Source organism: Hibiscus syriacus, unplaced genomic scaffold (genome assembly GCF_006381635.1).
Source record: "Hibiscus syriacus cultivar Baekdansim isolate YM2019G1 unplaced genomic scaffold, ASM638163v2 tig00110063_pilon, whole genome shotgun sequence".
Taxonomy (NCBI): Eukaryota; Viridiplantae; Streptophyta; class Magnoliopsida; order Malvales; family Malvaceae; genus Hibiscus; species Hibiscus syriacus.
In genome coordinates this window covers 116,175-188,263 of record NW_024062583.1, presented here as the reverse complement: position 1 = coordinate 188,263, position 72,089 = coordinate 116,175, and the positions used below count along the sequence as shown (strand labels likewise).

At 35.8% G+C, this 72,089-nt stretch overlaps 1 protein-coding gene and 1 pseudogene across 2 annotated transcripts; one reads left to right on the top strand and one right to left on the bottom strand.

Moving 5' to 3' along the window:
• Positions 1-46,341: 46,341 nt before the first annotated feature.
• Positions 46,342-50,667, top strand: LOC120214434 (glutamate receptor 3.3-like). 2 transcript variants are annotated; one of them, XM_039212329.1, is made up of 8 exons: positions 46,342-46,520; positions 46,699-47,040; positions 47,163-48,505; positions 48,600-48,877; positions 49,249-49,280; positions 49,413-49,819; positions 50,068-50,536; positions 50,573-50,592. In XM_039212329.1, the coding sequence occupies exons 2-8, from the start codon at positions 46,776-46,778 to the stop codon at positions 50,575-50,577; spliced, it is 2,799 nt and encodes a 932-aa protein (XP_039068260.1). In that variant the 5' UTR covers positions 46,342-46,520; positions 46,699-46,775; the 3' UTR covers positions 50,578-50,592. The 2 variants fall into 2 exon arrangements, with proteins under 2 accessions (XP_039068260.1, XP_039068261.1); XM_039212330.1 differs by having other exon boundaries at positions 50,068-50,667.
• A 154-nt stretch (positions 50,668-50,821) lies between these two features.
• LOC120214435 lies at positions 50,822-53,372 on the bottom strand (annotated as a pseudogene).
• Between the last annotated feature and the right edge of the window lie 18,717 nt (positions 53,373-72,089).

Genomic DNA, 72,089 nt, shown 5'->3' with positions numbered 1-72,089 from the left:
CGGCCAGAAAGCATTAAGGTAATTACTGAAATTTAGGAAAAGGACCAAAACTTCAAAGGGGATCAAAAGGATACAACCACCCAATAACAAACCGCGAAAATGTATTTCCACAAGTATGAGCCGTAAGACATCAGACATTAAAAATTATATTTACATAAATTAGTTCAAATAGGGACCAAAACCAAGCCTAAAGGAGAAATATAAAGTGGTGACAATTGGATTTTACTTTCCCCAACAAGAAATTGTAAGTTATTTGTAACCAATCCCCTGAGCAGTCGAGGTTTGACGAGGAAAAGTGCAATGTAAATCTTTTCACGGAAAACTGCAAGAAAAGCTGCTGCTCCATGGTTAGTAACTTTTGCAGGCTCACTCACATTGTCATCTGTTCTTTTTGTCCTTCTCTTTCTCCGAAGAACATGTTTCTTTCCTCGAGATACTGAATCATAATAACTTCTCAGAACAGTCTCAAATTCTTCCTGATTACCCCCTCTTGGCTCTGCACGGACTCCACTAGATCAGATTTGCAATCCAATAAGAGATGTCGTGCATATTAGGTCATCTTCAACATCAATACAAGGGGGCAGGTTATCTCCAATAAGAGATGTATGGAAACAAAGTTTTAAGTGTGAGTTATATTACGTGTAGGAGATTATTTTCATGTAAATAGTAGAGTTTTATTTTTACACTAATTCTAGCCCTCTTTATAGATAAAGATGATGTTTTAACTAATCTAGGACTCTTACTATGGTTAGGACTCTTATTCACTATTTGTACAAAACCCTATTGTAACTGATAACTCCGTAAAAAGGTCACATTTTGGGACCTTTTCACTTAAGTTATTTAGTGTCTAATAGCTCATTTAGGACCATGTAGATGCATTTAGAAGCATTTAATTGCATGTGGTGGAATTCAGTTTGTCGTAACATTTTATTTTTAAAGCGGTGCTGCCTTATGGGAAATGTGCTTGTTTGATAATGTGCAGGAATTGAAAGCAAGGAGAAGAGGAAAGAAAATGCCGTGACAAAAGAAGATTGCTGAGCAAAATGAAATTGCCAAGTTCGACTAGCATTTCGATAGCGCTTAAAGTGCGAGAAGATATTTTTAAAGCCAGTTGTCTCCGACTTTCCGAGAGCTCTACCCGAGGAATCCACCTCGAAGATCCGCCTGGAGGGATTGGCACTGCAACCGTCGGTCCTGCTGATGACGCCGCCTGACCCTGCAGATCATGTCTGTCATTGGGCGCCTACAACAAGATTATTTCGGTCACTCAGTCAGCTACCTAGACTGTATTATAGCCTGTCCTTCCCGACTCCCAAGCAACTTAACCATGGTTTTGGGGTTTCCTAGGAAAGTCAACACCAAGTCCTAGGATTAGTTTTCCCCTATAAATAGAGGATGAAGCCACATTGTTGAAGATTTTTTGGTTCCACCCGGATTTGAGCTTAAAAAGTTAGAGAGAGAACATCTCACTTTTCTCAGTCAATCTTACTTGCCGTAGCATTTCTCCGTGACAAGCCTGAGGGAGTGGCGTTCTAGGCATCCGAGAGGAGCTAGTTCGCTGGGGGTAGTTCATGGTGGCCGAGGGAAGCATTGGGCAGTGCACGTCGAAGGCTTTCTCTCCTCCCCTTAGTTTTTTGCTTTCATATTTTGTTATTGGGTTGTAAGGAATGGATGAAACTTGCTTTGTGCTTGTTTATTTCGAACCCCACCCTGAACTAAACCTATTTGGTGGGAGTTCACTTGGATGTTTAAGTTTTATTTCAATGAATGGTTGTTTATCTATGTTTCAATCTGTTTTGTTTATGATACTTAATGCCTTAAGGTTGTAGGAGCTACGAGAGTAGCCTTTCCTTAGGAGGTCTTGAGGGTTCGAGAGAATGCCTTGACAAAATATCCTTAGTATTCGAGAGAAACTAGGGAGAAACTACATAAACAAGGGGTTCTAGGTAGTAACTAGGCCTAATCCACCTTAGAGATAAGGTTAGGATTTCATTCGACTAAAAGGAGCTGTGCAAGAACGATAGGTTAGATGTTAATGCTGCCGTAAAAAGGTATTGCCAAGACATATCATGTTATCTAGACCAATAGGATCACTGTAGGGGTTTACGCCAATCGATTTTGTCAGGGCATCTTTAATCTGTCGAGTCCCTTACTAGAGATAGCATAGGGCACCTCAGAAGACTCTGTCAGGCAGACAGGCATAGAAGGAAGACCATTCAAAGAAATAGACTTAGATTTTCCTAGTGACTCATATCACTCATTCCCATAACTGCTTGTCGTGTGAGAAAACTGAAGTCCTACATTTTAAATCTAGTATTTACATTTTATCTTGTCCTGACATTTCCATTTGTTTGTACTTATCACAATTGAAATTGCTACGGCATTTCATCCAACTTGCCACGACATATTCAATTGCGACCACACTACCATCATTCCATTTTGCCACAACATTTTCATTTGTACATACCATCACTAACTTTACTTAGGTGACAAAGTAAAGTGCCTTGACAAACCCATTTGATTTTGCCAATTCCCTGTGGAGACGATACTCAACTTATCACTGTATTACTTGTTCGATTGTGTATACTTGCACATATATCCGCACTCATTTATAGTACTCACAACTAGCGGACAAGTTTTTGGCGCCGTTACCAGGGAATTGGCAACTGGAAGTTAAATTGTTTTGTCATAGCATTTTTATTTTACTTGTTTATATTTCTTTTATATAGTTTTACCCTTTATTTTTCTTATCTTATTCAGGATTTCGTGGTGTATGACCAAAAGTAACCCTGACAAGCCATTAGAACCGGTTGAACCTGAGATCAAGAGGTTCTTTAGGAGAAGAAGACGTGCTCAACGTGCAAATATGTACCAAATTGGAAATCCATGCATTGGTCATGAGGATGATCAGAATGCCGAGGCAAATCCATTTGTTGGGAATGCACCCAGGCCTTTGCCATTCGTGATCACTTAAACCCAATTTTAGACGATTTAAATCCTGGAATTGTGGCACCAGAGATTTAGGCATCCTACTTCGAGCTCAAACCTGTCATGTTCAATATGCTAAACTCAATAGGGTAATTTGGGGGCTTGCCAAATGAAGATGCCAGACAGCATATTCATAACTTCTTGGAGGTATGTGATTCTTTTCGCCAACAAGGATTACATGAAGTTGTTCTGAAATTAAAGATATTCCCATATTCTCTACGTGACCGCGCAAGGGCTTAGTTGAGCGGCGTTCCAGTGGGTTCAATGGAGTCGTGGAGTGATCTGTGCAAAAATATTTTGATGCGGCATAATCCTCCGAACATGAACAGCCAACTGAGGAACGACATTTCTTCCTTTCGTCAAGCTGATGATGAGTCGATGTATGAGTGTTGGGATCGATACAAGGCATTGCTTCGTAAATGTTCAAATCATGGTTTTCAAGATTTGACACAAGTGGTGATGTTCTACAATGGAGTCAACGTGCCCACGAGGATGATGCTAGATGCATCGGAAAATGGGAAACTGCTTGAAAAATCACCAGTAGAGGCATTTAACATTCTGGATAAGATTACCACTAATGATTATCAATTTTCATCTACAAGGGTTAGAGTTGGGCGAAAGTCTCATGGAACTTTCAAGCTAGATTCTAAAGATTCGGTGTCCGCCCAATTGTTGCTATCACCAACATGTTGAAGACTTGCAAAGGCTAAGTGAGGTGAGAGAAGTAAAGGCAGCCCATTCAACATGTTTATTATGCCACGCCAATCATAACGAGAGTGACAGCCCGACCAGTCAAGAATCCAACAACTTTGTAGGCAACTTCAATCGAGGCAACAACAACTCCTACTCCAACACATATAATCCTTGATGACGTCAACATCCAAACTTTTCGTGGGAAAATCAAGGAAACAACAATGCTCATCAACCAGCTCGGCAGCAGAATTTCAATTACTCCCAGGGATTTCAATTGAATATGTCATGGCATAATTCTAACAAGGGAGGACCAACTTCATCAAACACCAGTTCTTTAGAGGCCACCATGCAAGAGTTTATTGCAACAACAAAGACAATGCTGCAAGATCATGCGACCTCCATAAAAAATCAAGGAGCCTTGTTTCAGAGCCATAGTTCATCATTAAGGGCACTGGAGAGTCAGGTTGGTCAAATTACCGCAACATTACAAGAATGCAGACCAGGACATTTGCCGAGTGACACTGAAGTCACCAAACCTCATGGCAAGGAGAACTGCATTGAGCTAACTCTCTGAAGTGGTACACAAATTAATGTTGAAGACAAGTTTGGGGGAAGACCGAAGGATGATTCACCCCCTGTAACCGTGCAAGCTGAGCAAGAAGTGCTGGAATAAGCACCAGAGAAAGAGGACAAGGCTGAGGGTTCATCAAGTAAAGAAATTGAGGGGTAAATAAAAATGCCAATGCAACTTCTGTTCTCACCCCGTCAGTTCAAGAAGCAGACCCCCACCTCATTTTTCGCAAAGACTGAAGAATCATAACGAGGATATTCAATTCAGAAAATTTGTTGAAATTCTGAGTCAACTTCAAATCAATGTTTCTTTTCTGGAGACTATGGAACAAATGCCTACATATGCTAAATTCCTCAAGGAAATTGTTACCAAGAAGATAAAGGTTGAGCAGCACAAGACAATTATCACGGCAAAAGAAATTTGCTCTTCTTTAAGCAAGCTTTCACCAAAGAGATATGATCTGGGCAGTTTTATCATCACATGTTCGATAGGAGACAAATTTGTTGGGAAGGCACTATGTGACCTTGGCTCAAGCGTAAACTTGATGCCTAAGTCAATTTTCGTGAAGCTTGGGATAGGAAATGTAAGACCCACATCTGTCATCTTTCAATTAGCTGATCGTTCGCATGTTCGTCCCGAAGGGCGAATAGAAGATGTCATCGTGTGGGTTGACAAATTCATTTTTTCTGTCGGTTTTCTGATCCTGGACTGTGAGGTCGATGCCACAACACCCATAATCTTGGGGAGACCCTTCCTAGCTACCGGTCGTATTCTCATCAACTCCGAGAGGGGAAAATTAACCATACGAGTGGCCGATCAACATGTCACTGTGAATGTCTTCTGATCTCTCAAGTACATGGATGATTTTGAAGAATTCCATAGCATTTTTGAAGTAGATACAACAATTACAAAGGAAGCAGATCAATTTTGCCAAGATAATTTCATTCAACCGGACCCTGATGAGAGGTTACTTGAAGACTTAAAGGCCGGAGAGCCTAATAATTTTTCTACCGAGGAACAGAAGGCTAGCTTCCTCAAAGCTAGCCCAGGTACGCATTCCGAACCTTTGAATTTTAAAGAGTTTGTTCCTCCTAAGCCCTCATTGCAGCATGCTCCTACCTTAGAACTTAAGAATTTGCCACATCTTAAATATGCTTATCTGGGTAGTAATGAAACTTTTTCTTTGATTATTTCCTTTGCCCTTACTCCTAACCAAGAATCTAGTTTGTTAAGTGTTTTGTCACAGCATAAGAAAGCGTTAGGATGGACGATGGCAGATCTAAAGGGAATAATTCCAACTATCTGCATGCACAAGATCCTGCTGGAAAAATGGCACGGCAAATCTGTAGAGCTACAGCGAAGATTAAATCCAATCATGAAACAAGTGTGATGAAAGAGATTCTCAAATGGCTTGACGCTAGAGTAATATACCCCATTTCAAATAGCTCATGGGTGAGTCCCGTCCAATGTATGCCGAAGAAGTGAGGCACAACCGTGGTGACGAGTGAAGACAACGAGTTGTTACCTACACGCACAGTCACCGGGTGGAGAATCTGCATGGACTATCGCAAGCTTAACAAGGCCACCAAGAATAATCATTTCCCCTTGTCGTTCATCGATCAAATGCTGGATCGACTTGTTGGCAAGGCATTTTATTGTTTCTTGGACGGATACTTGGGGTATAACCAAATTGCCATCGCACCAGAGGACCAGGAGAAGACAACATTCACGTGTCCTTATGGCACGTATGCTTTTCAAAGAAGGCCTTTTGGACTCTGTAATGCCCCGATAACTTTTTAGCGTTGTATGCAAGCCATATTCTCAGACATGGTTGAGGATTTTCTGGAAATATTTATGGACGATTTTTCTGTTTCCGGAGATGACTTTCAAAAATGCCTCGGCAATTTAGAAAAAGTACTGAAGCGATGTGAGGAGGCTGATCTTGTGCTGAATTGGGGAAAATGCCACTTCATGGTGACTGAGGGCATTGTTCTAGGCCACAAAATTTCTGCAAAGGGTATTGAGGTAGACAATGCCAAGATCGAGATGATCGAGAAGCTACCCCCACCAACTACTGTCAAGGGCATTCGGAGTTTCCTTGGACATGCTAGATTTTATAGATAATTCATCAAGGACTTCTCCACAATATCCAAGCCCTTGTGCACCCTGCTGCAACAGAACCAACCGTTCGTGTTCGATCAGAAATGCCATGGCTCATTCGATGAGCTGAAGAAGATACTTATCTCTGCACCGATCGTAGTTCCCCCAGATTGGACGGCACCGTTCGAATTAATGTGTGATGCAAGTGATTTTGCCGTGGGAGATGTGCTTGGGCAGCGTAGAGGTAAAATCTTTTATGTTATATATTATGCTAGCCATACCATGAATAAGGCACAATTAAACTACACTACCACTGAGAAAGAATTACTTGCCATTGTATTTTCATTTGACAAGTTTAGGCCATATTTGATAGGCACCAAAGTCATAGTTCACACTGACCATTCTGCTATAAAATACTTAGTGAACAAGAAAGATGCCAAGCCTAGACTTATTAGGTGTATATTACTGCTGCAAGAGTTCGACTTAGAGGTTATTGATAGGAAAGGTACTGAAAACCAGGTTGCAGACCAATTATCTAGGCTAGAGAATATTTCAGAATGCTATGACATCTTTGATATTAAAGAAGAATTCCTTGACGAGAATATTTTATATGCCATGGCAATTCCGTGGTACACTGATCTTTTTAATTTTCTTGTTAGTGGTATTTTTCCTTATGAACTGAACAGCCAGGGAAAAAAGAGGTTTCTGCATAATGTCAAGTTCTATTTTTGGGACGATCCGTACTTGTTCAAGCAATGTGTCGATCAAATGATTCGACGGCGTGTCCCCGAAGAAGAGCAACACGATATCTTACACCATTTCCACACAACACCATATGGAGGGAATTTTGAGGCGCGAGGACTATTGCAAAGGTCCTCCAATCAGGCTTCTATTAGCCATCACTATTTAAGGATGCCCACAAATTTTGCAATGCGTGCGATAGATGCCAGCGCACTGGAAACATTTTCAGACGACATGAAATGTCGTTGTAAAATATTTTAGAGATAGAGCTATTCAACGTTTGGGGCATTGATTTCATGGGACCATTCCATCTTCATTTGGAGATTTATACATCTTGCTCACGATGGACTATGTGTCTAAGTGGGTTGAAGCAATTTCCACACCAAGGAATGACTCGAAGACGGTGCTTAAGTTTCTTCACAAAAACATCTTCACTCAATTTGGAGTACCAAGGGCCATTATCAGTGATGAGGGAACCCACTTTGATAACAAGTTAATTGCCAAGGCATTATAGAAATATGGAGTGCGATATAAGATTGCCACGGCATATCACCCGTAAACAAATGGGCAAGCTGAAGTATCTAACCGAGAAGTCAAGCAAATCCTTGAGAAGGTGATGAACCCTCGAAGGAAAGACTGGTCCCCAAAACTCGATGAAGCACTCTGGGCCTATAGGATGACATTCAAAACACCTCTGGGAATGTCGCCCTTTAAAATGGTATATGGAAAAGCCTGTCACCTCCCAATTGAGTTAGAACACAAGGCATACTAGGCAATCAAGAAACTAAACTTCGACGTGCAACTTGCTGGGGAAAACGACTGCTCGATCTGAATGAAATGGAGGAGTTTCGAGCGCAAGCATATGAAAATGCCAAGCTCTATAAGGAAAAGACTAAGAAGTGGCATGACAAAATGCTTTTGCCACGGTATTTTCATGTGGGCCAGAAAGTACTGTTGTTTAACTCTAGGCTCAAACTTTTCCCAAGCAAATTAAAGTCACGGTGGTCGGGACCATTTGAAGTCCACCATGTCTACCCGTACGGCGCTGTTGATATCAAGAACATGTACGATGGGTCCATCTTTAAAGTCAATGGCCAACACCTAAAGGCTTACTAGGGAGTCCCACCATTGCGTGACAAGTCAGCGCTTCTCTTGCATGACGTTGATACTGGCCCGGCATCTTAAGGATGCCATGACATTTTAATTTTACTCCTTTGCATAAATAATTTTTACTTTGGCATTATTTTAGTATTTCTTCTTGTTAATTAATTATTTTTATTTTATTTTTGTTGCAAGGGATACCCCACCTGGCTAGCACGTGAGGTGTATGGTGGAAGCCTGTGCACTTTGGGCGGCAATGTGAATAGTAAAAAGGGGGAAACTTTTCAAACTTTTTCAAAGTTACTTTTACTTTAGGGTTTCAATTTTTTACTCTTTCTTTTTGTTTTCTTCCCGCCTATACCCCACAATTTCATTTATTATCCCCCTCAAGAAAATCTCTCTTTTGTTCTTATTTTATTCTTTTTTTACTTTAACTTTTTCTTTCATTTTCTTATTCCCTCTTCGACCAAAACCGCTATAACCGCCCAAAGCTTTAAGCTTTCTCATTTTGTCCTTTCTTTCTCTTGTAACGATGGTGTGTGCCCGACCATCTTCTTCTACACCACCACGATTTGTGGATGATACCGCCCAAGATCGGTTCCAAACTATTAAAAATAGATGAGTTTTCTTTGAGTTAGGGTTTGTCTTCTCCGAGGAGGAGGACGCTGCCTTTGGAAGTGAAGTGCTAGATGTGGTTAACAAACACAAGTGGCATAAATTTTCCAAGCATCCCGCCACTGTCAACGCATCGATAGTGAATGAGTTTTACTCAAACATCTCCGAGCCAAACCAGCATGTCGTCATGGTTCGCGGTATTTCTATTCGATTTACTCCTACTGCTATTAATCGCTACTTTAAATTGCAGGTTCTAGAAGATTGCCATATCACCTTCGCACAAGACGCAGACAACAAAACATACCAAGGCATTCTGGAAGACCTCTATCTTCCTAATACCCAATGAACGACCAACAGCTGAGTCGCAAGACCGTGGACCGGTAGAATTTGCTCTTGCAAGTGAAATTGTGGAACCATTTTATGAAGCATAAGTTTTTCCCACTTCCCACAATACCACCGTGTCTTTCCAACGGATGCTTTTACTGCACTCCATCATATTCGGGCACCCCATTGATGTAGGGAAAATCATTGTAGAACAAGCCCATTTATGCTTGAAGTGATCTGCAAATGCCCTGGTATTTCCGAATCTCATCACTGTATTATGTCGTAAAAAGAAGGTTCCTGAAGAACAGTTTGACGAGATTCTACCAGGTATTGCTGGAATTACCACGGCAAAAATCCCTATGTTGTTGTGTCTGAATGACGCAAAAGGAAAAGAAAAGGAGGCAACCACATCTCGTGTTTCACCATCTCCACATGCTAGGGAAAACTCAGATGCCCTGGAGCAGGCAATCCAGCGCTCTCAAGAGCACGTCGGGCAGCTGTCCAACAAACTGATGATATATTTTGTCTACGCTAAGCGCCGAGATGAATTTTTCACCAATGCCTTCTTAAAGTTTCTCCCTCATACAAACTTCACCGTCCCAGACTTCCCTACAACACTAGTGCCATCAAATGAGGATGTCGAGGCATCTGTAAAAGTACCTCCTCCTGCCACAACCGACGCTCAGCAATTGCACAGTGCAGAAAGTCCCCAGCCCGCTGAAGCATAAGAGCCCGCTGACCCTGATCCCGTCCATACTGTGTCACTCAATACAGATCGAGAATCCAACCTCCAACTCGCTTATCGCTCGAAATCCCCATAATTTGTTGAACCCTGGCAGCAGAACATCCTGATATGCTGCAGCTTGCCGCGCCAATGGAAGAATAGCACCCCGAAGAACCGCAGCCCACCGAGTCAACCGATGAGTCCCAATCCGAGATACCACGGCAAGCTCCTTTGCGTAGGAGCCGACGCCGCCTGAAAAAGGCATCTAAGCATGAGGAGCCCCAACTCTCAACTGTCCCAGAAGGTCCCAGTACTCCTCCGACCACACCTACTTCTGACTCCGAATACTCCAGCCCCGCCAAACTGAGAAAGTGCACTCGTCGCGCGACCGCTGCACCACCACCCGTTTAAGTTAAGGTACCTTGCATTGCATTGCATTCATAGCATGTAGTTTATTTTCCTTAGTCTTAGCAAGCATTGGGGATAATGCTTCTCTCAAGTTTGGGGGAAGTATAGTTCTCGCATTATTGTATGATAGTAGTAGTAAAATAAATATGACATGACATTAGTAAATGTTCAAATAGTTTTATGGAATTAGTTAAGGATGCTCGATGATGATGAATTCTTGATGACTAGGATAGAATGTACATAATTGGTTGAGGATGATAGAACCAACTCTCTGACTTGCTTCTTTGAAATCCTTGAATACACAATTGTATGTTTTCCATGCTTGAGAAACTTAGGAATTTTTTATAAGATAATTCTTAAATGTCACGACATAAAACTTTGAATGATGAAAATTCCTGGCTTTACCTAAAAAAGAAAAAAATTGATTGAAAAATGATGATAAAGTTGTGAATAAATGCCTCGGTATATCTGAAGAGGGACAATCCGCTATGCCAGGGCATATGAGTGAATGAAAGTAGTCATAGGATGACTCTACCTGACTAGCTCGGGGGTGGAAGGTATGCACCCTTTCACCTAGAGATTGAGATGGTAGAGTGATAGGCTGACTCCCCTCGTAGCAGAAGTAAAGAAAAGAAACTAAGTTGGGAGTAAAAATTTCTAAATGTCATGGCAAATTAAGAAAGCTTGCTTAGAAATTTTTTTAAGTTTGTTAAACATAGACTGGATACAAACACGTACACACCCACACAAAGAATTTTTTCCCAGGGGACAGTACTAGATTTCTCGACCTAGTCTAGTATGTTAAAGCTATGTGTGCTGAGGGCTGAAATTTTATCCCATAAACTATTTTGCTCCTGAACTTGTCATAAAATTTTTGTTTTGCTTAATATTATCCACTGCTTGAGGACAAGCAATATCTTAAGTTTGGGGGTGTGATAACTCCGTAAAAAGGTCACATTTTGGGACCTTTTCACTTAAATTATTGAGTGTCTAATAGCTCATTTAGGACCATGTAGATTCATTTAGAAGTATTTAGTTGCATGTGGTGGAATTAAGTTTGATGCGGTATTTTATTTTTAAAGTGGTGCTGCCTTATGGGAAAGGTGCTTGTTTGATAATGTGCAGGAATTGAAAGCAATGAGAAGAGGAAATAAAATATCGTGACATAAGGAGATTGCTAAGCAAAATGAAATTGCCAAGTTCGACTGGCATTTCGATAGCGCTTAAAGTGCGAGAAGATATTTTTGAAGCCAGTTGTCTCCGACTTTCCGAGTGCTCTGCCCGAGGAATCAACCTCGAAGATCCGCCTGGAGGGATCGGCACTGCAACCGCCGGTCCTGCTGATGACGCCGCCTGACCCTGTAGATCCTTTCTGTCCTTGGGCGCCTGTAACGGGTTTATGCTAATCACTCAGCCAGTTACCTAGGCTATATTATAGTCTGTTCTGCCCGACTCCCAAGTAACTTAATCATGTTTTTGGGGTTTCCTAGGAAAGTCAACACCAAGTCCTAGGATTAGTTTTCCCCTATAAATAGAGGATGAAGCCACATTGTAGAAGATCTTTTGGTTCCACCCGGATTTGAGCTTAAAAAGTTAGAGAGAGAATGTCTCATTTTTCTCAATCAATCCTACTTGCCGTGGCATTTCTCCATGACAAGCCTGAGGGAATGGCATTCTAGGCATCCGAGAGGAGCTAGTTCGCTGGGGATAGTTCGTGGTGGCCGAGGAAAACATTGGGCAGTGCATGTCGAATGCTTTCTCTCCTCCCCTTAGTTCTTTGCTTTCATATTTTGTTATTGGGTTGTAAGGAACGGATAAAACTTTCTTTGTGCTTGTTTATTTCGAACCCCACCTTGAACTAAACCTATTTGGTGGGAGTTCACTTGGATGTTTAAGTTTTATTTCAATGAATGTTTGTTTATCTATGTTTCAATCTGTTTTGTTTATGAGACTTAATGCCTTAATGTTGTAGGAGCTACGAGAGTAGTCTTTCTTTAGGAGGTCTTGAGGGTTCGAGAGAATGTTTTGGCAAAATATCCTTAGTATTCGAGAGAAACTAGGGAGGAACTACATAAACAAGGGTTCTAGGTAGTAACTAGGCCTAATCCACCTTAGAGATAAGGTTAGGATTTCATTCGACTAAAAGGAGCTGTGCAAGAACAATAGGTTAGATGTTAATGCTGCCGCAAAAAGGTATTGCCGAGACATATCCTATTATCTAGACCAATAGGATTACTACAGGGGTTTACGCTACCGAGTCCTTTACTAGAGATAGCATAGGGCACCTCAAAAGACTCTGTCGAGCAGACTAAGCAGAGAAGAAAGACCATTCAGAGAAATAGACTTAGATTTTCCTAGTGACTCCTATCACTCATTCCCATAGCTTGTCGTGTGAGAAAACTGAAGTCCAACATTTTAAATCTAGTATTTACATTTTATCTTGCCTTGACATTTCCATTTGTTTGTATTTATCACAATTGACATTGCCACGCCATTTCATCCAACTTGCCATGACATATTCAATTGTGGCCACACTACCACCATTCCATTTTCACATCAGTCATTTCATTTTGCTACAACATTTTCATTTGTACATACAATCACTAACTTTACTTAGGTGACAAAGTAAAGTGCCTTGACAAACCCATTTGATTTTCCCAATTCCCTGTGGAGACGATACTCAGCTTATCACTGTATTACTTGTTCGATTGTGTATACTTGCACATATATCCGCACTCATTTATAGTACTCACAACTAGCAGACAATAACCTTAGAAAAAATAACGTGAATATAATGATATGTTTTTCTCCAGTAAATTACTTTTCAACATGGTCTCAGTTTAGGTAAATAATGCCTCGCTTTTTTCCCGGCCACGATGGTCTTCCTGCTTCTTCCGATGTCCTATCTGAGGCTCCGACCTTTACCTCTCACCTAATCTATGTTGAATCTTCTTCAATTTCCATTACATGTCATTGTTTAAATGGAGACAACTATATTCCTTGGTCACAATCGGTTCGACTATATATTACAGGTCGCCGGAAATAACAATATCTCTCGGTCAACATGCTGATTCCAAATTCTTCCGAGCCCCAATACGATACTTGGCTGAGCAAAAACACCATAATTATGTCATGGTTGTTTAATTCCATGGTACCTGAAATTGGTGAAAATTTCATGTTATACACCACTGCTTTTGAAATTTGGCATGTTGCGTGCGAAACTTACTCAAATATGGACAACTCTGCTGCGTTGTTTGACGTTGAGTGTTAGAATAATGAACTCAAATAGGGTGATACACTGTTACGCAGTACTACACTCTATTAACTGGTGTTGTGGTGAGTATGCTAAGCTCTTCAAACAACTAATTGAGAGACGACGCGTGTTTTAATTTTTGTCTGAATTGACGTCTACTCGCGATAAGGTTTGTAGGTGAATTTTGAGCGTTAAACTTCTTCTGTCACTATGAGAAGTTTTTTAGAGCTCTGTCATGAGGAGAGTTGGTGTTCCCTTATGTTTCCCTCTCCGGTGATTAAAAGCTCGGCCCTAGTCGCACATCCATCCAACGAATCTCGCCCTAAGAGGGGTCGGCCTTGGTTTGATCATTGCAAGAAGATTGGGCACATTCGTGATCGGCGCTGGAAAATTCATGAGTACCCAACATATTGGAAATCTTCCAAAAAGTCATCGCCGAGCGATTATCAAGGCCATTTTGCTACTGTAGATGATGTCGGCGGCGGTTCCTTTACAATATAACAACTGGATGAGATCAAACAAATCTTGGGAGAAGTGAATTTGTATGCCAAACCGAAACATGCTTGTACTGTGCTTGAAGGTAGTTCCGTTCCTTTATATTCTTCGCCCAGTTTAGTTTCATGGATTGTTGACTCCAGTACTAGTGATCATATGACGGGAGACTTAATACTTTTTCATAATTTTCACCACACAGACTTTTCCTCTAGTATCTGAACCGTTGATGGTTCACTATCAACTATTACTAGCAGTGGTTCTATTCGGATCAATCACCATATTGTTTTGTCTTCTGTTTTTTATGTTCAAAATTTGGCTTGCAATCTCCTTTAAGTTAATAAATTATCTGTGGGTTTGGATTGTACTACACGTTTTAACTCTGATGTTTGTGAATTTCAGGATTTGAGCTCAGGGATGATGATTGGCAATGCTAGGTTCGTGGAGGACTATACATTCTCGATGTCCCTTCTTTGTTTGCAACCCACATACACTTTCGTCATTTGTCTTCCTTTGTCTCGATATATCCTACTGATATTTATGTTGAAATCATTTTGTGGCATTTTAGGTTAGGTCATCCCAATTTTTTCTATTTTGCTAAGTTGTTTCCCAAACTTTTCATTAATAAAAATCTAACATCTTTTTTATTGTGATATTTGTCATCTTGCTAAACAAATACGCAATATATATCACCCTTCTTCATATCGTTCTTCCAAACCTTTTGTAACTATACAGTGATATTTGGGGTCCATCTCGTGTCAAAAGCTAAAACGAAATTAGTTTATTTGTTTCTTTTATTGATGATCATTCTCGTACTACTTGGACATTTCTTATGCGTCATAAATCTGAGGCGGGTAACATTTAAACTTGGTATATGTTTTACTTTACTTTTGTTTTGAGTTTCCATGTACTTGTCCCATTTAAACTTGGTATATCTTAATTTCTAGATTAGCTCATGATTCCATGGTATTTAGTTTAGACTTAATTTTGGAGGTTACTTGACTATGATTCAAAACTATCAACCTTCCTTTATTAGGTAATCACTTTGAATAATTAGGGAATTTCTTAAAATAGTTTCTGCTTATGCTTGAGGTTTTTTATTATTCGATTAAAATATCAAAAGTTATTTAGCATTAATATTTAGAGCCTCAATTCTAGGATTAGCTTTATTAAGTCATCTAATTCCATAATTTGACACTTTAGTTAGACGAAACCTTAATTAACCTATTAGCATAATTAGGTCAAGTTTGATTGCATAATTTGGTTTCAAAAAATGAAGACAATGCTGATTTATTTAATAGTTGTTTGTTATTCCTTATCTAACATTTTCGACTTTTTTTCCAACCAATCAAAGGTAAGTAATTTGAATCGGATTTTTAAATTTAAATTTAAATTTTTTAATTTTCGTAATTAAAGACAACCGATAAATTAATTGGTACCGAAAGTGCGATTCAAGGGTGCTAATCCTTCCTTGATCGTAACCGACTCCTGAACCCGACACGTTTATGGTACAACACAGATCAGGTAAGATAGTGTCCGACCCACCTAAATTCATTTTAAAGTGGTCGGTGGCGACTCCAATTCATTTAATCTAAGTCGAAGCCAAATTCCGGGCCCAACCGAAAGATGACTGCAACAGTTTGGCGACTCCGCTGGGGACAGGTAAGTGAGTCAGGCCAGAATTAATTGGTCGGTTATCTTTTTATGTGAAAATAGTCAATTTAAATTTATTTATTCGATTCCAATTATTTACCATTGATTATTTTTTCAAGTAAATAGTTGTACTGACGTTTTTTCAATGATTTCAGATTTTCAAAAGTTTTCATCTCATGCTCTATACTCGAGCTCCAATCCCTTTTAAGTGGGGGTAAAAGCGACGCATTCGTGAGAATTTATTCTCCGCACAGGCCTAGCAAGTAACCTTCGGGATTCATATATCTTATGTCTTCGTGTGAATTTATTCACCGCATAGGCATAAGGGAATGTATCCTCTCGAGTTTAACTTAGTCCATAAAATTTTATAATAGACTTAGGACTAAGGGTCTGGCAAGCCCAAGGGGGCACCGGTAAGGAAAACTCGAGTACCCTTTTTAGAACCTAAACCGGGAGAGTACAGGGAATTAGAGCCCGCCCCAAAACCTAATTTCAAACCCTAGGATATCTGAATTATTTCCTGCTTTACTTTCTGTTCAAAGCATGCAAACTAGACAAATATACAGTTAGGATTTGTTTGAAATTAGCATGCGGGATAGAGATCATGTCCGGGTAGGAATAATAAGCATGTGGGGTATATATCATGTGGGGTAGGACTTTTATCTTCATGATTGTTTTTTATTATTTTCACCTCACTAACTTTTTCCATTTTTGTTCTCTTTTATTTTATTTTCATCATTTGCATCATTTAAAAGAGGTGTTGATCCACAAAAAACGTGTTTGTTAAACATGAATAATATGCATTAATGGACAAAGAGGTTCTAATATAAGAGATAAAAATGCATAGGACAGCCTACAAGGCGACTATACGTCACATTCAATCCAGAAGACGTGGTGCCCACAATTGAAGAGTATATCACTCTGCTGCATTATAAAGGACTTAGAATGAACCGGGTATACATCAAGCACAATGAAAGTTTATCTTTGAAGAACTAACTGACAAAGATTGCAGGGGCAAGACGAGGAAAAGGTTACTGACTCGGACGCTCCTTTCAAAAACTACTAGAACAAGATGGCGAAACTCTAACTGAACTGAATGCCATTGCTGACGAATTTAAGAAGTAAGCTTCGGATAGTTTCTATCGATGGAGGGCTCCAATGGTGTTACCGTTAGAGAACAGACTCATCAGAGAGTGGAAGCCGGAGGTGCAGTCCTTCGAGACTTTTTTTGGGGCAAGCAACTCGTCATTTGCACGGTTCATCTAGAGAAGCCAAAGCAGATCGACATGTTATTCAACCGGTGACAGACGAAGGCAGAAGACTAGTCAACATATTAGAAGCTATCAAGATATTTTTGTCTCTTAAAAGATAGAACACTTTTATCCCCAATAAGGATTATTTCTAATAACAGACACATTTTTTGGATCAATACCTCGAACATTGCATGCATCATGCATATTTCACATTAATTTTCTCTTTTTTATTACATTCACATGTCTAATAAAAAATGAAAACATTTTGATCCTATGACATATAAGAAGTTTTACCGACAGTTGTTTGACGCACATGTGGTGTCACCATATCCAGAGAAATCCATGAAGCCCCTGTACCCCAGGTAGTATGATGAGAACACTCATTGCAAATATCATTGCGGTGTCCCAGGGCGCACTATCAAAAACTACTCCACATTCATGAGAATCGTACAAAAAATACATAACAAGAATTGGATCGACTTCAACAACTCGAGGGCATCCAAGTGAGGCAGATCATTTCATCATTTGAGGCATTCTGTTTGAGTTTGTTTTTTCATTTTTTTCTTCATGTTTTTTGTAAGAACATTTGAATAAATTTATGTTACTTTAATGATGACGAGCAATGAATCACATTTGCAAACTTGCAATTCTTTGAATATCAACTGAATTAAGAAACTCTGTAAATGGTTCAAAGTTACAGATCTTTGACAAAGTAACATGATTTAAAACAAAGACTTTGACCTTACCTAGAATATACACTCAAACACTGTACCCTGATCTCGCAATTAACCAATACAACATTTTCTTTTCATAAGGTGCGGACAACAGGGGGCATCATTTGCATATAACAATTACTATACTTTTTGTTTAAGATGTTCAATGATGATCATTATCTTTACAGATGGAATAGTCGAGTAAGTGAATCTAGTTTAGGTCAGTTGCTTGAAAATTGAACTCTAAAGATGAAATTTTTGACTTTCTACAACACATAGACTATAACAGGTTCTTCTTAACAATCTTAAGAAATTAAATCTGTAAAGCTGAGTTATTCCACTAAGGCAATTGGTTATAGAGGAAACTTGAAAGTACTAGCCTTATGAATAGATTACGTTTAAACCATGACATTGCTCGAACACTTGGCAATTCGGTGTTTACTCCACTACTTTTGTTAGGACGAAGACTCTGTGATGAGATGAACCCTTCAGTTAACTTGATAAAAGTGATTATAATATTAAGTTGTCCCTCTAAAGCAATTGGTTAAACGCCCCGATTTTATGGATTCAGCTAGCTAGATAACGTTAAGTTAAATCAAATTTATCTAAGCAAAAAAAATTTCGGTAATGATGGACTAAGGGAGTTAAGGAACACTTGTTATAGTCAAATTCACACAAGCACTCAAGAATTTCATTTTTAGACCGATATTTCTGCACTATCTTTGTTAGAGAAGCCTACAAAACTTGAACAAATGGAAGATTTCAGAGGACTGAAATAAAAGGTCTAGTAATTGATCGTGCTAGTTGCGTCATTTTGTCCGCACTCGATTAAAATGCCAAACCAAAGAAAAAACATGTTGTGATATTTTAATAAATGACATTTTGGGTTACCGAAACCTTAGAAAGGAAGTCAACCTAAAGGCAACTCATCCATTTGAACCTTTTTCAAATAGCTATAACTCTAAAAGCATTAAAAAGAGCTATTGATTCCTTTAATATACTTTGAACTCATGTTTACAATTTGATTCAATTGCGAATAATATTTTACATATTTTTTATCTTTTTCCCTCCTAAAACAAGAAAAATGAGAAAAACATTTTCCAAACAGAACAATCTCAAATATGAAAGGTCGGTAAAGCCAAAGCTCGAGAAGCAAATAGGGCATGATCGATTCCATGGATCAGAATGGCAGAAAAAACACGGGACTCCAATCCAAGAGATAAAACATAACTCATTCATGTTGCATGCATCTTAGACATACTTAAGAACATCACATTTATCATTTTTAGCACACATAATTTTTAGCAACTTTTAGAGTCAATTTCAACTTCGCAGCGAAGGAGATTGGACTCGAAACGACACAATTTACTCGAGAGTATATTTCAACTTCACGACGAATGATATCTGACTCGAAGCCAAACTTTATAACGAATGGGTCTCAACTTCACGACGAGGGGAATCATGTACGCCCGCAACATACAATACTTGAATTTCAACTTCACGACGAAAAATATTCAAGTCAAGGCTCAACTTCACGACGAATGGGCCATTCACGATTTCAACTCCATAACAGAGGATATCGTCCCCACCCATCCACGATTTCAACTCCACGAAGGAGGATATCGTGCCATTTGAGGCTCAACTTCACGACGAAAGGGCTTCCCAGTTTTAGAGCCAATTTCAACTTCACAACGAATAATATTGGACTTAAGACAAAACAAGCTCAACTTCATAACGAAAGGGCGACTGGTTGTCAACAAACAACTTCTCAGTTTCAGAGCCAATTTCAACTTCACAGTGAAGAATATTAGACTCAAGACAACACAAGCTCAACTTCACAACGAATGGGTGACTGGTTGTCAACAAACAACTTCCCAGTTTCAGAGCCAATTTCAACTTCACAGCGAATGATATTGGACTCAAGACAACACAAGCTCAACTTGACAATGAAGGGGCGACTGGTTGTCAACAAACAACTTCCCAGTTTCAGAGCCAATTTCAACTTCACAGCGAAGGATATTGGACTCAAGACAACACAAACTCAACTTCACAACGAAGGGGCGATTGGTTGTCAACAAACAACTTCCCAGTTTCAAATCCAATTTCAACTTCACAGCGAAGGATATTGGACTCAAGTCAACACAAGCTCAACTTCACAACGAAGGGGCGATTGGTTGTCAACAAACAACTTTCTAGTTTCAGATCTAATTTCAACTTCACGGCGAATGATATTGGACTTGAAACAGCACAACTTTCATTGGATTTCAACTTCACGACGAAGGATATACAATTCGAGGCTCAACTTCACAACGAAGGGAATCGTGCCAGCCAAAGACCTTCGAGTTCGACTACGCTCAGCTCCAAGGCACATCATTTGCAGCATAACTTAAGTCGAGAAAAACTATATGTCAACGAAGACCTTCGATTTCGATTACACTCAGCTTTGAGGGCACATCATTTACACTATAACTCAAGGCTAGAGGGGTTACCTGCCAACCGAAGACCTTCGAGTTCGATTACATTCAGCTCAAAGACATAAAATTTACAGCATAGCCCAAGGCAAAAAGGGCTATCTGTCAATAAAATTGTCGAGTTCGATTCCATTCAGCTCGATGACACCTCAATCACACTACTGTCCGGTTACAATCAAGGTTTTCAAGTTGAGAAGAAGACTCGGGTTAACAGTGCCTCAGTGATAAAAAAACCATTTTCCGACAGCATAGCTTAAGTCGAGAAAAGTTATATGTCAACGAAGACCTTTCGAGTTAGATTTCATTCAGCTCGAGGGCCTATCAAGAACGTGGTGGAGTCAAGAAACTATTTCTCAGTCGAGTTTTTAAACCAAGGTCTTTAAACCAAGAAGAAGATCGTGGTTGACTATAATTTGGTAACAAGAAGCCACAACCCGATTCAAATTTTGAACTGCTACTTCAATTTCATATCATTTCAGGATGAACTCGACTTCACGGCGGAGGGGTCATCCGCAGCTTAATTCGACAAAGAGTTATTCTTATATCAAAGGCAATTTTTTAACTCCACCGAACGAAAATTTGTGTCATTTTATCTGTCTTATTTTTCATTCCACAAAAAAGGACAAAGAGGGGCAGTTGTTGACACACATTTTCGTCCGACTTTTATATATTAATTTATAATATATAGCCAATGTGTTATTAATTATGGTATATAATGTATATGTATTATGTTATATAATATATACATACTATGTTATATACTATAATTATATAGCATATATTTTATTATTATGTATACATATTAATTTATTTTTTCATTCATTTATAGATTAAGGCCAAAACCCAAATACAAGTGTTACACATTCAAATCCAGCAGCCCAAGTACAAGTGGAGCCCCACAGACCCGGATCCGGAGCCTAACCCGAGACCCGAGTCCATTGAAGTCTGACTCGAAACAGTTAGGTGCCGTTCCAGCCGTAATTCCTTCCTTCGAAGACTCCTCGCCCGTTCCGATTGTTTCCAACTAATCGAAATTCTCGGTACCCACTCAAGCAGAAGAACAACCAAGCTAGTAATTTCAGTCTTAATAGGAGTCTAAAACTGGATTGAAATCTAGCGCTATAAATATTCATGGAAATACACAAGATAAGGGGAAAATACGAGAATTATACCGAGTATTCGGGAAAAAACACAAAGAAATCAAAGGGAAAATAACGAAAACGCCGTTTGTAAGCTTACTCATCCGAGCTGCTCACAGAAAAAGAAAGAAGAAATGGAAGTAGTTTTATCAAAGAGGAATTACAGTTCCAGCTAAAAGCACTTGAATTTTATCTGGATCTCAGGAGATTGGAAGCGAGAGAGAGGCTGGCGTACCTTCAAAGGACCTGGAGTTGATGCCTTTTTAGAACATCTGGCAAAGCTATCAAAGGGCGATACCAAATTTTGTATTAGCAAGCATTATAGAGATTTTTCAAAGCTTAACCAGGAACCAAGCTGTCAAGCAAAAACCCAAACTCATCCATGGGTAAGGCGCACGTGTTTTGTGTATGTAAAGGTTGAGAAATCCATGTTTAGAAAATGTGGGATATTGGTTTGAGGAAGGTTCAATCTTTTGTAGTGTTTTTACTTTGGCCATGTTTAAAGTTTTGGTTTTATTTTGAACCTTTTAATTTATTTAAATTTACGTCTTGATTCTATGTTTTTTTTAATTCATTTTTGTTTAGTAGTGCGTGATTTAAGCCATTTGTGTTGATATGGAATATACTTGATTCAAGCATATCTTTGTTCCTTATTAATTTTATTTCCGTATTCTTTTTATTAGTTTTTAGTTTTAGCCATGTATATATATTTTACTTTACTTTTATTTTGAGTTTCCATGTACTTGTCCCCTTTAAACTTGGTATATCTTAATATCTAAATTAGCTCGTGATTCCAAGGTATTTAGTTTAGCCTTAATTTTGGAGGTTACTTGACTATGATTCAAAACTATCAGCCTTCCTTTATTAGGTAATTACTTTGAATAATTAGGGAATTTCTTAAAATAGTTTATGCTTATGCTTGAGGTTTTTTATTATTCGATTAAAATATCAAAAGTTATTTAGCATTAATTGTCATAACCATTTTTTTTGTAAAACAATTAAATATTATTTTTAAAAACAATTATGACTTTAAATAAAAAAAATGAGTGATTTTGAATTGATTTGAATTAAATTAAAAATGGAGTCGCCATCGACCTTTGGGTTAGGTAGGTCGAATACCTAAAAACGTCTTTTAAAACAATTTTAAGAAAAAATCATTTTTTAGACAAAATTCGGTATGCGTTACCAAAGATTCATTTAAATGGATTCGGAAGTCGGTTACGCGTGGGGAAGGATTAGCACCCCACATCGCCCAAAATTGGTACTGTGTCGCTTACACATTGTCATAATGGTGGAAATTACAAATCGAATATAAAGTTAATTTATGATCCATTTATCGAACATTAATTAATTTGCTTCGAATTATTTAATTAGAGAAAATTCTTTAACTCGAAAGGAAATCTTGAAATTAGCAATCCTCCATCGGGAAAACTAACTCGAACTATTTCTCACTCGTAAAAGAATATTCTACCATTGATTATGTTAAAAATACAAATCGAGTATAATTAAAAACAATGTTTACATACGAATAAATTGATTAACTGAAAACGTGAATTGAATACAAATTAAAAAATTTTGAAATTTACACTCACATAAAATAAAGTAAATTGTCATTTAATATAACACACATTGCATCGTTTGAATAAATTAATTAGTAAAATATACTCGACTTGTTGCAAGTTCCTATGTCGTTAAAATGCCGTATCGGATCGTACCACTTCGACCAAGTGGTACTTTCCGCGCCCATTCTACGCATACGTGTTCTTGAAAATATAATCGAATATTTCTTACATAGATAAAGATATAATGAAAATAAATGTAATTGGAAATACAAAATAAAATATTTACATTGAATGAAATTGAAAACATTATTTACATAATCCAAATAATTAAGTAATGAGTAAAATACACATCCATACATAAATGTCTAAAAATAAATTAGTAAATATTACAAACCAAAATAAATATAAAACATTTAAGAGGCTAAAATAATATAAACAGAAACTTAGGAGGCTAAACAGCAAAAAATAGAAAGTTAATGGACCAAAAAATAGCACTAACCGAAATTTAAAGGACTAAATATAAAAACAAAAATAATTTAGAGCCCATATCACAAACATTAAACAGTCAAATACTAGAAGTGAAAATAACCCAAAAGTAAAGCTTATGACTAAATTGAAATTTCACAGAAACATGGAGGATCAAAAGGTAATTAAATAAAATGTCAGACAGTGACCAAAATAGAACATTTGCAAGTATGATGGCTGAATTCAAACATCCACAAAATATCACAACACAAGAACTTGGGACTAGAATGAAACTATTACAAACATAATGTCTAAAAGTCAAATATTCACAAAAATGACATAATATACATTAATAGGACTAAAATAAAATATTTAAAAATGGGATGGCCAGATTCGAATATCAAAGAAACATACATGAAATATTAAATCAGTGGCTAAGATGTAACATTTATAAATATTGAACCCAGAACCAAATATACACAAAAATGATATAACCTAGGATAGTGACTAAAATATAAAAATGAAAAGATAAAGGCTCAAATTGAAATAATGTAAACTTCATTCCATGGCTAAATAACACGGTTACAAAGCACCAGGGACCAAAAGAGTAGTTATCCCGTAACTCAAAAAAATCAGATGATATTGGGGGCAAAACGACTGCGTTTTGCTCGGCATACCCCCCCCAAAAACGAGCTCATCTCTCATATTCCCTCATTTCTTCATTTCCACCAAAAAACCAGAGAGAGAGAGAGTTGGAGAGAACTCTCCCAACTCTCTCATCGGAGAAGGTGCCAACCGCTGCCGCCGGCGGAGTCCACGGCGGCGCACGGTGGCCGGAGGGAACAACCTATCTCAAAAAATCCCCCTCGTTCTCCTCAACCCAAATCCCCAACCATCTTAGTCTAAAACCCACTCTAGGCCCCCAGATCTACAAGTTTACCTTTCGAAGTAATAAGACACCGTCGACCTTTGGTGTTCTCGATGGCTTCCTCCGACCGAGGTAAGGGTTCTATCTTTCTCTCCTTGTTTGTTGTTTTATTTGCTCTCTCTTTTTTTTTTCTGTTTTTTTTTTCCAAAAACCGAATGGTCTCTCGTTCTTCTCTCTGTTTTTTTTTTCAACCGAATGACCCCCCCTCTGTTCTCTTTGCTTCCTTCCTTTTATCTTGCTTTGCATGTTGATTTTTTTCGTTTGGTGAGATGATGATGTCTAGAATAGCCCATGTCCTTCTCTGATTTTGTAAGATATAAATCCCGAATATTTAGGGATTTATTGGTATTTTAATTTGGGGTTTGGTTTTTGGTTGATTTGGTCATGATGGGGTTGCTGTTTGATTGATTTTTCACTGTAGATGACGATGGTGGCGCGGGAACGGCGGCTGGACCATCGGAGTGGGCCGGAACAGTGACGGCGGCGCGGCTGGAAGTCCAACAGAAGCGGCGGCGGCGGCTGAATGATGATAAGTTTAGGGTTTAAAACCCTAATTACTTGGGCTCGTGTTTGGGCCTTGGTTGGGCCTTGTTGTATTGGGCTTTGGCCTGCAAAAAAAATATGTAATAATAAATAATAATAAAATAATAAGATAACGATAATAATAATAATAATAATAAAATAACGATAAAAAAAACCGGACAAAAACGGGTGTCCACAGCTGCCCCTCTTTGCACATTCTTGTGTTAACAAGAATAGGGCAAAGACGACAAGAAAACACGTTTTTGTCTGGTTCTCCTCTTTTGGTTTGAAAAAAATGGATAGTTCTGTTGGTGGGGACGACACTGCTCATACGCAATGAAGAGGTCTGGTCATCTAAGGGTGACACGGCTCATACGTGATGAAGAGATCTGGTCGGGGAATGACACGACTCATACGTGATGAAGAGTTCTGGCTATCTAAAGGTGATAACACGGTTCCTACGTGATGAGGACGGCTGGTTATCTAGGGTGACACGACTCATACGTGATGAAGAGATCTGGTCTGGGGATGACACGGTTCCTACATGATGAGGACGGCTGACCATCTAAAGGTGATAACATGGTTCCTACGTGATGAGGACGGCTGGTTATCTATGGTTGACACGGCTCCTACGTGATGAGGAGATCTGGTCTGGGGAATGACACGGCTCATACGTGATGAGGAGATCTGGTCATCTAAAGGAGTTATGGTTTCAAGAGAAACCAAATTAAAGATTTGTTTCAAAAGAAACAAACCCAAAGATGTTATGTTTCAAAAGCAACTGTCTCAAAAGAGACAAAATTTTGTTTCAAATGAAATGACTCAAAGATTGTTTAAAGGAAAACTGTCTCGAATGAGACAAAATTCGTTTAAAGGGAAATGATCTCAAAGATGTTTGTTTTGTTTCAAAGGAAACAGACTCAAAGATGGTGAATTTTGTTCCCAAAGAAACAAACTCAAAGATTTTCAAAATGAACATATTCAAAGATTTACTTCAAGAGAAACTGTCTCAAGAGATACAAAATTTATTTTAAGAAAAACAGATTCAAAGATTTTTTCAAAAGAAATTATCTTAAGAGAGACAAAATTTTGTTTCCAAAGAAACAGACTCAAAGATTTTTGTTTCAAAAGAAACTATCTTAAGAGAGACAAAATTTTGTTTCCAAAGAAACAAACTCAAAGATTTTTTTCCAAAAGAAACAATCTCAAAGATTTTTTATTCAAAAGGAACAAACTCCAAGATTTTATTTAAAAGGAACTAACTCAAAGATTTTTTTCAAGAGAAACTGTCTCAAGAGAGACAAAACTTTGTTTTAGAAGATTCAAATATTGTCAATTTTGTTTATGTGGAAATAATCTCAAGGGTGTTTTCAAAAGTGTTTATTTTGTTTCAAATGAAACAATTTCAGGATTTGTTAAAAGGGGAAACTGTCTCGTGCGAGACAAATCAGCTTTGAAAATCTCAAGTGATATTAATTTTGCTTTAAGTACAACAACCTTGAAATTTGTATTATGAGAGAAAATGATGTCTCAAGCGAGACGAAATTTGCTTTAAGATATAGTCTCAAATGAGACAACATTTGTTTTTAGAGAAATTGTCTCAAGCGAGACAAAGTTCGTTTTTGAGAAACGATCTCAAGTGAGATCAACTTTGTTATTATTTTTTTTTAAAGAAAATAATCTCATAGCTCAAAGTTTGTCTATTGATTCCTGCATGTTGAGGAAACATCTTCAGAAGATCTGATTGTTGACTTCAGGAAGCCAAATATGTGGATTGCATTGTTTTTCAGGTTGAAAACACCTGGTTATTTCCGAGCTCTTATTTCCTGAAAAGATCAGAATAATGCATTTTTGACTAACTATCTTGGATGTTATGATAGATGTCAATATGAAATTTATTTGATTTTTTGTCCAATTTGTCCCCAAGTGAGGAGAAAAATGTCTTTAATATATATGATGATAAATGTTTGATGCAAATGTTATGTATTATGTATGTATGTGTATGTATGTTTTCTCAATCTGGAAGGAGAATTGTTGCGAGAGCAGTCTTCACTCTATCATTGATTCAATTTGTCTGTATTTCCACCAATGTGTACTCTTACTAACCTTGACCTGAGACCATTTGTTTATTCCATCGAATTTTGCCCTAAAATTTAGCTTCTCTTGCCCCAGCTTCAATCCTGAGCTTCAGAGGGATCTTCGTTGAATTCCAATATATGCCTCCAGAGAGACTATCTTGTTTGAAAATGTTTTTCTTCTTCTTGAATTTTCAAAATTTCGAAAAATATTGCCTCCTTCTAAGTTTCACAATTGAATCCAATCATAAAACATGAATTCATTGGATATCAAAAGAATCAAATGCTCTTTTAATCATTGATAGTTACAAATCTTTGACAAATATCAAGATCGACAGGTGGGTTTAGAGGTTGGCTACCTAAATTCTAAGGTGTGTTTCATCCATTGGTCCTCGTGAAGGTAATGACATACCCCTCTTTCTTGATTTGGCACTTTAATCGGAGGCGAACAAAATGACACAACTAGCATAGTCACTTGCTAAACTCTTTAGAACACTTTTATTTCAGTTCTCTGAAACCTTCCATTTGTTCAAGCTTCGTAGACTTATCTAGTCAAGGCAATGCAGAAATATCGGTCTAAAAATGAGATTTCTGAGTGCTCGTATGAAGTCGACTATAACAAGTGTTCCTCAACTCCCTTAGTCCATATTCACCGAAACTCCTTATTTAGTAAATTTGATTTAATTTGCCATTGTTTGGCTAGCTGAATTCAGCTTTATTGTACAAATATTTTATAATTGCCTTTATCAGGCTAGCTGAAGGATTCATGTCGTCACAAAAGTCTTCGACTTGACAACCACAATGGAGCATACACCGGATTGCCAAATACCCGATCAATGTCATGGTTTGAATGTACTCTATTCATAAAGCCAGGGCTTTCGAGTTTCCTCTATTACCAATTGCTTTAGCAGAATAGCTCAGCTTTATTGTATACATATATATGTTTTTGTTTGTTTGTTTACGTATTCCATTTCTTAAGCTCGCTGAGGAGAACCTGTTATAGTCTCGGTGTTTGTTGAAGGTCAGAAAATCTCATCGTTAGAGTTCAATTCCCAAGCAACTGACCTAAACTAGATTCATCTACTTGACCATTCCATCTGAGAAGATTATGATCATCATTGAACGTCATAAACAGAAATAATAACCAATTAGTTTTGCAATCTCATGTGCTAGTTGCCCCATTTTATCCGCTCCTAACACATACCTGAATGCCAAACCCTTTGATTGACTCTTTATGTGAACAGAAAACTAGCTCGGTCCCTGCAAGAAAATGGTATGTATTCTGGTGTACCTCTGGATTAGGATCAAGGGGTCATTGTTTTGCAGGGTTCAATCTTGTCACTTGTCAAAGATTTACAACCTCAATTATTAAAATGCTTTTAATTAAAATGATATTCAAAGAATTCAAGATTAAAATTTGCTCATTGTCATTTTTTTTTTTTTTAAAAGAAGTATTTTATTTACAATGTTCGAACGTCAAGTGACTTACAAAAATTTAAACATAAGAAGAACGAAAGAAAAACAAATTCAAACAAGATGTCATGCATGAGAATGCAACAAAATCTCCTGATGGATGCCCCGACCGACTTCCGATCAGAATGCCCCATTACACATTGAACGTTAATGTCCCTGAATCGATCAGATCTTGGACCTTGCACTTTAATGCCCTACAATTCTCAGTGGTATGCCCTGAGATCCCAATGTGATAGCTGCATATGGCATTAATATCATGGCCTTCAGGATATGGGTCAGTTCTTGGTTTGGATTGAACTGGAATCACCAGGTTGTTCTCAATTAGAGCTGGGAGCAATTCCTCATATGTCATCGGAATTGGATTGATGCATGTCTTTTTACGAAAAACATTATGAGACACGGTCCCCAGATTAGTTAAATCCACTAGACTGACCTCAGCTCTTTCCTCAATGTCAGTATGGCTAGTACCACATATCTGGCCATTATTAATAGCTCTTTCAATCATTTCTCCACACATGACAATATCAGAGAAACTCTTAGTGGCAACCCCTATCATGTAGTCGATATAAGGAGACTGTAATGTATCTATGAATATAGTGATGAACTCTCTTTCAGTCATTGGTGGATGCACTTGAGATGCAATATCCCTCCATCGTTGTGCGTACTGTCGAAAACTCTCATAATTCTTCATCCCCATATTCTGAAGCATTGTTCGATCGGGGGCCATATCAATCATGTGCTTGTATTGGCCCAGAAAAGCACTAACCAAATCCCTCCAGGAGCGGACTTGAGAACGACTCAGTTGGTGGTACCACCTTGAAGCAGGTCCAATCAAACTGTCTTGAAAGCAGTGGATCAACATCTGATCATTGTTAGTGTATCCAGTCATTCTTCGAATAAACATCGTGAGGTGGGCATTGGGGCAACTGGTTCCCCTGTACTTTTCAAACTCGGGCATCTTGAATTTGGGCGGGAGCACCAAGTCGGGAACTAGTACTAGTTCTGTTGCATCCATCCCGTTGTGAGAGGTTTGTCCTCTCATTCCCTGAAATGTCTCTCTGCACCACTGTTTCAGATTCTCTGGGATCTCGTTCTTGGCTCTTCTCGTCGCTTGGTGACTTAGGAATCCTGTTGGACGAGATAAGTGGTTGTGAATTAGCCTGTGCTTTCACACATTTAACTGTTTCACGGGTCAATGAAATCTTTTCTTTGCCTTTTTCTTGGTTGAGCTCAGCCATCTTTGCTACCATTTGGTCAACTAGATCTTTTTGGTTTTGCAAGATACGATCCACGGTGGTCTTTTGCATCTGCTCCATTTTAACCTCCCACTCAACTTGCATCTTTTGCAAACTCTCGTTCAGCTCTTTCTTTAATTCCTCAAACTTTGCATCCATTCTCAGTACTGTGTGAATGCAATTGCACAGTTAGAAGTGCTTCCTCAAAGTTTCCAGCAAGGTATGATTAATGCATGTAAACATGCTTAAATGAATGTTATGCAAAATGCAACGATGCAAATGCAAATGCAGAAATGTGGATCCCAACAATGAATATTTTAGAACAATTTTCACCAGAAATAAAAGTTTTCACATTACAAGACAGTCCACTTTACAGACTTGACTTCTCTTAGATGTTGAATCTGAAATGGGTCGCTGCTTCATCTGGGATCTTCATCCTTGAAAATGATGCCCCTCAAGCGTTTTGTAAACAGACTCTTTTAACGCCCCGGCGATGCTGAAGTCAGTGCATCACTCTTCGATGAATAACGTCGGAACGATCGTAAATAATAATCTACTGCTGGATCAATCCCCAGACTTCAGTCTTAAAGGTTACACGATCTTCGAGCTCACTGCTTGTCTCGGATCTTTGTATTTGGAACTGATGCCCTAAAGCATTCTGTAACCTAACTCTGTTAATGCCCCAGTGGTGCGGAAGTCAGTGTATCGCTCCTTGATAAATAGCGATGAAATGATCGTAGATAAAAATCGACTGCTGGATCACTCATCGGATCAGTGGCTCATCATTTTAGTCTCGAACGTTGCACGATCGTCTTGAGCAAGTCTCCTTCTTGTACTCTGTGCATTTCTTTTTAGCCTTCGGTGCATATCTGTGTACGCGACTGCTTGGTTGAAAACTTTTATCTCTTCTTGTGAAAATTTTCTTTCGAATATCCCCTTGCTGATCAACATTTTCGCATTATGTTATGATGATGCAATGTAAAGAAGAATGAAAAAACAAAAACAACAGAAAATAAATAAGTTAGTGCACACAAAGAAAAGAAAAGAAATTAGTATACATAAAAATACCATTTAGAGATGAATATAACACCTACCCCATCATGATATCTACCCAAACATGCTTTCAATAGATAACAATCATACCCGGACATGCTATCTACCCAAAATTGATTTAATTTCAAGAAAATCCTAACCGCATGGTATCTAGTTAGCATGCTTTTATTCTAAAAGAATAAATATATTCTACAAACTTAAAACAAAAGGTAAGGGTTTAGAAATATTCCTCATTTGTGTACACCTATTTTAGGTATCTGCTGACGGACAGAGATTCGGTATAGCTATTCCTAGGGTGACCATTTTACGGTTCACTATATGCATGGTTTCGGTTCTAACAGGAAAGGGACTCGAATTGTCCTTGATGTCGGTGCCCCCTTGGGCTGCCAAACCCTCGATCCTCACCCATTACAGGTTTCAAACGGAACGAGTTCAATTCGAGGGGATCCACTGCCTTATACCCATACGAGGAATAAATTCCTACGAAGGTATAAAGTATGTATCCTATGGGTTATTTGCTAAAACTCATACGAAGAATAAATTCTTACGAGAGTAAAGCATTCACCCCGACTAACTTGGATCGAAGCTCGTGTCTAGAGCTCATGAATGCACGTGATGTGTGTGAGGAGGAACGTACCTACCTGTGACTCAAAACAGAAAAGAAAAAAAAACGACAAAAATTGGGACCGATCTGAAAAGAAAAAAAATCAAAGGTTAGTATGTCAAATAAAAAATGAAGCAATTAAAAACTTCAATAAACGGATCATAAGCTAACCAAAGACTCGAACTCATAATTTCGACCATAACGACAATGTGTAAGCGACATACAGCTTGACTCTCTAAATGTTTGTCCCCAGCAGAGTCGCCAAGCTGTCATAACCATTTTTTTTGTAAAACAATTAAATATTATTTTTAAAAACAATTATGACTTTAAATAAAAAAAAATGAGTGATTTTGAATTGATTTGAATTAAATTAAAAATGGAGTCGCCATCGACCTTTGGGTTAGGTAGGTCGAATACCTAAAAACGTCTTTTAAAACAATTTTAAGAAAAAATCATTTTTTAGACAAAATTCGGTATGCGTTACCAAAGATTCATTTAAATGGATTCGGAAGTCGGTTACGCGTGGGGAAGGATTAGCACCCCACATCGCCCAAAATTGGTACTGTGTCGCTTACACATTGTCATAATGGTGGAAATTACAAATCGAATATAAAGTTAATTTATGATCCATTTATCGAACATTAATTAATTTGCTTCGAATTATTTAATTAGAGAAAATTCTTTAACTCGAAAGGAAATCTTGAAATTAGCAATCCTCCATCGGGAAAACTAACTCGAACTATTTCTCACTCGTAAAAGAATATTCTACCATTGATTATGTTAAAAATACAAATCGAGTATAATTAAAAACAATGTTTACATACGAATAAATTGATTAACTGAAAACGTGAATTGAATACAAATTAAAAAATTTTGAAATTTACACTCACATAAAATAAAGTAAATTGTCATTTAATATAACACACATTGCATCGTTTGAATAAATTAATTAGTAAAATATACTCGACTTGTTGCAAGTTCCTATGTCGTTAAAATGCCGTATCGGATCGTACCACTTCGACCAAGTGGTACTTTCCGCGCCCATTCTACGCATACGTGTTCTTGAAAATATAATCGAATATTTCTTACATAGATAAAGATATAATGAAAATAAATGTAATTGGAAATACAAAATAAAATATTTACATTGAATGAAATTGAAAACATTATTTACATAATCCAAATAATTAAGTAATGAGTAAAATACACATCCATACATAAATGTCTAAAAATAAATTAGTAATATTACAAACCAAAATAAATATAAAACATTTAAGAGGCTAAAATAATATAAACAGAAACTTAGGAGGCTAAACAGCAAAAATAGAAAGTTAATGGACCAAAAATAGCACTAACCGAAATTTAAAGGACTAAATATAAAAACAAAAATAATTTAGAGCCCATATCACAAACATTAAACAGTCAAATACTAGAAGTGAAAATAACCCAAAAGTAAAGCTTATGACTAAATTGAAATTTCACAGAAACATGGAGGATCAAAAGGTAATTAAATAAAATGTCAGACAGTGACCAAAATAGAACATTTGCAAGTATGATGGCTGAATTCAAACATCCACAAAATATCACAACACAAGAACTTGGGACTAGAATGAAACTATTACAAACATAATGTCTAAAAGTCAAATATTCACAAAAATGACATAATATACATTAATAGGACTAAAATAAAATATTTAAAAATGGGATGGCCAGATTCGAATATCAAAGAAACATACATGAAATATTAAATCAGTGGCTAAGATGTAACATTTATAAATATTGAACCCAGAACCAAATATACACAAAAATGATATAACCTAGGATAGTGACTAAAATATAAAAATGAAAAGATAAAGGCTCAAATTGAAATAATGTAAACTTCATTCCATGGCTAAATAACACGGTTACAAAGCACCAGGGACCAAAAGAGTAGTTATCCCGTAACTCAAAAAAATCAGATGATATTGGGGGCAAAACGACTGCGTTTTGCTCGGCATACCCCCCCAAAAACGAGCTCATCTCTCATATTCCCTCATTTCTTCATTTCCACCAAAAAACCAGAGAGAGAGAGAGTTGGAGAGAACTCTCCCAACTCTCTCATCGGAGAAGGTGCCAACCGCTGCCGCCGGCGGAGTCCACGGCGGCGCACGGTGGCCGGAGGGAACAACCTATCTCAAAAAATCCCCCTCGTTCTCCTCAACCCAAATCCCCAACCATCTTAGTCTAAAACCCACTCTAGGCCCCCAGATCTACAAGTTTACCTTTCGAAGTAATAAGACACCGTCGACCTTTGGTGTTCTCGATGGCTTCCTCCGACCGAGGTAAGGGTTCTATCTTTCTCTCCTTGTTTGTTGTTTTATTTGCTCTCTCTTTTTTTTTCTGTTTTTTTTTCCAAAAACCGAATGGTCTCTCGTTCTTCTCTCTGTTTTTTTTTTCAACCGAATGACCCCCCCTCTGTTCTCTTTGCTTCCTTCCTTTTATCTTGCTTTGCATGTTGATTTTTTTCGTTTGGTGAGATGATGATGTCTAGAATAGCCCATGTCCTTCTCTGATTTTGTAAGATATAAATCCCGAATATTTAGGGATTTATTGGTATTTTAATTTGGGGTTTGGTTTTTGGTTGATTTGGTCACTGATGGGGTTGCTGTTTGATTGATTTTTCACTGTAGATGACGATGGTGGCGCGGGAACGGCGGCTGGACCATCGGAGTGGGCCGGAACAGTGACGGCGGCGCGGCTGGAAGTCCAACAGAAGCGGCGGCGGCGGGCTGAATGATGATAAGTTTAGGGTTTAAAACCCTAATTACTTGGGCTCGTGTTTGGGCCTTGGTTGGGCCTTGTTGTATTGGGCTTTGGCCTGCAAAAAAAATATGTAATAATAAATAATAATAAAATAATAAGATAACGATAATAATAATAATAATAATAAAATAACGATAAAAAAAACCGGACAAAAACGGGTGTCCACATATTTAGAGCCTCAATTCTAGGATTAGTTTTATTAAGTCATCTAATTCCATAATTTGACACTTTAATTAGACGAAACCTTAATTAACCTATTAGCATAATTAGGTCAAGTTTGATTGCATAATTTGGTTTCAAAAAAATGAAGACAATGTTGATTTATTTAATAGTTGTTTGTTATTCCTTATCTAACATTTTCGACTTTTTTTCCAACCAATTAAAGGTAAGTAATTTGAATCAGATTTTTAAATTTCAATCTAAATTTTTTAATTTTCGCAATTAATGACAACCGATAAATTAATTGGTACCGAAAGGGCGGTTCAAGGGTGCTAATCCTTCCTTGACCGTAATCGACTCTCGAACCCGACACGTTTCTGGTACAACGCAGATCAGGTAAGATGGTGTCCGACCCACCTAAATTTATTTTAAAGTGGTCGATGGTGACTCCAATTCATTTAATCTAAGTCGAAGTCAAATTCCGAACTCAACCGAAAGACGGCCGCGACAGCTACAAGGGGTGTATTGATACACTTCCTATGTATCGGTACACTTTGAATATTTTCTGCATTTTACTCTTGATGTATCGGTACATATTGAATGTGTACTGATACACCATAACCCATAATTCACATCTAAGCCTGAAAATCACTCCAATTCTACTTAAACACTTCATATTTCATTCACTATCATATTCTTAACTCATATACACATACTTAAACTCATTTCTACTCATTTATCACATTTCTAACCTCAAAATCCTATCCTCTACATAGAATTTAAGAATCATACTCAAATTTTAACATGTTTTAAATATACTTTTCACACTTCATATTCCTTAATTAGGTTGATGACAAATCAAATCCAACATCTAATTCTAATTATGAACAACTCTATTTCAAGATTTCACTCAATAACTTTTAATCTTTAATCTCTCCTAACTCTGTCATCTTTTGATTTTAAGATAACTTAAGCTTTCCTTAAACTTAATTATCATGTAATGATCATAAACCAACCTTGAATTCATCAAGAAATTAACTAACCATGAACTCACCTTTACTCTTGGCTTCCACGCGTGAAGAAGAAAAAAGAAGAAGAGAACTCTGGAAATTGGAACTTGTCTTCTCTTCACTTCCACGTGGTCGCTCCCTTAAGAAGGAGAAATAAAAAATCTTTCTCTGCCTATTGACCATTTTACCCTTTACTTTATTTTAAAATTACCAACAACTCTTCACAAAATATTTCCAAATAAGTACCTAAACTTTTCAATCTTTTAAAATCATACCTCAAAGTTTCAAAACTTCCAATTTAGTCACTAACCCTGATTTTGGGATATTACAATCCCTCTTTGTAGATAAAGGTGAATGTTTTAATTAATCTAGGACTCTTACTATAGTTATGACTCTTATTTATTATTTGTACAAAACCTTGCTGTAACCTTAGAAAAAAAGTAACATGAATATACTGATCTGTTTTTCTCCAGTAAATTACTTTTCAACATTAAGTAGCATTTTATGACAAGAAAATTAATGATTTCGCGATCACATTAGATCTAGGGAGGGGATAAAATATGTCTTACCAACAAAAAGGGGCTTTCATGCTTTATGTTGTGACCATTGACCTGTGTTATGTCAACAGTCGCACAGCTTCTCTATCAGCTTGTAACTTGGGAAGAATATCAGACAACCACCTGGAACAATCTTGAAAATTTCTTCCAATGACTTGCCAAGTGAGTCCTTCATGAACAAAAATACAGATGTGCAAATATCAAATAATAATTGCTTCTCACTCAAACCAAAATTTCCACAAAATTCAGTATACCTGAAAAGCATATTGATCTGTTGTTTGTAACTTGCATCCAATCGGAAATTGTCTGGACCATTGGAGATTATAGCAGATCATACCTGCAACAGAATAGTCGATAACCCATAACAAAAGTAAAGTGAAAATAAGAATCATAAGCATGAAGTACATAAAATTTGTACCTGGGATTTAAAATCAATAACATGAGGAGCCTCCAAATAGTTTCCAAATTGCACTCCAAGTTCATATGAGAAGGAGTTCATTGGTGATAACGTCCTAGATTATAGAAATTATTAACAACATTACAAGTGGATAACCCTATTTGGAAATGTGAGTGTGCCCAAAGAAACCATTAAATGGAAAGGACATGATAATATATTTGAGAACCTTCATTTAATTGCATCACAGTATGAAGCTCATAAATGACAATTTTCTTCAAAAAGGATGGCACACCTCTGGGATGATGGAATATAATTTAGATTACAGATCCCTGAATAATAGTCATTTTAAAATTCAAATTAATCTGTTAGTCTTATCTCTAATCTGTTTTGCAGTTGGGATTGTTCTCTAAGAATTTTATAAGTTAGAATTATCTCTCCATTTGTAATTAAATGAAATTAAAAATAAAATATTTGAGAGTTTTTTGTATTCTCTAAAAATTACATGGTATCAGTCTAGGGATTGACGTTCATTCTCCTCACCGATGGCTCCTTCCTCTTCATTGGAATTAATTCCGGCAGTAGCAACCATCCTAGCAACGATGTACTTGTTGATTCTTCCACCTCTGTTATAATACACAAATTGATTGGCCATAATTACCTTTAATGGTCCCAATCAATTAAGGTGTACATTATGGACAGAGGCAAACTTGGCTACATAGCAGGCGGGGTTGCTAAACCTGGTGAAACCGATCCCGATTATGAAGAGTGGCTTCAAAAAAATGGTCTGGTTATGTCATGGTTGATCAACACCATATCTACTGAGATTGGAGAAAATTTCTTACTCTATGACACGTCACATGAAATCTAGTGTACTGTCAAAGAGACAATCCAGTGCCGATAATATATCTGAGTTATTTGAGATTGAAAGTAAAGCATCTAATCTAAAGCAAAATGATCTGAGTGTTACTCAGTACTATAACACTTTAAATAGGTATTGGAAGCAAATTGATTTGTCTGAACTAAAGCATGGACTTGTGTGACAGATGTTGCCCTCTACAAGAAGTCAATAAGCCGAAAACAAATTTTTCAGTTTCTCAACGGATTGCATCAGAGTTTGAATGTTGTTCGTTGCAGAATACTCAGCACCAAACCTCTTCCTTTCATTAGTGAGGTGTTTTTTGAGGTTCATCGCGAAGAAAGTCGCAAAACATTGATGATGATCGAACCTTCACCACTGGGTGCTTCTGCTCTGCTAACACATTCTCCCAATTCGAAAAAAACTAGATCTGGTAACCTGTGGTGTGATCATTGTCGTCAGGTTGGCCATCTAAAGGAAAACTGTTGGAAACTACATGGTCGACCTGCTGACTGGAACCTCAAAGCCTCCGTCCACAACAGAATATTTCAGCCAATATTGCGCAATCTAACTCATCCACCATCAATTTCAGCCAACATCATCTTGATGAACTAAAATAGCTGATTAGACAAAATATGTCCTCTGTTGACCAAGCACCAATAACCATAGATCAATCTAGTAGTGTTTTATTTCTTACCAACACTTCTCCATTTTCTTAGGTTGTTGATTCGGGTGCTACTGATTATATGACAGGAAACTACCACTAGTTTAGTGATTTCGCACAGCCTCTTATTCAACGTTTTGTGAAAACTGTTGATGGCTCCTTAACAACAATAGAAGGGGCTGACACAATTATCATTAACAAGGATCTTGTACTTAATTTTGTTTGGCTTAAGGGTCACCTTTGTCCCTATAGTAGACATAATTTATCATTTTTGCCCCTATTGTATTTTCGCATCAATTTAGCCCTGAAAGTTGTTTAATTGCATCATTCATACTCTAACCCTAATTTAAAACCCTACATTATAAACCTTAAGTTATGGTTTAGGTTTAATGTTTATGGTTTAGAGGTTGTGAGGTTGTGATTTAATATTTAGGGTTTATACTTTAGGATTTTAAGTTAGAGATAAGATATAGAATGATGCAATTGAGCAATTTGAGGGCTAAATTGATATGAGAATACGATAGAGGCAAAAGTGATAAATTGAATCTACTACAAAGGCAAAAGTTACCCTTTTGCCATTTTGTTTTATATGTTCCTAAACTGCATTGCAATCTGTTGTTTGTAAGCAAATTGTACATTGATCTGAGTTGATATATTAATTTTAGTTTATTGACTGTGATTTTCATGAAATTGACTCAGGGAGAGTGATTGGCAATGCTGAATTGTGTAGTGGTCTATGTATTCTTGAAGGTCGTTCTCATCCTCCACGACAAGCTCAATCAGGCTGCTCATTTTTTCTGTTTGTTTCTTTTCCACTTTATCATCTTTAAATTCTAATGAAATCATGCTGGCATTTTTGCCTAGGACATCCGAATTTTCATTTTCTTTAAAAGTTGTTTCCTAAATTGTTTATCAATAAAACAATAACCTCATTTCAATGTATAAGTCATCTTATCCTTTCTTATTCATACTGATATTTGGGGACCTTCTCCTATTAAAAATGTGACAAGGGCTAGATGGTTTGTTTCCTTCATTGATGATCATATTCGTACAACATGGACATATTTAATGAAAGCAAAATCTAAAACTAAGAGCATTTTAAAGATTTTTTATCATATGGTTCAAACCCAATTTTGCAACGAAATCAAGATCTTTTAGTGTGATAATGATAGTGAGTTATTTTACAAATACCTTGAATTCCTTTCTTCACGAAAAAAGCATTGTACACATTAGTTCGTGTGTTGATACTTCTCAACAAAATGGGGTGGCTGAGAGGAAAAACAAACACCTTCTAGAAGTTATCCGATCCTTGTTATTTTCATCAAATGTTCCTAAACGATTTTGAGGAAAGACCTTACTTACTGCCGCCTACCTTATAAACTGATTACCTAGCTGAATTTTGGAATTTCAAACTCCCAAAGATTTGTTACTTTAAGTACATCCACATTTTAAACCCATTGAAAAAAAATCAAAAGCTTACAGATTCCAACAACAGTCTGTTGAAAATTACTAGAAAAGAAGAAGAAACCTGAACGAAGAATGTAAACATACCAATATTGCCATTGGCACTCGATAAGAAGTTTTTCTGTATTCATGAATCATCTGGGAAATTTGTGAATGTGCCCTACTGACATTAATAACCACGTGCTTAATAGCAAATCTTCATTCCATTTATACAAGTTCTATCAGCTTTTTACAAAGATCAATGCATTAAGAATATTAGCTCAATTATCAGGAGAATTGTTAAAGCTTAAACCAGCAATGATTCCAAGCACTATACCAACTCCGACAGAGCAATCTTCTACCACACAAAATAAAAATGAATGAAATAAAATTTAACAGCCCTTTCACTTGACATACACCATTAACCTTTGTTCCTGTTGTAGATGCTAGACAATAAAATTTGATAATGAGTATAGTACTAAATCGGAGTGTTTCAGAACCATATTTGTCTTTGAGTGATAGCTTGATGTTAAAAGAATGAAGAGAAGGGTAACTTAAATAGAAAATGACCTTAAAATGTAACCTGCTTCGGACAAACCAAAAAAAGTTACATTAAAGTAAAAAATATCAAAGCGCTGATTTGATTTATTAATTAAACTTATGAAGCATAATAAATGGTAGGAGCCAACTTTTTCTTCTTATTCTTGTTATTTCCTGAATGCTCATGTGACTCTGAAACACTTGATGGAAGAATGCCTAAGAAAATAATCAAGGACAATCATGCACTCTTGAATATCAATGCACAGTATTTATTTTATCATATTCAAATTAAAGCAAAACAATGCTGGAAAATGAAAACCTGAATTAAAATAGAAAATCAAGGAAATGTGAGAAAGCATTGTAAACTTACTTGCAGTTCGAGTTTCGGGGATAAAACCACCGCCGTAACCGAGAGGATCTCTTATGGCCTCTGGATCCGGGATGGATTGAGTCAGAATGCCTTTGATGATGTTGATCTTATAGTTCTGTTGCCAAGCAAGAGTGGAGCAAAGAAGCGAGAGTGATTTGCCGGTACCAGTGGGCGACTCGAGCAAGGCGTGACAATAGCCATCTTTCTTAGCTCAATCTAGGGTTGATATGACTCTGTACATGAAGGATAACTGCGTGCCGTACGGCTTGTATGGGAACTCCACTGGAATCCCGGCAATATGGTGGACATTTTTAGGATTCTTGGAGTTGATGAACTTACGATTAAGCTTATGACTGGGGATGGATCCACTTCCAGTTCCAGGCGCTGTGGGCATTGTTTGTTTGGGTTCCAGAGAAGAAAAGCTTCTGCGGACGCTTGATTTTAGTTGAGACTGTGGAATGGAATTGTAAGCGTGAGGCGGTGATGTTTTGGTGGGAGTTTTGAGCGTCTTTGTTTGCGATATTACAAGAATGCGAGGGAAAGGAAATTGGTTTTTTTTCCACGGTGAAAAAAATTATTTAACCCAACAGAACACATTGTAATTTATTTTAAGATTTATAGTATTTGTAAAAGTGTAGCTGAAACTGTCATTTTCAAGAAACGAGTTGTCGTTGGAAACAATTTTTAAGTCTATATATGAATATTTAATTATTTTTTTTAAATTCATCATGTCAAGGTGATAAATTTTATTAAAATAATAATTTTTTATTTTTCGAGTATTTTCTTTCTTATAAAAATAAAAAAATGAAACTCGTTATGTGGAGGTGACGAGTTCCGTTAAAATCTTATTTATAGTTTAGTAGCCGTTAACAAACCAATAATACGATTTTTTGAAGAGAAAATAATCTCAGTGACCAAAAATGTCTTATAATATACGATTTTAACCAACTTTTTTTGTATTTGCCAAAATGACCAACTAAATCGCAATGCGATCGATAATTCGCAACGCGATCTCCGGTATCGCAAATCAGTTTCCAGATTCGCAACGCGAACTTCGACTATCGCATTGCGATTTACATATTCGCATTGCGATAGTCCAAGTTCGCGTTGCGATTTATTCAAAGTTCGTTGCGATAGTCGAAGTTCGCGTTGCGATTTATTCCAAATTCTTGCGATTTATTCCAAGTTCGCGTTACGATTTATTCCAAATTCGTTGTGATAGTCGAAGTTCGTGTTGCGATTTATTCCAAGTTTGTGTTGCGATTTATTCCAAATTCGTTGCGATAGTCGAAGTTCGCGTTGCGATTTATTCTAAATTCGTTGCGATAGTCCAAAATCACGATATTGCATTTGTTTCTTAAGAATTTTCTCTAAAAAGATAGTATTCGCGCGGACGCGTCGAAGACACGTATCACCACGACCACGACCACGACCACGACCCGACCCGAGACGAGAGGAGACGAGACGGACGGCTGTGGCGGCGCGCGAGAGTCCCCCTTGTTCTCTATCACTGAACAAGGAAGTGGGAAAGCCAAGCCTTAAATATCATTCCCAATAGTGTTTCCAATACTATGTGGGATTGAGCATTACCAACACTTGTTCCCAATACTATGTGGGATTGAGCCTTAAATAGTGATATTATTTTTGAATGTTTTGCTTAAAATTGCAATAATCGCGATTGATTGTAGATTGACATTTAATTATGACATATTTAATCGTATAATACTAATGAAATTGGTTGTTGATTCAGTTGTTTTAAGGTGCATGATTGTTAATTGTTTACTGAATAATCACATTGTATTGGAAACAAGTGTTGGTAATGCTCAATCTCACATAGTATTGGAAACACTATTGGGAATGGTATTTAAGGCTTGGCTTTCCCACTTCCTTGTTGAGTGATAGAGAACAAGGGGGACTCTCGCATGCCGCCGCCGCCGCCGTCCGTCTCGTCTCGTCTCGTGGTCGTGGTCGTGGTAATACGTGTCTTCGACACGTCCGCGCGAATACTATCTTTTTAGAGAAAATTCTTAACAAATAAACTGCAACGCGAACTTGGACGATCGCGTTGCGAATTATTGATCGCATTGCGATTTAGTTGGTCATTTTGGAAAATCCAAAAAAGTTGTTAAAATCGTATATTATAAGGCATTTTTGGTCACTGAGGTTATTTTCTCTTTTTTGAATTGATATAACTCGTCACGTTGAAATGACGAGTTTTTTACGATCATTTTCATAAAATTTTCATTATAAATAGGAATGTGTGAGTTGATCTAGTGTATATGAGATTGAAATCATGTAGTTGTGGGAGAATATTATCAAAAAAATTTGAATAATATATTTGGGTCTGATTACTTAGACATAAATAATTAGGATTCGAACTCATTTTCAGATGAGGAGTGAGTAAAGGAGGCTACGAATTCATTTCATAAAAACGTCTTTTTTTCATACAACGATTGATTCACTTCGGATAATTATAGCGCTTATTGATGGATCTATAAATATGTGTGAGGTGAAACAAAAATCATCTTACGAAAATTGAGTTTTTCACTTTTAAAGCTTAACTTTTTTCGTACAATGGCTATTATTTTTGCAACTATTCTTTATTATTGCAAATCTTTAACAATGTATTTAAAAAACCATTCAACTAAATAAATTGAAGTTCAAAATTGAAAGAAGGGTTCAACTCTGAAACAATAGAATATTATTTTCATTATATTATAGATTTCCACTATCATATATAATCTTTTATATAAGCAATGATGTCGATTTTGTTGGTATGATTAAGACATATTACTATCATTCTATGTCTAATGTCAATTTGTTTGTAGAGCTTGCTGATGTTGACTTTGCTCGTATGGTTGAGGATGATGCTTCCGACTCGAATATCCCATCAACTAAGAATAATGATGAAAAAACAAGAGTATATGGTGGAGATCCGGAAGCATGGTTCCAATTGTTACGTGAACGCCAACAAGAAAAAGTATGGAGAATTGAAAAACTTAATATTATTTATGACGAGTCTACTGATTATGAGGATTAAAATATCATAAAGAATGGTCGTATGTTTATAATTTTATTTTACTGCTTAAAGTGTGTGTGAGGGTTGATTTATTTATGTCATTAACGTAATATGTTAATTTTGTTGATTTTATCTTCTTAATGTATTTTTGTTTTTATCTATTACAAAATCTATTTTATTGCCCCTTCACACCATTTAATACTTCGAACTAAATAAAACCTCAAAACATTTAATACTTTGAACTAAATAAAACATTAGCATGGCAGTTGGAACTCATCACCCCGGCGTAACGAATTCGTTTTTTATTTTCCAAATAAAACCATAATGGAAAATAAATAAAAAATATTATTTTAATAAAACTCGTCAACTCGACGTGACGAGTTTCTAGAAAAATAATTAAATATACATACGTCAATTTAAAAATTATTTTCAATGAAACTTGACACTTTGAGATGACGAGTTTCAACTACACTTGAATAAATGTTGTAGATCACAAAATAAACTACAACATGCTTTAGTAGATTAAATAATTATTTTTTATTGTATTGAAAAAAAACCCCCGAGAAATTCAATATATAGAAAACAAACGAGGAAAGGCCCATCCATGGCTTGTTACTCATATATAAGGCTGATCTGCTAGGAGTCGTGGATTGTGTCGTTACAAGTGCTTGGGCTTGGGTCTGAACAAATCCACCCATGGTTTTTTCAATTAATCCCGAAATATATTATTGTACTCTATTAATGAAATTATAACAATGTATTGAAACATACTAATATCGATTTTGGAGTACAACTTTACACTTATTTGATTTAACACAAATATATATAATCGATAACATAAGAACATAATTAGTTGACGAGGTTGGTACAAGTGGTTGAAATTTAAGAATTCGAGCTTGTAAAGACAAGTTCGAATCCTATCACTGTAACTTTTGGTGGGTAATTTATAAATTCCTATGTAAATCTCAACCGAGTCTTAGGTATGCCTTGACCTTGGACTAGGAAAGTTACCCCTCACCTAAACTTTATTATACCAAAAAATAAACAAACATAAGAACATAATTAAAAAAATTATGAAGATGAGTATTATTACAACTATTCGTAAATATATAAAAAGCAATTACACTATTATCTCGAGTCAAGTCAAGAATTTTACAACTTAAACTAGACACACTATAAACGAAATTGCTTTGATCATTAGCAATGCACACACTATAAACGAAACTGCTCAAATTCAATTTATCATAAAAAAATAATATTTCTTTTATCATTGAAATCACTCGATAAATTAAGATCCACTGATTTTAACTACAAATGTAAATTTTTTTGTCTTGTAAAACTAAAAGTCCCATCCCTACAATTTTAGCTCAACATCCTACGTGGGCTAATCATTTAGTATAATACGATACAAAATAATTTATTTAGAGATCTATGACATTTGTTATGGTGACTTGAAATTCGTCATGTTGAGGTAACGAGTTTTAATAAAAATAATTTTTTATTCAAACTTTTTATCTTGATGTGATAAAATTTAATGAAAATCTATATTTTATTGAAACTTGTTACCTCGAATTGATGCGTTTAAATAAAATAATATTATTTGGACAAACTCGTTATTTTGATGTGACAAATTCCTTTAACACCTAAACAAATATTGCAAATCCCAAAAATAAACTTTTACATCCTATTGGGCTTATTGCCGAAAAAAAACCCTCCCATCCCTCGTATGTTTTGCTATGTTTGATTACATTCTATTTCCTTCCAACACATTCATGGAGCCATTGTTTCCCGTACGCCGTCCCATGTTATAGGACGCGTTTCATATTCATGTTGTTTAAGATACTGTAAGTGTCTACTCCTTTTTGGTAACTTAATAAGATATTGATAGATAAAAGTCAAGCCATATGGATAATGGTATGGTCCTCGCCATCGCCCTCCTATCGTGGTAGCCTGGTAGGTTAGGTAACTCTCTCATATTAGCTGTTACTGTTAGGTTTGAATATTAAGCTTGGGCTAAGGTTGTTCATTGGACACTGCAGCACTGGGCCTCCATTGCTCGTCAACTTATTGAACAGTATTTGGAATAGACCAATCCGTGATGTAGGCCATCACGGCTCAAGATAAGCCGCTCATAAGGCTTCCTTGTTAATCGGCAGCTGGCGATTCCAGGTAATCAGGGCGGAGAGTGGCGTTAAGCCGCGTAGTTTACAGTAATTATAAACGATTGAGAGTATCTCACAGGTTCGTGGCTCATCTTTGATACAGCTAAGCTAGCAGAGAATCTTTCACAGTTGTATTTATAACAGGTACTGACGGAAGGGGAGAAACAGACAGCAATCTGTCGGTAACGGATGGGAATTGGTGGCCCATCTTCATCATGCACCAATCTGTTCTCTTCTCATCTCATATTACAATTTGCGTTTGTAATGTATTTCTTCTATCACTTTCAATTTCCTCACAGTCGGATTTTACTTTAGAATAAAACCAAAACCATCATTATTTTCGTGACCTTTCATTCAATCAAAAGGTTCCTACCCCATTTCCTACCACCATGAATGATTAAGTTCCAGCTTCAATTACTATTGTGTTCAAGTGGTCATTAATAAGGGTATTACTGTAGTACTTTAATCCACAGGTATACGAGTAAATTGGCGATGTTTCAAGGCGGCCTTTTTTACTTATGCTCTATTTCTTTAATTAGAAGTTCAAATCCTCATTGAACTCGTGGGTCTTTTAAATTCGTGTGGATAACGAAGTCCAGCGTCTCTATTCAGTTAATTTTAAGTTTATTGTGTGGTTAAGAACAGCAAGAAGCATCGGTGCCCTTCCTTGCAAATACTTCTTTGTAAATCTGTTGTCCTAAATGGAACACTTGAAAGTTCCTTATAGAAAGAGATAGTAAAATCCCATTTCTTCTCCGCCTGAATTATGATTCTCTGAATGTGTTCCTTTTACTTTTGTATCTGGTTATTTTAACTTGGACATTTTTTGGTTCAAAAGAAGAAGAAGAAGAAGAAGAAAAAAGCCATAGGTATAGAAGTACAAGGCCGGTGGATTGTTTTCTGAAAGTTACCAATTTTCATTCCTAGATGTGCTTTTCAGCTGCTGACTGAGCTTTGTCTTTGGGTTTTTATATTATAGCTTCCTTCCTGCTTTATAGCAACTTGCTATTTATTATTTTTTACTCTGCATTTTCTTTCTTAACCTCGCTTTTTCTGGGTTGGAGATAAGGAGCTTTAGTGCAGTTACTTATCCCCGGGGGGGGGGGTGTTCCATTTTCATTCAAATAAATAAATTTTATAATATTATATAGTATTTGGCCTCATAAATGACTGCTATTCTTGAATCTTGATGCTTTAGTCTGCTATCGTTTATTGGGTGGAATCTGATTCTGCTTTCCACTTACTATCCTATTCCTTGCGTTTATTTGTTTTCTCGGTCTGTTCTATTACCAAAATCTTTTTAGGTATTATTATCATTGGCTTATAGAAACATAATGAAGTTCTCGGCTTGGTAGGTGTGGTAAACTTGATGGTTTTGTTCGTAGGCAAGGTTAAATGGACATGGGTTTTTGTTATTGTTCTTGCTTGATCATTGAAATTCCTTGCCCTTCCATGTTCTTTATCTGCTGATTTTTTTTTGGATCTTAATCTTCAACATAGTATATGCATAATATATATTTTGATAGTTTTATCTGAGAAACTTTTGGTTCCTTTTATATGTAGAGCTTCTGAATCAATTGGTGGCAACAGTGGACTGGATACATCTTGTGTCGGTCAAGTTGATCTCGTAGTTGACTGAAATGAACGCTACTGGCTTTATTTTCCTACTCTTTCTCCACTTAGGAGTGTTTCAAATTGGTTGCAGTAGAAATGCTTCTGCTCAACCAGCCGTTGTAAATATTGGAGCAATGTTTAAATTTAACTCTACCATTGGACGAGTTGCCAAGATTGCTATTGATGAAGCTCTGAAAGATATCAATTCGGACTCAAGCATTCTCAAAGGAACAAAACTTAACATAACACTGCAAAATTCCAATTGTAATGGCTTTCTTGGCATGGTCGAAGGTATTCCACAATCCATTTATTTGCTTTGGGAATTACTTTGTTTTTCTTACATGTAATGGTCAAGACAGAGTATCGTTTGCTCCTGATAATTAACATACTCCAATTTATGTGTTGAATAACAGCTTTGCGGTACATGGCGACAGATGTCGTTGCAATTATAGGTCCCCAATGTTCTGTGGTTGCACCTATTATATCACATGTTGCAAGTGAACTCCAAGTTCCTCTGCTGTCGTTTGCAGCTACGGATCCCACCCTTTCTTCTCTTGAGTTCCCCTTTTTTGTTATGACAACACAGAGTGACTTGTATCAAATGACCGCTGTGGCTGATATCATTGATCATTATGGTTGGAAGGATGTCATTGCAATCTATACAGATGATGATTGGGGGCGAAATGGTGTGTTTGCATTGAAGGATAAACTTGCAGAGAGGCGCTGCAGAATCTCCTACAAAGTAGGTATTCAACCATATTCTTCAGTGAGTCGGGGTGACGTCATGGATATTCTTGTTAAGGTGGCATTAACGCAATCTCGAATTGTTGTTCTGCATGTAAATCCACCTATAGCGTTTATGGTTTTCTCTGTTGCAAACCATCTTGGAATGATGGGAAATGGTTATGTATGGATAGCTACAGATCAGCTTTCATTATTTTTAGATTCCAATTCTCCTTTTCCTTCCGAGACTATGGACACAATACAAGGGGTTCTGACTTTGCGTCAACACACACCTGATTCAGATAAAAAAAGAGCCTTTTTTGCTAGGTGGAATGACATAACCGGAGGTTCTCCAGGATTGAACTCTTTTGGGCTATATGCTTATGATACAGTTTGGCTGCTTGCTTATTCTCTTGATGCGTTTTTTAATCAGGGTGGGGTTATCTCATTCTCTAATGATTCTAGGATAAACTCTGTGGCAGGCAGTACTCTCCACCTTGAAGCAATGAGCATTTTCGACGATGGAAAGCTCTTGCTGAAGAACATATTGCAGAGTGATTTTGTTGGTTTGACAGGCCATCTCAAGTTTAATTCAGACAAGTCTCTTATTCTTCCTGCCTATGATATTATTACTGTTCTTGGAACTGGGATTCGACAGATTGGTTACTGGTCAAACTATTCTGGTTTATCCACTGTATCCCCAGAGACACTTTATACACGACCACCAAACCGTTCAAGTGCTAACCAAAAGCTACATAGTGTAATTTGGCCAGGAGAGACCTTGTCTACGCCTCGTGGATGGGTTTTTCCGAACAATGGAAAGCTATTGAGAATCGGTGTTCCAAATAGGGTCAGTTACAAGGAATTTGTATCACGGATTGAAGACTCTGACATGTTCAAGGGATTTTGTATAGATGTATTTACAGCTGCTGTTAATTTGTTACCATACGCTATTCCATATAAATTTATCTCCTTTGGAGATGGTCGTAAGAACCCAAGCTATACAGAGCTTGTGAATAAGATCACAACCGGTGTGAGTAATCACTATGAGTTTGACTACTGTGTTATTTTGTTATATGTGAAATGTTGCTTTCTCCTGCCGTCTAATTGTCAAACTATTACTGCAGGACTTTGATGGTGTTGTGGGTGACATTGCCATTGTTACAAATCGGACAAGGATAGTTGATTTTACCCAGCCCTATGTTTCATCTGGGCTGGTCATTGTAGCTCGGTTGGAGAAACAAAGAAGTGGTGCTTGGGCATTTTTGCGGCCATTTGGTCCCCGTATGTGGATTGTCACTGCTTCCTTCTTTATCATTGTCGGAATAGTTATTTGGATCCTGGAGCACCGGATAAACGATGAGTTTAGGGGCCCACCTAAATATCAAGTTATAACCATTTTATGGTGAGTGGTTTTGTTTACAATTTCTTGGGATGCAGACAGCATTAGCATGTTTGGAAGTAGGATAGGAGTGTGTAAGTGTATAGTGTATGTAATCCTTCGTGTGAAGAATTTATTAATGTTGGATCAAATATCATTTAAAGCAAAATGAAGAGCAAGAGGCCAATTTTTTTTTTCAATCTTGAAATGGACCTGGAAAGAGAAACCCGCGAGTGATGCATTGTGTAGCAAACACTAATGAAAGCTGTCACAAGCATCCCCCTCCCCCTCTCATACCGCTCTTTTCTGATCTTGATATCAATATCATAGTGCTTAGTGTAAGTTTTTTCTTTTTACTATAATAATAATTTGCAACTTGTGTGCTGTCCTTGCAGGTTTAGCTTCTCAACGATGTTTTTTGCCCACAGTAAGTGAAATTTCCGTTATTATATAGACACACACACACGCACTATAAAGAAACAGAAAAAAAGCTAAAGGCAAAGCAGAAATGATGTATGATAAATTTGATTAAGCTGGCCACTTTATATTCCTTTTGCTGGAGAGAATACTATGAGCACGCTCGGCCGTCTAGTGTTACTTATATGGCTCTTTGTGGTTTTAATAATCAACTCCAGTTACACTGCAAGTCTGACATCAATCCTCACAGTGGAACATTTATCTTCTCCAATTAAAGGACTTGAAAGCTTGGTAACTGATAATGAGCCTATTGGATATCAAGTAGGCTCTTTTGCTGAGCGGTATCTAAGTGAGGAACTAAACATATCTAGGTCTAGGCTTGTTCCTCTTGGATCACCAGAAGAATATGCTTCAGCCCTCGAACGTGGTCCTGGAAATGGAGGTGTTGCTGCTATAGTCGATGAACGTCCATATGTCGAGCTTTTTCTCTCGAGCCAGTGCAAATTCAGGATTGTCGGTCAAGAATTTACCAAAAGTGGCTGGGGTTTTGTGAGTATTTCTTTTCTATCGTTGTGAGGATTGGAATAACATCACATCACATGCATATTAGCATCATTGACCATTTTTAGTTTTTTCATGGCACGGCATCTTTAGGCAAAGTTTTTTTTGCTAATAAATGAGTCAAATTCATACATTCATTAAATAAAGAATTGAAATGCCCCCATTATTGGTAGGCAGGAATCCATTTAGTCGCGTAATATTCTGACTAGTTGTTTGCTTGCCTGATTTCTCCCTAGGCATTTCCACGGGATTCTCCGTTGGCAATCGATATGTCAAGTGCAATTCTAACACTTTCTGAGAACGGTGATCTGCAGCGGATACATGACAAGTGGCTGATGCAAAGCACCTGCAGTTTGGAGAGTACAGAGATAGAGACAAGCCAACTTAATCTATCCAGCTTCTGGGGTCTATTTCTTATCTGTGGGATTGCTTGCTTCGTTTCTCTTCTCATATATTTTCTGCAGATATTGCAGCAGTTAAGCCCTGCTCCTGAATCTGCTTCAAGAACCAGTCCAGATAGCTCACGTTCTCGACGACTGCAGAGGATTTTGTCACTATTGGATGAGAAAGAAGACCCATCAAAAAGTGGCCAGAAGAGAAGGAAAGTAGACAATGATGGGGATGAAGAGTTGGGGAGTTCGCCCAAGAGGAGAGAAAGGAACAATAGCAATAGCAATAGCAATAGGAATGTAACCTGGAGCAATTAATTACTTCCCACTTCATTCCTTGGAGTTGGGCATGCCTAACTGTTAACTATGCCACTGTTCATATGTGTTCAAAGGCAAAGCATTGGTTGTTTGGTATATTATATGTTAGAAGGATTTTGATTTCAAACACATCAAGTAATTCAATCCAAGATTATTGCTACATAATTCGGAGGTCTCTTACGGAAGCTGAACTCAACCTGGTGTTGGGGGTAGCCTACTATCTTACCTCCCCTTACCCCATACATATATTGGAAAAAGGGACAGCCATTATTGCTACATTTTCTATAGCTTCAAGCATTCAAATGTTGTTTGATGATTCTCATCATGTCACTTTGCTGTTATTAAAAAAATGAGACAAATGATAACATGAACATTAGAAAACCTTGACCACTGACCATGGAAACCAAGTTTGAAAATGAAAATGAAAATTGCAATCATTTAAGCCTCGTAGACTTTGCATTCTTCTTCAGCTGGGTTCGTCTCAAAGAAACCAAGTGGGCCAAATCAACAACCCTTTGGCTGTAAATCACAAACATCAATCACATTGTTACTGTTATTAGTGTATAAGTTCAAATACAAAAGATTAAAAAGTTGACTACTTGGCTACTCAACGATTTTCAACTACTTTAGCTTGATGGGTTGCTTTAAGCATACCTGTAACCCCATTCATTGTCATTCCAGGCCACCGCCTTGACCATGTCATCTCCCATGACCATGGTCAATGAAGAGTCAATGGTAGAGGAAACATCAGAGCACCTAAAGTCCACTGAGACAAGAGGAACATCACACACGTCCAATACGCCCTTCAATGTTCCCTCGGCCGCCTTTCTGAATGCAACATTCACATCTTCGGCCGTGATACCCTTCTTCTCAACATTCACAACCAGGTCAACAACTGATACATTAGGTGTCGGCACACGAAGTGCAATGCCATTGAGCTTGCCCTTGAGTTGAGGAAGCACAAGAGAGACAGCCTTGGCAGCACCCGTACTTGTCGGTACAATGTTCAATGCTGCAGCCCTGGCTCTTCTCAAGTCACGGTGTGAAGCATCTAAGAGCCTCTGGACAATCACAACCAAAACCTTCATTTTTCTTGTCTGCCGAAGCAATTAATTCTTTCGACATGTAATCTATCATGAAACCTAATTGTCGAGTTTATCAATAGACTGCATAGTGTTTGATTAAACAGTACCTGGTCTCCGGTGTAAGAGTGGGTAGTAGTCATTGTACCCTTGACAATGCCTGGCAAGTGAAAGAAGATTAGAAAATCTTAAACTGCTAACCCGCATGGAATTAACCTAAACAACTGAAAAAGTCCATTCCAAGATGGTTTTAAGATGTGAAATAATGTATGCATATGAGCAATGCTTACCGAAATCTTCATCCATGACTTTCACAAAAGGAGCCAAGCAATTTGTGGTGCATGAAGCATTGCTGCAAGTATAAAACTGCAATCAAATTCTAAACCACTAGAGCAACAGAGAAACGGAGAATGATTACAATAATCGCTTTATTAGCAGATAACTCTTTGTTTAGAACTGACCTTATGATGTTCGCGACGTCGTGGCCATAATCCCCTTCATTGACTCCAACAACATAGGTCGGAATGTCTGCACCTTTAGCAGGAGCTGTTATGATAACTTTCTTGGCACCAGCTTGTATGTGCTTCCCAGCTCCAGGGCCATCTACAAACACTCCTGTTCCCTGTAAGATGCATGCAAATTATTACATTATCTGAAAGTAGAGGTATAAATTTATGGTATCTCCATGATATCAAGTTCTTTTTGGTCAGGAATCAGAATACTTGTAGTTTATGCCTGGGGGCCACATAAATTCCAACACCAAGGGCAAGGACCTACCTCGATGACGATGTCGATGCCAAGTTCAGCCCACGGAAGCTTGAGAGGGTCCCTGTTAGAGACAACCTTGATGGGCTTACCATCAACACTGATAGTTTCATTGTCAACTACCTTCACATCAGCTTTGAAAGTTCCCAGCATTGAATCATACTTCAGCAAGTGTGAAGCCTGGTTTTCAATTTTTTTTTTTGTTGATCGTGGATAATAAATGAAACTAACCAAATTTCATACGTTTTAACTCTTAAAAAGCATGACAAGTCACAGTTACTTACATTCTTGACGCCACCACTGTCATTTACGACAACACGTCGAGAGGTGAGTTCTTCCTGCCATGCCAACATCGGAGAAAGTTCCTTCCGATACGTCCGAATCCGTTGATCGCGACCTTCAATTTGGCAGCTGTTTCGCCCCTAAGAGGAGTTGCTCCTACTCCTACAGTCTAAATTTCAAAACAGTTTCTTAGAATAAGGTCTGCAGAAAGATCATTTTAGTTTTTATGCTGGCTATCTAATGAAGTTCACAACTTGTCTACAGCGGATGAAACAATGAACTCAAAAAACGAAACTTTGAGATAGTGAATGAACCTTTGGAGTAAGTTGAGCAGCCACCAATCGAAAAAGGATGCATCTCGAGCATTGTTGACGAAGGTGACGCACGAGCTGGATCGAAGTCCAGAGAATTCAGCAACTTGTAGTCTCTGCACAACAAAAACTAAAATGAGAATCACAGGACCAAAAGGGCAAGAAAAACTACATGAGATAGACCTTGGAGGAGCATTGGCTTGAAGCAGGGAAAGAGTGAGTGGTCCTAGATGGAAGCCTGGCTGTTGCAGGGATTCTTGATGGAGCTACAGCTGCGTGTGTAGCCATGGATATTGGTTGCAAGTAAAACTAAAAGATTAAACGCACCTGGCGTCTAGTCCAGTATTATAGTTAAACTATTAGTATATAAAGTATGGATGAAAGTGGAGTATAGGAACGTGTGGTGAATATGGACCAGGGTATGCATCTATGTGATAAGATCTAAAGACTAAGATTGTGTCTGTGAAGCCAATTCATAATTTTAGCCACAGATGTAGGACCGCCCACCGTTGAGAAGGGGTTTGGGTCAATGGAATCGGGTTGGACTAGATTTTTACAAGCAAATTTCTGGCTATGAAGATATGATTTTGGACCGGCACAACTTGAACTTATAAATTTTTAGGGGACGATTTAAATTTATAAATTTTAAAATTCTAGGGAGAACGAAAATTGATTTTTAATAGAAAATATATAAAAAATTAAAATATATGATAAATTTAAATTTTTATGGGGTGACCGCTCCACTTGCCCTCGTCTAAGTCCATCCTTATGATGGGTGAAGCTTTGGTGTATCCATGTCCGTGTAATTGAAATTAGAGTTAATGTCAGCTTATTTTTGTGTTTAGTAATAGTTAATTCCCCAATGTATATAGCTTCATGTATATGTGCTTTTTACAGACGAGTAAGAAGATGAACATCATTACATAATTTGCATTTACATTAGTGTTTAGTAATTGCATTTCGATAGTATATAATGTAATAATGCAATTAGTTTAGAATCAATAGCAGCCTGCAACTACCTAAGACCAGAGGCCCATCCCATCAACAGCTTCACATGAGTCCAAGCTCAAAAGTACTGAATAAGACCCTTTGTTAGTTCTTTAATGGGTAAACTATCCCAAGATACTAAAGTATTGACTCGATTTTATTTTTACCATTGAATTAAAATATTATCAATTAAGGCATTAATTTGGTTAATGTAATTGTTGATGTTCCAATTGATTTTTTTATAAAATAATATATTTGGTCTTCATTATTATCACATTATATCAATTTGATCCTAATTTTAATTAAAAATAATTAAATAAATTTAATATGAGCTAAATTAAATTTATTAAATTATCGGGTAAATTACTTGAATGACCACCTAAATATGGGCTTGGAATATGACTACCATTTTCAAAATTGAGTCAATATGACCACTTATTTATTTAATTGATTTCAATATAGTCACCCGCCGTTAACATTTAATGAAAACGTTTACGTGGCAGTTAATAAAATTAGAATAAATACATATTTGATCCTCAATATTTGTACATTCAATCAATTTGGTCATAATTTTATTTTTATTTAATAAATTAATCTTCTAATCAATAGATGACATGTGTCAACATATGATCATGACAGATGTCATATCTGACATGTGTCAACTCCTGATTGGAGTTTTTATGTTTTAATTTATTTAATTAAATTTATTTTTATCCAGTCAAACGGTGACACATTTGATTAAGTATTGCAACAAACTTTTAAAATTTATAAAAAAACCTCTAATTAGGAGTCAACACGTGTCAGATGTGACATGTGTCATGATCATATGTTAACACGTGTCACCTATGGATTGGGTGGTTAATTTATTAAATGAAATTAAAATTATGATCAAATTGATTGAATATACAAGTATTTAGGATCAAATGGTGACGCATATTTGATTAAGTATTGCAACAAATTTTTAAAATTTATAAAAGAACCTCTCACATCTTGATTGAATGATTAATTTATTAAATAAAATTAAAATTAAGATCAATTTGATTGAATGTATAAGTATTGAGATCAAATATGTAATTATAATTTTATTATATGCCACACAAGCGCTGTTAAATATTAATGACAAGTGGTTATATTGGAACCAATTAAATAGTTAAGTGGTCATATTGACTCAATTTTAAAAATGGGGGGGTCATATTGACACCAATCCCATAGTTAGGTGGTCATTCAAGTAGTTTACCCTAAATTGTTTCTAATCAACAGTAAAGCTAAATTAACGTAATATATAAATGATATGTGTTCTTATATAAATTTGCTCAACTTTTATATAAACGATTTCTTTTAAAAAAATATAATTTAGTGACTTGATAAAAAATCAAATAGAAAATATAGTAACTTAATTCATAAATTTTTAATCTAATGATTAAAACAAAATTAAATCAATAAGTCAATAATCTTTGATAATTTTTTTATAAAATTTAAATCCAATTTAATCCTATTTAAACTTTAGAGGAGAGAGAAATACGAGAAAAAAAGAAGTGTTTCTAATAACTCTAAAATTCGTGATAAAAAATATGAATGAATAATATGAATAACTAACTTGATGAATCAAACAAATGTTATTGTTGAATCTAATTTTTTAATTAAGCACGTCTCATCCAAATTTTTATTTTTATATATTTAAAAAAATAATTTATGGACCGATGTAAGCAGCTGTCAGCTTTTGTTAACTAGACATAATAATAGTAATAATTGAAGATTCTCTCTTTTGGCTTTGTTGGCTAAGCCAATAACAACATAATAAAATTATAGAATCTAAGTTCGATGTAGAGCCAATTGGAATTGAAGTTAAGAAGGCATGTGATCTGATACAAGTTGAGCTCAGCAGCAGCCATGCAAAAATCCCAGTACTACTTAATTACAAATCAATATCTCCAAATATAGGACGTCTACACATATTTAACTTCACAATCTATTCTTAATATCTCCTCACTTAAACGATTAAGGAGTACATTAAATAAAATTATCAATTTTGATAATTATCAATTTTTTAAACTTTTAATTTTTAGTATTTAAATTATGTTTTAATATTTAAATTATCAATTTTGATATGTTTTAATATTTAAACTTTTAATTTTTTAAAATCATACATAACATTTAGTTTTTGTTTCATTTTAGTACCTGTTAAAAACTTAACGTTAAGTTTTTTTTTTAATTTTTTTAAACATTAGGTACTAAAACGAAAAAAATGATAGTTTAAGTACTAAACACACTAAGTTTTTATCGTCATGGGTTCTAAAATAAACAAAAACTAAACGTTAAGTATAATTTTTTAAAAAATAAAAAATTAGATACTAAAATAGATCAAAATTAATTATTTAAATACTAAATGTGTAATTTAGTTATATTTATAGTGTCTGTAATTTTTATCTAGACTAAAACTATCATTGGATCACATTAAAATTCTTAAAAAAATCATTATACTATCATTTAAATTTATCAAAATTATCGACAAACTTTTACTTAACTAAAATTAAATATATTTAAACATATAATTACTCTTATTTGTGAGTATTAGCATTCTTTTAGATCCATTGAACGTCCTTGATATATTATCTTTGCACGTTAAAACCTTCAAAGAATCCTTCTGTAATCAAGATTTCAGGAGAACATATATAGAGAAAGAGTTTTAAACACTTGATACTCCTTGACAATCTCTTAACATGACATTCTATAAACCCACATGACCTATCAAAATTAAATATATTATTAGTTTATCATATTCACTTAGTTTGATAGTCTACGAGTAACCATAATATTCTTACATTTACGTTAAGAATCTTTATAAAATCTTTTAATTAAGACCGAGAGAATATTAAACTTTCATCTCTTGTCCATTTTTCTTTAACATTCTTTAGAAAAAAATATCACATCATTGATTAACGATAATCTAATCATCAATTGTAATTTTTTTTATTTAAATTAAAAATGATGAATCATCAACTGCAATATTTTTTATTTAAATTAAAAGTGATGAATCATTCGTAACCATTATAATTATTTTCATCCAAGTATGAATTGAATAATAATATCCATAGATAACGCTTATATCCCCTCCAACTTCAAAAGCTCATCTGAGTAAACTGGAAGCATATAAATATGTTAATTTCATTCTTTGACGAGGCCATGCCTTGGTCGATTACGTTAAGGGTGCGTTTGGTTAACGAAATTTAAAGGAATGTTTGTTTTTCTGTAATTGGTTTTTTAAAAATGTTTTTCATATTTTTTGGTGTTTGATAGGCAGAAAATAGATAGTCAACATAATTCATTTTCCCGGTCAACCGAGTTTTCTTTGCATTTTCTGAAAAATGACTTAAGATCTGATTTTCCGTAATTCATTTTACGAATTTTTCACTTCAAAGCATAAACACTCAAAACATTATTATTTTATATGTTTAATATTTATATATTATTTTAGTATCTTTTAATAAAAAATTTAATTATTAAATTATATTTATTGATAATTTTTATAATATAATATAGGGTAAACTACATAAATGACCACATAACTAAGGGTCGGGTCGCGAAATGACCACTATTTTTAAATTTGCGTCAATATAACCACTGAACTATTTAAATAGTTTCAATATAGCCACATGCCGTTAACATTTATGGAAGTGTCTACGTGACAGTTAATAAAATTGGTATAATTAAGATGCATATCCTTATAAAGTTATGTATTCACGGCGTTGACACCCTGCTTTGTTTTCTTCCATTTTGGCCACTACTTGTATATGATTTGTTTCCTTAGATTTTCATTTAATGCAATTTGATCATGATTTTGTTTTTAATTTGTCTAATGCCTCAATTTGAGCATTAACTTTAGAATCTTTTATTATAGTCATGTATTAAAATCCCCTAGATTTTAGAATTAATCAATTTGATCACCAAGATTAACTTTAATTCTTATTTAATTAGGTCCTAATTTCAATTTAATTTAATAAATTAATTTCTCTAATTAAATTGTGACACATTTCACATTTTGTATAATGCAATTTAATTAATTGAATAAATTTTGAATCCCATCAAAAGGTGACACATGTCACCTTTTGAATTGAAGTGAAAATAAATGAAGATGAGTTTTCATAAAATTTTAATTCTAACATTTATTATTAAGATAATACATATGTTATATAACTTGTTCAAGTTTATGCAGAAAAAGTTAATATATATATATATATTAGTTAATGTTAAAAAAAAAAAACAGATACGTGAGAACTTATATCTATGTCAATTGAAAATATGACAACACTTAAATCACAAAAATAAATATAAAAGTTTATTATAATTGATTTAAGATTTTAATATTTTTAAACTAAATTTATTGTTTTCATATTTATTTTTTAATGATTATATATAAAATCATTAAAATATAATTTAATATTAAATTATAATTATAAGAAAAAATATTTAAGATTCAAATCATAAATTTATCTTTTGATTTTAAATGTGCTAGTGGGTTCGGGTATAGGGATGGGCATGGGACCCAAATCCAACGGGTTTTGACCCAACCCGACCTAACCCAAAAAATTATAATTTTACCTTATATAATTAGGGATAATTGTAGTAATAACCCTTTATATATTATTTTATTTAAATTAAATCCTTACTTTTATTAAATAAAATAATATTTTTTAATTAAATATATTATTTTGGGTCGAGTCAGGTCAAGTTCAGATTTTATCTCAAAATATTGGGTTAGGTGGTGGATTTATAATTTTCGGGTCTGGTCGGGTGGACTGAAAATCCAACCCGACCTAACCCATGCCCATCCCTATTCGAGTATGTTAAATAAATTTTTAATTTAATTTAAAATATAATTTCATATATATAATCTTTAATAGATAAATATAAAATAAATTTAATTTAATTTAAAATAATTAAAATCTTAAATTAATTATAAATAGTATATTAATTTTTTTAGCAATTTAAGTGTTGTCATATTCTCAATTGGCCTAGATTTAAGTCCTCACTTATTTATTTTTATTTCTATCATTAACTATAGTATATAATTATTTTTAATTGATTCCTAAATATAAAAAAAATATTAACTATAATCTATAAATTTAATACATGACTAAAATAAAAGATTTTAAAGTTAATGTTCAAATAAAGGCATTAAACAAATTAAAAATAGAATCAAGATCAAATTGCATTAAATGAAAATCCAAAGAAACAAATCATATACAAGTAGTGACCAAAATGAAAGAAAACAAAGTAAGGTGCCAGCGTCGCAAATACATAACTTTACAAGGACTCGTACCCTAATTATACCAATTTTGTTAACTGCCATGTCAAAACTTCCGTTAAATGTTAACGACATGTGGCTATATTGAAACTATTTAAATAGTTCAGTGGTTATATTGACGTAAATTTGAAAATAGTGGTTATTTCTCGACCCGACCCTTAGTTATGTGGTTATTTATGTAGTTTACCTATAATATAATATTTTTATTTTAATAATATATAATAAATTGTTAATAAAACTAATATTGTCATACCCAAATTTTAATTTAAAATATATTTAATTTATCTTATTTAATTAAGGGGCCAAAATTTATGTTTTTGAAGTTTTGAGGTAAGTTTGCATACTTTTAATAGTTTAGGGCTTTAAGCTCGGATAAACCCACTTATCTTGACCATATATGATAAAAAGTTGGTGAAACAATGTTGGCTCTTAGGGTTTGAACCCACATTCAACAATATAGAAGGTCAAGTCCTTACGAACTAGGCTAAGCCACTATTTGTGTATAAAATAATTAAAATATATTTTGATGAAATCTGGCTCGGTTTTAACCCCAGAACTATTTCCCCCAGATCAGATTGGTAAAAACCCCAAAACCAAACACCCAAATATTTCAAGTTAACCACTCGTCGCCCCTTCACCATCGATCAACCACCGTCCGACCGTCGTGCCTGTCACCGCCCCAACTGAAATACTCACCGCCCAGCCCAACTAAAACCCATATGACCCCGTACTATGGAACGTCGTCGTTCATCATAAATTGACGTTTGAAATCTCGTCGGAGAACCTAACCCATTGAAGCTTTCCCTCCGATTTTGGCCACTATAGGCGTTTGGTGACCTCACCGCCATCACTGTTGCTCTCCCCTCATCGTTCCAAACAAAACCTAACCAGCGGCATCACTTCACTATCGATCTATCACCGATCATCTATCAACGGTCATCGTGGTAAGCACTCCGATCTCATTATCCAATTGTTTTAGTTGTTTCAAATGAATTTTTAACTTGTAATTGGTTTATTTTGGTGTTTGAGGATTATAAGAGTGATCGGTCATTGTCCCCGACCCTTTCGATTATTGCACGCGCCATCACACTCCGATAATGCGCCATCACACTCCGATAATGCGCGTAAAACTACTCGCCAATCCAGGACTCCTCTAGAACCAATCCAGTCTGACCGAACCGACCCAGTCAGAACGAATCGGTCGAGCTGAGTCAAACTGGTTGAGTCAACTTGAATAGAGTCAACCCGTTTATTTTGACTAACCATTGACGTGACTTTAACCAGCGTTGACTTTGACTAAAAAGTAATTTTTTTTGAAAAGTTATATTTTATGTATTTCGACGTCCTGAGTCCGAATCCGAAGTTCGTTTTGCAAAATTAAAACTCGATAAGTTGTTTTTCACTGATTAACTTCCTGATTCGATCATTTTTCGTAATTAAGCTCCGTTTTTGATGTCATTTTTGTTGCTATGTATCTGAGATATTATTAGAAGTTGAATTCAAGTTTGAAAGCAGTCGAATAGAGTATAAATGTTCGACCGGTATAGCTTGAAAATTGAGGTAACATTTTTCTACCCTATACATGCTTTACGGTACATGTTGGTATTGCTAACTGCATGGATGAATATGTTTCGTCTCATCAGTTTATTTATTTATTTTTAAACTCGATTCAAATGTGATAAAAGTAAGTAACTAAATAAAACTCTGATGGCTCCTATAAGAAATTAGAAGATTTATAAGGAACAATTCCAAGTTTTGTGATTAACCAGTGAAGTATTAACCTCATAACCCTTAAAATTTGATTACTCGTGTTAAAAATTAAAACACTGAAAATACCTAGATGAGAAATTACGAAGTTCCATTGAGAGGTAAAAATAGGCCGAATTGACCCTGATTAAGAAAGTACCATACGCATTTGTATCTAATTTGATAAATTATTGATTTAATTGTTAAGTTCATATTTTGTACAAAATATTTCTGATAAATAGTTCATAACCTTTGAGAAGGCCCTAAACCCAAGATTTTTAATTATGAGCATGCACCCGAAGGCTAACTTATTGAAAGTACTCTTATTATCAAAATAATTTGAAATGACTGAAATAAATGACAAGTTTGAATTAAATGGAAAGACTGGAGTGAATGAAAGAACTAAAATACCTTTAAATGGTAAAATAACCAAAATACCCCTGATGTGTAAAATGACCCAAAATACCTCTTGGCCCTGGAATGTCTAAATACCCTCAAGCTTTAAAATGAATAAATCAACCTTGAATACCAAAATAACCTAAATACCTTTATGACTTGGATTAAGCAAATTCCTTTGGATAACTTTTGAAGATACAGTGAAGCTTTAAATGTTGTACCGCCCCTGAGGTTTTTAGAATACGACCTAAGTAGGTCGATCATCCTTAATACTATTACAAAATGGGAAATAAATAAATACTGCTTAAATACATGTTCATCTCCTTATGATCCGTCCAGAGATTATTTCTTAAGGTGACCAGTTCGATTCTGTAGTGCAACCAGTTTTAAGAAATGAATATTCGTGAAGTTTCTCTACCTACATAATTGATAAGTGTCACATTTGCTGGGAATTGTACAGTGCGATTGGAATTGAAAACCTGCTAAGATGCTTGAAACCTGGAATTTAGTAAATCGCTGCATACCCTTATTAAACGGATTTACCAAAATTCTCAAGAATCAAATGAGTAAAATGCCCTTATAAGATTGATTTATGGAATCACTTTCGTAATGTCCGAATCCTAAATAAATTTTGATGCAATAATTCCTGAATACCATACTGATATATCTGAATACTATGATCTTGATAAATCACTTCCTGAATGACCGACGAATTAAAGATCTCGTTATGAAATTCAATAAGTTTATAGAAATTTCATAGCTTTCTACCTGATAAATACCAAGTACCCCTAAAAAATAACATGATCCTCTAGTGTGTTCCATATGTTCTATATGATTATTTTATCTGCTCTAAATTTTGATTTACTGAGTTATTATTTTACTGAATCTTTTAACTATTCAATATTTTGATTTACTAATGTATTGATTTACTGTTTATGAACTATAACTACCTGATATGTGCTCTATGGTTACATGTTTTCACAAGAGAATATAATCGTTCCTAATTTATGGATCATGAAATCTACTATTTACTATATGAACCGATTATTGGGATACTGTCTGGGTAGGATTATAGAGTATGGTGGTTCAACTCTGATCAAGCTAGTAATTCTTTACGGACCTAAGGTATTTCTTGGGTAGGCTCTAAAGCCCCAAGATATTAGTATGGGGACTATATTTTGGTGTACGGATGAAGGACATTCATGTGATTTAAATAACTATATTGTCATTTTATAACATTTTACTGGATTATGATATTGATATTAAAGTTATTGCTTAATCTCATTTCTACTGGATATTGTATAGGTAGGAGTATGGAGTACAGAGGTTTACCTTTGATCAAGCTAGTAAATCCTTACGGACCTAAAAAGACCCTTGGGTAGGCCCATAGGCCTCAAGGTACTCCCTTGGGGTGGCTCCTTTGTTGTGTTCTTAGGGTAAGTCCTTATGGATGTAGTTATGGGAAAACTGTATATCAGGGATTGGTTAGAGGGTATTACTGTGGTTTTAAAATATATTTTAAACTACTAATATTTTTAAAGGATCTGTACACATTTCTCTATTTTGTTGGAACACACTAGACTCCCTAATTTAATTTCTTGAGTCTCTTTCTGAATATTTCCTTCAGATTTTGATTTCTTGACTGTTACCTGAAGAAATGATTAATGAAATCTGAGCTCGTCGTTAGAACCTGATGATGTTTGTATCCTTAAAAAAATCATGCTTTACTTACACCTGATGACATATTGCATACATCTGGTAGTTTAGTATTGCTGAACATTCCAAAGCACACTCTATTACTTACTATTTCAGATTAAAGAGTTTGATCTTGTGCTTGTATCGACATTAGCAAAGGAGTCCCACTGGCATAACTTGCAGTGTACGGTGCATTTAATTAGGGGGCATATAGGTTGAATTCTATTTTAATATATAATGTGACACCTCATATCGAATCTGGTTACCCGCATCGGTCTGAGGGTATTAAATTTAGTGGTAAGAGCTTAGGTTGAGTCAAGTATTCTGAGTAAATCAGCTGATGGACTGTTAAAGGATGTCTGGTCAGTACATGCCCTTAGTTTATGATTGTACTCCTCTGAGTTGGAACTCTGATGTCAAGTTATCATTCTTTAATAAGTGTATTCATGTATTCTGATTTTTAAAGTTTGATTTTTTAGGGTGCCCAAGTTCTAATATTTATCTCCCGACTAATGAACAAGTTAGATGTTTAGAAGTTCTGACCCGACACCTAACCTGAATTTGAGTTTTGGTTATCTCTAAATACTATGTGCTGATAAACTCGTAACCAAAATATAAGTAAAGTTTTGAGATTAAGATATGCTACCCAAGTAGATTGAAGAACAAGGTATTTGGTCCAAGCTTAGACAAGGTGTTTTTCCCAATAAAGTTCTCCACTGATGTATTGAATTGAAGAATTTTTTGACTAATTCTTGTTCCAATTTTATGAGTTTAAAAACCAATAAATGATGAGTTTTATATCTCAATGATTTGACATGCATGAGATTAAAATAGATGTTTGAATACTTAGTAAAAGTATAAATCTCGAGGTGATGTTGCTCATATAAAATAAAACAATCATGTCAGTATGTTGCACTAGAAGTAAGCAAGTGTGATTCTGATTAAGAAATTGTAATTATTGTACGTTTGGCTCTACGAGGAGAATTATGTTTAGATTCTGGAATTTTGACAAAGAAGAGATCTATCCATAATCAGTTGGTTAAGGTTTAGTAGAGGAATCATAACCCTTTAAAAGATACCCGAGAGATTGAAGAATTGATTAAAGCTTTTCCCATATTTTCATAACTTGGGTAAATTTCGAGGACGAAATTCTTTTAAGGGGAGGAGAGTTGCCACACCCTAAATTTGAATTTAAAATATATTTAATTTTTCTTATTTCATTAAGGCCAAAACATATGATTTTGAAATTTTGAGGGTAAGTTTGCATACTTTTAATAGTTTAGGGCCTTAAGCCCAGATAAACCCATTTATTTTGACCATATATGATAAAAATCTGCTTACAAAATGTTGGCTGTTAGGGTTTGAACCCAATGTTAACAATATAGAATGCCTCTACCAACTAGGCTAGGTCTCTGTTGGTTATAAAATAATTAAAATACATTTGACGTTTGAAATCTCGTTGGAGAAACTAACCCATCGAAGTTTTCCCTTCGATTTCAACCACTATAGGTGTTCGGTGACCTCACTGCCATCAGTGTTGCTCTCCCCTCATCGTTCCAAACAAAACCCAACCAGCGACATCACTTCACCGTCGATCAATCACCAGTCATTGTGGTAAGCTGTTCGATCTCCTTCTCCATTTGTTTTAGTTGTTTTAAATGTATTTTTGAGTTGTAATTGGTTTGTTTTGGTGTTTGAGGATTATCAGAGTGACCGACCATCGTCTCTGACCCTTTCGATTATTGCACACGTCGTTTCGTGCTGTCAATGCGCATAGAACTCCTATGGAATTGATCTAGTCTGACTGAACCGACCCACCGACCCAATCAGACAGAACCGATCGAGCTGAGTCAACTTGTTGAGTCAACCTAATTGAGTCAACTTGTTGAGTTCACCGATTGAGTCAACTTGAACAGAGTTAACCCGTTGACTTTTACTAACCATTGACTTGACCATTGACATGAGTTTGACCAACGTTGACTTTAACCAAAAAGTTAAATTTTATGAAAAGTCATATTTTATGTATTTTGACGTCATGAGTCCGAATTCAAAGCCCATTTTGCCAAATTCAAACTCGGTAAGTTGTTTTTCACTGATTAACCTCCTGATTCGATCATTTTTCGTAATTAAGCTCTATTTCTGATGTAATTTCTACTGCTATGTATCCAAGATATTATTGGAAGTTGGATTCAAGTTTGAGAGAAATCGAATAGAGTTTAAATGTTCGACCGATATAGCTTGAAAATTCATGTAATACTTACTACCCTGTGCATACTTTACAGAACATGCTTGTATTGCTAAGTGCATGGATGAATATGTTTCATCTTATCTGTATAGTTAATTATTTCTAAACTCGATTCGAATACGATAAAAAGTAAATAACTAAATAAAACTGTGATGGATCGTATAAGAAATTTGATTACTCTTGTTAAAAATTAAAACACCGAAAATAACGAGATGAGAACTTACGAAGTTCCATTAAGAAATAAAAATAGCCCAGATTGACCCTGATTGTGAAAGTACCCTACAAATTTGTATATAATCCGATAAATTACTAATTTAACTGTTAAGTTCCTATTTGGTTTGGAAGATTTATGATAAACAGTTCGTAACCTTTGAGAAGACACTAAACCTAAGATTTTTGATTTATAAGCATGAACCCGATGGCTAACTTATCGAAAGTACTCTTATTATCAGAATAGTTTGAAATAACTGAAATAAATGGAAAGACTGAACTAAAGGAAATGATTATAATACCCTTAAATGGTAAAATGATCAAAATACCCCTGAAGTGTAAAATGACCCAAAATACCTCAAAGCCCTAGAATGTCTAAATACCCTCAAGCTTCAAAATGAATAAATCAAGCTTGAATACCAAAATGACCTAAATACCCTCATGACTTGGATTAATCAAATGCCTTTGGATAACGTCTGAAGGTGCCGTTAAAGCTTTAAATGTTGTACCACCCTTGAGGTTTTTAGAATACGACCTAAGTAGGTTGATCATCCCTAATACTATTACAAAATGGGAAGTAAATAACTACTACTTAAATACCTGTTGGCCTCCTCATGATCCATCCAGAGATGGCTTCTTAAGGAGATCAGTTCGATTCTGTAGTGCAACCAGTTTTAAGAAATGAATATTCGTGAAGTTTATCTGCCTACATAATTGATAAGTGTCGTCTTTGCCGAGAATTGTACAATGCAATTGGAATTGAAAACCTGTTAAGATGCTTGAAAATTGGAATTCTGTAAATCGCTGCATAGCCTTATTAAACTGATTTACAAAAATTCTCATTATTCAAATGACTAAAATACCCTTATAAGCTTGATCGATGGAATTACTTTATGAATGTTTGAACCCTAAATATTTTTGATGCAATAATTCCTGAGTACCTTGCTGATATATCTAAATACTATGATCTTGATAAATCACTTCTTGAATTACTGACGAATCCGTTAGCTATCAAGCCCCTTTTTATGTGGATCTCGTTATGTAATTCAAGCAGTTTGTATAAATTTCATCGATCTCTACTTGATAAATACCATGTACCCCCCGAAAAATAACTAGATCCTCTAGTGAGTTTCATATGTGTTATATGGTTATTTTATCTGTTCTAAAATATGATTTACTGAAGTTATTGTTTTACTGAATCTATTAACTGTTCGATATTCTGATTTACTAATGTATTGATTTACTATTTATGAACTATGGCTACCTCATATGTGCTCTATGATTACATGTTTTCATTGGAAAATATAATCATTCATGATATATAGATCATGAAATCTACTCTTTACTGTATGAATCGAATATTGGGATATTGTCTGGAAAGGATTCTAGAGTATGAAGGTTTAGGTCTGATCAAGCTGGTAAATCCTTACGGACCTAAGGTATTTCTTGGGTAGACTATAAAGCCCCAAGGTATTTCCTTAGTATGGGGACTGTAGTTTGGTGTACGGATGAAGGACATTCATGTGATTTAAATAAATACATTGTCATTTTTACAATATTCTACTAGATTATGATTTTGATATTAAAGTTACTGCTCAATCTGATTTCTACTATATTGTATAGGTAGGAGTCTGGAGTATGAAGGTTAATCTTTGATCAAGCAGGTAATTCCTTACGGATCTAAGAAGACCCTTGGGTAGGCCCATAGTCCCCAAGGTATTCCCTTGGGGTGGCTCCTTTGCTGTGTGCTTAGGATAAGTCCTTATGAATTTAGTTCTGGGCAAACTGCATATCAATGTTCAGTTGGAGGGTATTACTTTGGTTTTAAAATATATTTTAAACTACTAATATTTTTAAAGGATATGTACACATTTCTCTATTTTGTTGGAACACACTAGACTCCCTAATTTAATTTCTTGAGTCCCACTCTGAATATTTCCTTCAAATTTTGATTTCCTGACTGTTACCTGAAGAAATGATTAATGAAATCTGAGCTCGTCGGTAGAACTTGATGATGTCTGTATCGTTACAAAAATTAATGCTTTACTTATACTTGATGACATATTGCATACATATGGTAGTTTAGTATTACTGAGCTTTCCAAAGCTCATCTATTACTTATTAGTTCAGGTTAAAGAGTTTGATCCTGTGCTTGTATCGACATCAGTAAAGGAGTCTCATCGGCATTGCTTGCGGAGTACGTTGCATGTAATTATGGGGCATGTAGGTTGAATTATATTTTTAATATATAAATGATTTTCTGAACTTGTATTTTATTTATAAATTGTTTTATGATTTTACACATTTTAACATAAATTTAAATTTTTTCTGGATTTTTATTGTGGGTCGCTTTGATGGCCCTGATGTGAAATCTTAGATCTAATCAGGTCACCCATATCAGTTTGAGGGTGTTACATTTAGTGGTATCAGAGCTTAGGTTAAGTTGAGTCTTCTGAGTAGATCGGCTAATCGACTGTTATAGGATGTATGGCCATTACATGCCCCTATTTCATGACCGTTCTCCTCTGAGCTGCAACTCTGATGCCAAGTTATCATTCTTTAATAGTGTACTCATGTATTCTTATTGTTAAAGTTTAATTTTTAGGGAAGGAATGTTGTTAACATTCACCCAGGTTCTGAAATTCGTCTCCTGAGTAATGAACGAGTTGCTTGTTCGGAAGTGCTGTCCCGACACCCAACCTGGATTTGAGTTTTTGTTATCTCTAAATGTTATGTGCTGATAAGCTCGTAACAATCTTTATAAGTAAAGTTTTGAGATTAAGATTTGCTACCCAAGTAGATTGGAGAACAAGGTATTTGGTCCAAGCTTAGACAAGGTGTTTTCCCCCCATAAAGTTCTGCACTAATGTATTGAATTGAAGAATTTTTTAAATCATTATTGTTCAAATTTTGTGAGTTTAAAACCCAATAAGTGATGGGCTTTATATGTCAATGATTTAACCTGTATGAGATTAAAGTAGATGTTCAAATACTTAGTAAAAGTATAAATCTCGAGGTGATGTTGCTCGTATAAAAAAGAACAATTATGTTTGCAAGTTACACTAGAAGTAAGCAAGTGTTATTCTGATTAAGGAATGATAATTATGGGATGTTTGGTTATACGAGGAGAATTATGTTTAGATTCTGGAATTTTGACAAAGAAGAGATCTATGCATAATCAGTTGGTTAAGGTTTAGTAGAGGAATCATAACCCTTTAAAAGATACCCGAGAGATTGAATAATTGATTAAAGCTTTTCCCACATTTTTATGACTTGGGTAAATTTTGAGGACGAAATTCTTTTAAGGGGAAGGGACTTGTCTCACCCCAAATTTAAATTTAAAATATATTTAATTTATCTTATTTAATGAAAGGCTAAAATACATGATTTTGAAGTTTTGAGAGTAAGTTTGCATACTTTTAATAGTTTAGGTCCTTAAGCCCGGATAAACCCACTTATTCTGACCACATATGATAAAAATCTGGTGAAAAATGTTGGTTGCTATTGTTTGAACCCATGTCCAATAGTATAGAAGGCTATACCTCAACCAACTAGGCTAGGCCACTATGGTGTATAAAATAGTTAAAATACATTTTGATAAAATCTAGCTCGTTTTAACCCAAGAACTATTTTTTCCGCATATCATATTTGTAAAACCCCCAAAACCAAACACCAAAATATTTCAAGTTAACCACCCATTGCCCTTTCACCACCTATCAATCACCGTCCGACCATCATGCCCATCACTGCCCTAACCAAAATACTCATCGTCCCAGTTCGACTAAAACCCCTCTGACCTCATACTGTGGAACGTCGTCGTTCGTCACAAATTGACGTTTGAAATCTCTTCGGAGAACCTAACCCATCAAAGTGTTCCCTCAAATTTCGGCCACTATAGGCATTTGGTGACCTCACCACCATCACTGTTGTTCTCCCTCATCGTTCAAAACAAAATCTAACCTGTGGCATTACTTCACTGTTGATCAATCACCGGTCATCGTGGTAAGCACTCCGATCTTCTTCTCCGTTTGTTTTAGTTGTTTCAAATGGATTTTTGACTTGTAATTGGTTTGTTTTGGTGTTTGAGGATTATAACAATGATCGACCATCGTCCTCGGCCCTTTCGATTGTTGCACGCGTTGCCACGCACTGTCAATGCGCGTAGGACTCCACTGCTGATCTAGGACTCCTCCAAAACTGATGCAATCTGACTGAACTGGCCCAGTCAGACAGAACCAATCGAGCTGAGTCAACCCGATTGAGTCAACTTGAACAGAGTCAATCCATTGACTTTGACTAACCATTGACATGACTTTGACCAGTATTAACTTTTACCAAAAAGACAATTTTTATGAAAAGTCATAATTTATGCATTAAGATGTCCTAATTCTGAATCCGAAGTCTGTTTTGCCAAATTGAAACTCGGTAAGTTGTTTTTCACTGATTAACCTCCTGATTCGATCATGTTTCGCAATTAAGTTCCATTTCTGATGTAATTTCCATTGCTATGTATCCTGTCGAGACGTTTCTCTTCCCGACGACGGAGAGTGCAAATAGTACACTTCAAAGAGTTAACTAGTCTAAAAAAAGTAAGTGTTTATCTTCCTTGAATCAGATGAAACACAAAGTTGTAGAGTCACCATCAATCTTTTAATTTGGTGAGATTGGTCACCAAAATGTCCTATTATTTTAATAAAATTCCTAAGAATAATATTAAAATAATACAACTCGGGTCTGCTTACCAGAAAAATGAGTTCGAGAGTTAGTTACGTATGGGGAAGGATTTGCACCCATAACGCCCAAAATCGGTATCGATATTTATTAATTAGTGTCTTTACAATAAATGATGAATTTGCTCTTTAAATTTAAATAACTTAATATAAATAAATGCTAAATATTTAAAATAAATATTATTAATCCTATTATAAATAATAATATTGTTACAATTACATAAATTAAATTATATAAAGTGGTAATAATTTTGAAGTATAAATACTAATAATACTTAATCATATAATAATAATTAATGATAAAGAAATAAGATAATAAAATTAATTAATCTAATTCGAAATAATACTAAAATTATGTACTAATTATGCAATTTACCCTAAATTATTATACAAGTAAAAATATAAACTTATTAATATTTAAGGACTAAACATGTAATTTATCCTAAATATATATATATAAATAGAGCAAGTGACTAAAATAAAAATAAATAAAATATGAAAACAAAATCAAAAGGTACGAAAAAACCTGATTTTGGGACCAAAATGGAAGGATTACAAAAGTGAAGTACCGCAGACATAATTAACCCATATGCAAATTATACAGAAGCCCCTCTCCCAAAACGACGTCGTTTAGAAGAGGGTATATAAGCCCAAAACCGACCCTTTAAGGGCAAACTCTCTTATTTCTCTCTTTTCCTCCCTTTCTCTAAACAAGAGAACCTCTCGATTCTCTCTAAAAACCTCGCTGGAGGTACTTAGGTCACCGGCAGGCAGCCTTACGCTGCCGATCACCACCGTCACCGGCCACCACCCATGGTGTCCAGAAATATAAAATTAACCCCAAAATATAGATCTCTTTTTCCTCCACCCGAAACCACTCTTATTTCTTCCTAAAACCTCAATAATCACAGTAGATCTAGACTTTTACCTTCGGTGAAATGGTGTTTTCGCCGACTTCTGGGTTTCAACAAGGGTAATTTTCCTTCTACTTTCATTTCTCGCTTTTGCTGTTGTAATGGTTATTTTATTTTCGTTCTTTGATTGCCCTTTTCTTACTCTCTATGTTTGTTCCTCTTGCAGGTTAGGGCTATTTATAGTCCTCGATCGCTGCTTATAATGATGGCTCTACCTGGTGAGTCACCGGACCTACGGTGGTGACTCAACCTAGATTTATGTGATGTGCGACCCTCGTGTGGCCTCTGGAATCTTCGGGAGAGATTTGTAGAGGCGGTGGAGGCGTGGCAGCGTCTGGTTGAAGCAGTGGAGGCAGTGGCCGAAATAGGCCCTAGAGTTATAATTAGTACCCTAGGGTTTTACTGGTTCGTTTATGGCCCTTGGACCTGCCTTAGATCGAATAACTGAGGAAGAACGGCGGTGTTGGAGAAGCTGATGAAAACCCTAACTACTAATGGGCTTATCGCAGGCATGTTGGAATTCAGATTGAACTAGTTGTTTGGGTCTGGGCCTGGATCTTTGCTTCGGGTTGTAACCGGTTGGGTTTAAATGTAACCGAGCCTGGATCTACTTGTTGTAATTTGGGCCTTCGAGCTTTGTAAATAATAGTATTAATAATATATAATATTATTATATATATGTATATAAAATAAACGACACTCAGACGAAAACTATTGTCGACAGCTGCCCCTCTTTACTTATTTTTGTGTAAACAAGAATAAAGAAAAGATAAAGAGACAAAAAAGGTTTTGTCGAGTGAACTTCTTGCTCTGCTGGGAATTCGTTCCACTACTCATTCGTGGAGATCAAATTTTGATATGATCTTGCTCCTGCTTCGTTACT

Coding starts and splice junctions, on each gene's coding strand:
- LOC120214434 (XM_039212329.1), top strand. CDS start 46,776: ATGAACGCTACTGGCTTTATTTTCCTACTCTTTCTCCACTTAGGAGTG. Junction 48,506..48,599: donor TGAATAAGATCACAACCGGT/GTGAGTAATCAC, acceptor CTATTACTGCAG/GACTTTGATGGTGTTGTGGG. Junction 49,820..50,067: donor CCAAAAGTGGCTGGGGTTTT/GTGAGTATTTCT, acceptor ATTTCTCCCTAG/GCATTTCCACGGGATTCTCC.